This window comes from Lampetra planeri, chromosome 23 (genome assembly GCF_965212315.1).
Source record: "Lampetra planeri chromosome 23, kcLamPlan1.2.h2, whole genome shotgun sequence".
Classification (NCBI taxonomy): Eukaryota; Metazoa; Chordata; class Hyperoartia; order Petromyzontiformes; family Petromyzontidae; genus Lampetra; species Lampetra planeri.
In genome coordinates this window covers 6,581,329-6,653,417 of record NC_136129.1, presented here as the reverse complement: position 1 = coordinate 6,653,417, position 72,089 = coordinate 6,581,329, and the positions used below count along the sequence as shown (strand labels likewise).

Sequence of the window (72,089 nt, the reverse complement as noted above, 5' to 3'; positions counted from 1 at the left end):
AAAGTGAGGAATCTTGGCCTTCTGTTGTAATTTACAACAAAAAAAGTGTTGCACATCAGCCTTGATTATTGGATCAAAGTGTCAGTTCAAAATCTCACAAATTCCCAGGCCCCTCTAGATTGAAGTGCAAAATTGTCAAAGCCAGAAGGCACGCTGAGAAGCGAAGGTCATGACATTTTGGCAAAAAGACTTGCATAGTGGCCCCCGTAATCTCTTGCGATCCAAAACGTATGACTCAGTTGCAGAATATGATCGGTCCTCACAATCAGATAAATGTTTTTGAAACAGATGAAATGATTAATGAAAAACACTGTACATATTTTTGGAATTCAATACGGGGTTTTGTCTTCTTCTTTCGCTTTTACAATTCAGTAAAACAGAAAAATGTATTATGGCTGAGACTTGGCTGCGATAAATGTCCATGTGATTGGCCACTTCTTTGAGCTATCATTTGTGGCCAGGACGCTTCTAAAAAATGAATCTATATGGCTCAGTGGACCTTACTTGGTAAAATAAAAAAAGTTTGCTTTTATTTTTGAAATTATCTACTTACCTTTACTCTTATCGTGTATTTGTACTGTTTGTTGTTGTAACGTTCTGACCCGCCCCTACTGGGCATTTCTGAAAAAAAAGCTGAGATTCCTCCAGCTTAAATCAATTAAGATTCTGATTCTGAAAACACGAGCCCTTGGCATGAGCACAACAGACTTCCCCATACTTTCCTCGAGAAAAGCAGCGATCTCTGATTACGTGTACAACTTTCCCACCCACTTCATATCCGAATCCTACCTTTTCCCGTTGAAAATTGATTACCGGAGCGTGACTTTTAGTCAATATACGCTCACAACGGAGAGTCAAAATCCAAATACTTTACAGCGGTACGGACGACAGCCCACACTCGAGACCATCTCGGCAAATTAAACGAACCCAAAAGTTCTGGGTGATCTAAAAAAAAGTTCAAAATAACAAAATGTAAACGTGTAAAGGGTGCAGCCCTGTAATTGCTTCCTCGCGCCAACTGCTCGTGGAAGGACTTCCATCTTCTTGGTTCATTCGGTAAAGTCACGTAGAAGGGAAGTAATAAAATGATAAAAATAAAACATAATAAAATAAAATACAATTATTATGTTTTATTTGTATTATTTTATTACTTCCCTTCTACGTGACTTTACCGAAAGAACCAAGAAGATGAATCCCTGCAGTCACGAAAGCTTTAAATCGAAGGGCTTCCATTTAGAGGGAGCTAGAGAGCGATCCTCTTAGAGGGCATTTTGGCCTACTCCTTTACAATAGTCAGGCGTCTTGAGAAGACAGTGGGAGTACCCACACTTTACCCCACCACACGCAAACCTGCGGAATGACTCGCCGTGGTGTGCCCATTTATACTGCTCGTTGGATCGGGGCAGGGCAAGGCAGGAGAGGGGGAATTAAGAAAAGCTAGCCAATGTTTCAACTGCCACACCGGTTGATGGAATCGAACTGGTGAACCTCTAGATTGCAAGTCCAGTGTGCTAACCAATACACCATGTCGGCATTCATGAAAATAATAATAATAATAATCGTTTGTTGTCCTTCCCCCACACCTCCGATTAGCACGGTCGGCTACGTACGGTGCGAACGAAGTTCAACGTACATACGTACACCATTTTAAGTGGCTTAGCGAGGATTTTGCTGAAGCACGTGAACTTTCTAACACCAGGGATAAAGGTTAGGGCAAAAGGTCTTGTAGCCCTGAAAGACCTGTGGTGCATCTGCCACTTGCTTCCCAACCCATCGCATGATCACACGAGGGGGGGGGGGGATGAGCAGGTCTGAATCATGCGTCACTACACCTCTTTGCTCCTGTGGGGAACGCACGTCGGGTATAACCGTAGGGCCACTGCTTTCGATCCTTTAAACGTGCGAACCAGAAGTGTGCACAGGTAGAGCCGATGTCCTCAATTTAAACGAGTCCACGGTTTTAAATGTTTTCTGCCTGTCCACCGCATGCGGCAGGGGACACGTGTATCCTTTTTTAAGCGTTATGTTATGTATATATTGACAGGATATTAAAAAAACATTGCGTGGAAAGGCTTCCACTCTTTCGGCCCCATCACCGCTTCTCACGTCACGTGTGGACATTAATTAAGAAATGCCCTTGTGCGTATTTTTGCGGCAGAGAACTGTGCAAGTCAATGGGCATTTGTGAGCCTCAACAGATGTCTGTTGAGGGATGCACAGAGGTCTTCTGTTGACGTGCAGGACCCGTCAGATTTTTCAGCTGGGTTTATCATGCCCCCTTGTCCATGTGCTCACAATGGCTTTGACCCCACGAATGTTGAGTCCTGAGGGCTGTTCCACGCCGTCTCAAAGGAAATAGCCTTCGTTGAATGAAAAACATAAGCAACGTTTTTGGAGGCATCAAAAACCAAAAACACGTTTTTCTAAGGAAATGAAAGTATATCATTATAAATGTTACAAATAAAAATGTAACAAGGAAAACAAATCGTGAACGTGCATGGAATCTGTAACGCTGCAATGGAGAGGTGTAGACTTTGGAATCACGATGAGACAGAAAAAGGGAAAAGTGGATAAGAGAACATGAAAGTTAGACATTATATTTCATTTTCACGTCGCATTGGACAGAGCATGATGGTAATTAAAGCATGGAGAAATGCACGCGTGGAAGTACAGTAAGAGACACAGAGAGGAGTGCACGGAGCATGCAACAAACACAAATCGGAGACATTGTCTTCATCCAGCAGTGGATACATCATAGCTGTTCGTGAAGATGACGAAAAGCAACTTAGGCCTTTACTGTGGTCTGGCCCAAATGATCTTGCCCGGGGAAGTACAAGGACTCTGGCCAGAGAAGCCAGCCGAGGCAGGCCTGGCCTTGCTGGGACAGATCGAGGGACGGGCATATGAACTGAGCTCACGTATCATCGTTAGTTGGAAAACATTACATTGTTAAAAGGCACAAATAAATAGAGTACGTTTTAAAATTGTATTCACCATAAAAAGGAAAAGAAAAAAACTAGCTGGTGATTATACGAGCAACTTAAATCCAACTCACTCTATTTATGCGGTCAGATAAGTAATATAAAAAAAAGCTTTTTTTAAAACACACTTTAATGAAATGTACCATGCTAGTAATGGAAGGACTCAACGACTCCAGGATGTGGCCCTGAAGCTTGCCATAACGTAAGGGACCGTGGCCAATTACAGCCAACGTCAGTTGAGCGTGGACAATTATACCCAAGCCGAAACATAACATATAAAAAAATAATGTTTTAGATTTTTTTAATGATAGAATATAGTATTGTCATCAGTATGACATAAGTATACCAAGTTTGCAGTCGATACCACATTGGGAAGTGGGTTAAAATTGAGTTACAAGATTAGAGGATACAACAATGACAACGACGACGACAACAACAACAGGAATTAAATAAAAGCGTGTAACAACAACAACAACCGACAGAGTGAGTTAAATTAAAGCGTGTAACAACAACAACAGACAGACAAAGTGAGTTAAATAAAAGCGTGTAATAAATGAGCAGCGGTCATTACCTATTGTGCCTGGTGGCATCGGTTATATAAGTACACAGTTGGGTTCTTTTGGTTTTACAAAGTATCCGTGGTTCTTATTGCAATGTGGGCCGCTTCATTTATGAGTGACACCCACCCCCACTTCCAAACCATGGGCAGATTAATGCACTCCTTCTCGTATTAAGTCCTTTTTTTCCCACGAGAACGTTGGACAAGGATTCACTCGATAGCAAACACGCTTGTTTTTTTGCCACCCGCAGCAACATTTCCCACGTTTTTTAATTCAGCTCTCTGTATTTGAATCCTGACACACAAGTACACTGCAATAAACACCGCGTGTAACGTCACAACGAGGTCGTTGAATGCACGCAGCTTTCCCAGGCAGGGCAGAGCAGAGCGAGCAGGGGCCAGACACATCTGCTATTGCTAATAATCTGTGACCTCAACACAGAATGCTTTTAAAATGAGCTGACGGCTAAATGGATTTAAAAGGGGACGGCTTGGTTTGGCCCCGCGAAAGGCAAACCCCCCCACCCCGCACCCACCGCCCATTCCCCGCCCGTCTCTTCCCATTCCAGAGCGCAGTGCCAGGCGCATCTGGACTTCCTAACGGTCAACTTCTGAAAAGATTCCCATGGACGCGCGTCTCGGAGCCGAGTCCTGCTCGCAAACTCCGCCTGTTGAGAGCTCCCACGTGCAGCGTAGATTGATGCCCGCGCTCGATTACTCTTCGTACAAGTGGGGGGGGGGGGAGAAGGCGCTCCCCGCGAGATGCGTTGCCGATTGGCCCGGTTTAGTCACTGTCATCCAGGCACTTTTACGGAATCCGAAGTTGCCGCATGGTTTAAATGTAGATTGAAAACTCACTTATTTTTGTGTGTGTTTTTAGTTTCTTGTGCCCCCCCCACCCACCCACCTCGCACCTCTATGATTAGCACGGTTGGCGATGTACGGCGCGAAAGAAGTTCAACATACATGCATGCGTACGCCGGAGAGAGTGGTATAAACGGCTGGTAACGGGGGAGCAGACGGGGTGTTTTGAGTTCAGGTGTCAACAAAAACGGGGAACAAATTGCTTTAGAGATATGATTCATGCCAACGAGAGTATGAGTAGGAGCATCATCTGGTATTGTTTTCACAACTGCCATGTGCAACGTATTTCTGTAGGCAGTGTCATAGTAAGTGTTAACACGTTTTCAATGGTTTTAATCCTGGCAGCCGTCTGTGATTAAACCGGGTTCTCAAGTGTGTAGGGCATTACTGGGTTCGGTCCGTACACCAAATATTGCAAACGTAAACAAACAAAAAAAAACCCCAATCATAATGACTACAATTCCCAATTTTGAAATAAAAAATAGAATTTTGACTGTCGTGCAATGGACATTACTCTGGTATGTATGTGCTGCTCCCACAGTGTGTGCGGATAAGAGATTACAAATATGGTCCCACGATATCTAAATATATATAGGCCACGTTTTGCACAAATGCCCTTCGTGGCCCTTAGTGTGCTATGAGGAAGGGTTATTACTCAAAACGTCGCCTATTAAACATTTTTTTCCTTTTAAGGCCACAGTGCTGTTGACGAACGCGTACTTATTCTTTTTGTTATTTGGTTTGCAGTCGAGTAGTGCTGACGTACAGACACGTCCGTTCTCGCTGCACAACACCCTAAATAACACATATTCGTCGCGTGATATAACGTCGGGCGAAGGGAAAAAAATAAAATAAAACATAACGGAATAACATAACTTCGGGGAAAAAAAATGTGCCAAACATAACACGAAAAAACATGAAAGGGTGTTTTTGTGAATGTGAATTCATCGGGGTGACAGCCACGTTTTCTCACTGCAACAGTTTAGGATGACGCTTAACACCAGATTTCCAAAACATTGCGGGGAAGGGAGGAAAAAAACGCTCCGTGGGAGACAACAGCGTCACATGATGAGTTTTGTGGGACGCATGGAAGGAGGCGGGGAGGGTGAGGGTGTTTTGGCGTTGTCTGCTAATCCGAATGTTACCCTGCACTCAACACTTCGTCGCAAGCATTTTTTTCAGCTGAGTGGGTGATCACGTTCTCAATTCGTCAACGCGGTCACTTAATTGGACGCGAAAAAAAGCGTTGTTCGTGTTATGGTTATCGTTCGCGAAAGGTTGCCCCCCCTCCCCGCCCCCCGCAAATGTAATAAACGCGCTGCTACTCTTGAGGCCTTGGTGATGTGTTTTGGTCCGGCAGGTATAGAGGAACTATGCATCCACACGCAGCAGCGTTCGTGATAGACACGTGGACACATTTCAGCTGGGTCCAGCCGGTAACACGGAGGTATTTGCCATTGTAAAAATAACCTCAATTTTAGAAAGCGCCTTTCACGTTGAAGTATCTCAAAGCGCTGCACACAAAAACAAAACTACACTCACAAGTACAGATACTATCTAAGCGAAATAGATGACAATAACAACATCAATGACGACACTCGAAATTCCAATAAAATGAAGAACTGTGATTAAAGCAAATAATAATTACACAGTTATCCAATCAGACAACTAAACTGGTTTTCAAAAATTGAAGGCACGGGGAAAGCCTGCAGTACATCTCGGTGAGTTTTAAAACGTGATTTAAAACATTTAAACAGACTCAAAATCCATAATGGATGCAGGAGGGGCAAAGGAGAAACGGTGCGTCTCAATCTAATCTTATTTAAGGCTGCACTGCAAGGCCTGCACAGGTGGGAGCTCACTTGACAACACGAACTGTGGCCGTGGTGGTGGTGGTGGAAGACGAACGATGACAATGATGATGGTGCACGTTTCATCACCGCATCGCGCGCTTTCAACTGTGATGCTTTTGCGGCCGTCTGGAACGCTCTTGCTTCCGGTAATGGGAAGCCACTGGAGCCGTGCACTTTTAATTCTGGATTGAAATTTTTTTTTTAGAACAGCTTTTTGCGTTAAGGTTGTTGTCCTTACCCCCACACCTCCGATTAGTGCGGTTGACTACGTATGGCGCAAAAGAAGTTCAACATCCATAGGATAGATTCCAACCACACCTCCAATTAGCACGGTTGGCTACGGTGCGAAAGAAGTGCAACATACATACATGTAAATTGATGTAGGGATAATGTGGGGGGAGGGGGGGGTCAAGGACTAAAATCATATAGAACTTATTACTGAAGGCTCGCCGTAGCCAGGAATCGAACTCAGGTCACAGAGCTCATGTCGGTGCAGTGTGCAACGAGACATCACCACCGCTGCACTCTGCTCGTGCCTCTTAGTTTGGTGATAAAGGAGTTGTACGGTTGTATTGTGGCGAGCGAATGGTGTGCATTATTTACCAAAAAAAAAAGTCACTCGGCCCTCTCGTGAAGTTTCACGGGAGACTTGAGCTGTGGAGCCGGCGCTCTTCCGGTTCAGGTCACGGCGTTCACGCTGGCAGGTGACAAGCGAGGCAGCAACCGTTAACAAGTCTCCGTGGCCACTCACCACGAGGCACGCCCCCGCAAGTCGCCTGCCGACAGACTTTTTACATCGTGAACGCCGCGAACCTGATGGATCATCGGTGTAACAACAAAGCAGGTATTTAGCAGTCGACTGGATCAATCGCCTCCCGTGGTCGTTCATTTTCTGCGGTGAATTCCAAAGGTGGACGTGCTCGGATACGCACCCGTCACAAAACAACGAGCGTCCCCCCCAGTGGCGTTTGCCCCCTGGCACGGCGAGTGAGCGATGCCCCGGGCATCGGTTGCTATCGGCGCGCTTCCTAAAGACGACGGCGGCGGCGGCGTCAGCGCCGATGGAAGATCGTCGACTGCTCGTGCCACCTGCAGCCGTGGTTAACAAGCAAACAAACAAAAAAAGAACTCAACACATTTGTCAACAGCACTGCGGGGCCTTAAACATGCACGTAATAGGCGACACTTCGGGCGGTGACCCTTCTCCAGTGCACACACAGATCGGGAGGCCGGAGATTATGGAATGGATGATCAGAGTTTGAGACTGCACTTTATACTATGGGGCATAATGAGTATTCCGTTAAAACATTTTTTTTCTGATGAACAATTTTCAAATTGCAAATGAATAGTTTACACGCGTAGTAGCTACTGAGTAGCAGATACACCCTTCAAAAATCAAACAGTATTACTAAATAAACGCATTTATATGAGTGGCTAAAGAGACCACACAATCCAGCAGCGGAGGAGGACACATTTCTGGGGTTTGTTTTTTTTCCCCAAGGGTTGCGACACATTTTTGTTATCGTTTTTCTTCCTTCATTCTGAATCAACCAATTTTTTTTTTAATTCTCAGCCAGATCTCCAGCGTGGTCTTTCAATTGCTCTCGTGTCCCAGTTTACACGACTCGCTTTTGAAGGATTCCAAGTTTCTCTTGGCCAGAAGTCGACCCAAAGGTGGAGGCATCATCATGGCCAACAAATGTGTGTCTCTTTTAGGAAGGTTTAGTCTGTCGTTTTTTTTTAGGAACAGGTGGTCGGATTTTGGTCATAAACTGGACTGCAGATCTCAGGAATTAAAGGGGTTCATCAAGGCCATAAGTCAAGGTTGCTTCATCCTTAGGAATCCCAAAGGCTTCTGCCTGCTGTGAATCTGTCAGCAAATGCACCGAGTGAGGACTGTTTTCGTTTTTTTGCACAGGTGAAAACCACCAGCACACCTTGCATCAAACGCAACGGTACATCCACAAGCAATCGTCATGCTTCAACGAGGCGCTCCCTTGATGTGGGCGACAGAGGCTTGAGTGCCAATAGATCTAAAGTAGAGCTCCTGCAATATTAGATAGGGGTGCTACTGGACATCTGTGGAAAAGAGCTTCATAGCTCATGGAATTCTCCCTCCCGTATAAATATTCTGATTCTGATACCAGTGTTCACTTTACCATCCTGCACTGACCAGCGTGGTGAAGTATGGTCAAACGCCCCCCCCGAAAAAATGTAATAATGCAACAAATGCGTTTCATTAATTATTATTAAATTGTAAATTAATCTCTGTGGTGAATACTCGATTCGGAAGTTGACTCATGCCAGTCAGGTTGTTTGAGGTTCATGTGCCTCTACGAAAGGCTGTTGGGATAATAATGTAATTATGTTTTTCAGTATCGTAATCATAATTTAGAGCCATTTGGTAATCCACTTTTAGATGATAGCCTCCCCACGCCATGTCTGCCATGGGGGGGGGGGGGGGGGGCGGGGGGGGTGGGGGTTGTTCGACCATACATCACCAGGCTGGTCAGTGCAATTATGTGAACAGCGCGGGGAAGTGGAACCCAGGGTTCAGTTCAGATATCACTCATCACCGACGTCAGCGATACCTGGGAATCGCACTCAGATGCCGGGTTCATGGCGAGACGCACGAAACCTCTGCGCTGCCGCTTGACCCCACTATTTCGAACGGGAAATAACGACGCTGCTGTGTATTCATCTACCGTTGCAGATAATCACTTGGCAGAAGTTGAGCGTTCGAACTCAGAGCCATGCCGGGCGGGCGGTTTGTGCGCGAGAGATGCACGTGACACCACCCGGTGCTCTCGGGGGCAGTAATGATACCACGACGGCACCACGCAAGCGTGACCTGTCGCGACACGGGGCGGGGAAGCGGCATGCGGTACCTACAGCTCCCGACCCTCTTTGCGCCGACAGCACCAGCAGTGGGAAGAACGCGCGCCACGGTCAACAACAGGCTCGAGGGAAGCCCTCAGTGTGAGCGCAAAAGGCCCCTTTTAGTGCCACTTGCGAAACCACGCGTCACGGTTACCCCGTTTCACGTATTAGCACCACGTGTCAATAGGTAAGGTGGTATAACTAACCAGACGTTTTATGTTACCAGGTAAGAACCCCGCTGAGCAATATAGCTCTGTTTTTTCAGAAGCGACCTGGCCACAATTGATTATCTCAACGAAGTGGCTTGTCATGTGGGAATTTAAAGCAGCCAAGTACTCTCAACGCATGTTTCTAAATGTGGAGTGGGAGACCCGGGGAAAAATCAACGCGACCACGGAGAGAAACGTACAAACTCGAGATAATCAGGCATCATCAGGGTCGGGATTGCACCAACGACCTCCTGTATACCCGGCGAGGTGGTTAACATCTCGTCGCCGTGGTAAAGAAGCACAGCCTTGGCAATGTCTTGCTTAATGCCGCCCCCTCTGTAGAGGATGTTTTTGGCCTACTCCTCCACGATGGTCAGACGTCTCGGTGCGGGAGTACCAACACTTCCCCCCCCACTACACGTGTCGATCTGCCCATGGACTAACTATTGCGTTCCCATTCACACCGCTGGGCTACACATCTCAATGACGAATCGTTATCGTCAACGTCTCGCTGCAGTGGCTCGTGCGCGCGCGCGCGCGTGTGTAGGTGTTGCAGACAAAACGTTAGCATTTGCAACACTTTGTGAAAAAAAATTAAACTACGCACGGCAGCTGCCGACAGGTTTCTCAGTCGAAGTGTTTTATAGTCTGCTCATGATCGGGGCTGGCGAGCAGCGAAACGACCATTAACAAGGACGCCTTCTTCTTTGTGGGATTGTTTTAGCGCCGCATTCCTAATTTATATCCGTGGCTTTTTCCCACACTTCTGCCTTTCCCACCGCCTCTCACTCACTCTCTCCCTCTCTCTCTCGGTGTCTCTCTCCCCCCCTCCCCATGCACTCTCTCACTCTCTCGCCCTCTCCGTGGTTGCTGCTTTGCTGCTGCTGCTGTGTCCCCTCTCTCCACACTGGCCCCGTCCTCTCCAGCTGTAAAACAAATTAAACATGTCTCCCGCTGGGCACGGAATAGTCCCACCCACCCCCTCTCCACATCTACACACACAACGACACACACCTACCACACATAACAACAGCTCACAGCGACGCACACCCATCACACACAACAGCACACAATGCACACCCACCACACGCACCACACAACGTACTCACTAACAAGGCACACATGGACAACACTGCCTTGCACACAGGCACGCACACACACATTAACTATTACTCTTTTCATTTGACCAGGTATGGCCCACTGAACTATATAGCTCTTTTTTTAGAAGCGACCTGCGCACAAATGATAGCTCGACGAAGTGCCTTATCATCACGTGGACACTTATAGCAACCACATACTCTGAACGCGTGATGTTGATTCTAAATGTGGAGAGAAAACACGGGGAACCCGGAGAACAATCCACGCGACCACGGTGAGAAGACACAAACTCCAAATACACAGCAGGCGTCAGGGTCGGAATCCAACCCACGACCCCCTGTATACCAGGCGAGGGAGTTAACATCTCGCCACCATGGCGCCCCATACACACACACATGCACACACCCTTGCACACACACGCACACACGCAAACACAGAGGCAGGCACACTCATACACAGAGGCACCCCCCCACACAAACACACAGGCAGGCAGACTGGGCGGGCTTGTGGGTGGGTGGGTGGAGGGGATGGGAGGGGGAGTGGGCAGAGACAGCGCATTTTCCCACAGCTCCCCGATGGGTCTCTGTGGGCGGAGGGAGGGGGGTGGAGGGAGGGGGGGTCCGTGTCACTTTGCAGAAACTTCCCACACTGGGCCACTGACCAGCGAGACTTTAAGAGCATTGGAATCCATTTCCGCAATATATAACCATCGACTCCCCAACGACCGCCACCACCACCATCCCTCTCCCCCCTCCCCATCTCCTCGACTGCAACTGACCAGAAACAGCTGTTTTGATTAAAAAAAATAGCAGTGCAAGTTGAATTGAATGAATCAAGGGAGCTTAACCCTCCCCACCCACCCTGTCGTCCCCGCAGACGTGATTAATTCTGAGGGCCATTTATCAAGTTCAATGACTGGCTTTTTTTTTACTATTATGCAGATATCAAGTGCAGAAAGAGGGGGGCGGTGGGGGGGGGGCTCCGCTTAACGCGGCAAGCCTATTGAGGTGGCTTTTGGTGGATGCTCACTCCTTCAATGTGTTTCGTGTACTTGTTTGGACGGTGACAGCACCCTGGCTTTTTTTTTCACCCTCGGGTATCTGAATGATAGCTTGGGGTTTTTTTTTTTAGGCATTCATCGGAAAAGGGCCGGCCAGTTTATGTCATTGTTATGTTAGTTAACGTCTTTTAAACAAGTTGCGTTTTTTTTTACCCACTACCCCGTTTCTTGGTCCCTCCCTCCCTATTCCCTGCCCCCCCCACCCTCCACCCGCCCCTTCCAAGTTCTACTCCTTCCCACACTCAGCCTCTAATTCCCACCCTTATTCCCTCCAAGAAAGATACTTTATTTATTTATTATTTTGATAATGCGGCAAGACAAATTCTACTCTGGGGGCTGATTGTAATGATTACAGTGGGCGCGCGTATTGCGATTGTTCACGTTGTTTCGGTGACGCAATGCCGTTTGAAGTTATGGAATCGTATTGGTTTTTTTTTATCACAATATAGTTTATACTGTTGTGTAATCGGTAATGCTGTGATGTGCTGTTATAGTTTTGCATGATCTCTGTGTTTAGTTTGTTGTCCTTCCCCCGAACCTCCGATTCGCACATACGGTGTAAACAAGTTCAACACACATACCATGCGTGGCATGCACATCGCTATTTGCATTGCACGTGGCATTTAAATCAAACACGCTCGTTACACACCGAGTGACTCTATGCACGCGGTATATGCAGTGTATGTATAAAGTAGCATTGAACAATATGTATGTTGAACTTCTCTTGCACCGTACATAGCCAACCGTGCAAATCGGCGGTCTGGAATAAGCCATCTCCTGCAGAATTGACGTAATTCGCATTTGGGTGGAGCGGTGGCGTAGTGGTGATCTGAATTTTATTCTCAACCACAAACTAACATCAGTGGTGAGTGATATATGAACAAATCCTGGAAACCCCCACTCTCCCCACTCCCTCGAACCTATAAAAACGATAAATTAAAAACATTTCAGGTAAGGTCCACTGAGCTATATAGGTATTTTTTTTAGCAGCGACCTGGCTATAAATGATATCTCAAAGAAGTGGCTTATCATGTGGAAATGTACAGCAGCCAAATACTCTGAACGCGAGTTTCTAATTGCGGAGGGAAAACCCAGAGGACCCGGAGAAAAATCCCCGCTACCACGGGGAGAGAGAACATGCAAACTCCAAATATGCAGACATCAGGGTTGGGATCGAACCCACACCCTCCTGTATACTGGGCGAGGTAGTTAAAATCAGGCCACCTCCTTCACTGATCAGCGTGGTGAAGTATGGTCAACCTGCCAACATTTTTTGCAATCTATCTGTACAACAGACACGAATTCATTATGAGTTGCTGCGGGGCATAATGTGTACCAACATGTGAAAACAGACCTCCGTTCCCTTGGCTTTCCACAACAATATTGTTATTATCCAGCACCAACCAATGCTGCAGGATAAGCTATTCTTTTTATCGGTATGTGGAGACAGAATGGAGAGGTATCTTCATGTGCGCTATGAACAGATACAGTTATAGACAGCCATCGAACAAAGACGGTCACTTGCATCGCGCACTTTCGGATGCGCTTCTGTGGCGTCTGGAACGCTCTTCCTTTTGATATTAGGAAGCCACCATATTTATGCACTTTTAAAGCTAATTAAAAAATACATTTCTTTAAAACTGATTTTTTTGTGCTTAGTTTGTTATCCTTCTCCCGCACCTCCAATTAGCACGGGTGTCTACGTACGGTGCGAAAGAAGTTCGACACACATACATCAATTATTTCTCTGTGGTCGTGAGTGTTGGCACGGCCGCCCATAGGTTCGTGGAGGTCCGTCGCAAAACGCGTTGTGGGCCACTCTTTTGTACGAGGTCCGGGACAAATTGCCCCTTCTGCTCCCCACTCTGGGCGGCCCTGTCCCAGTGTTGGGATGCGTTCGCATGTCACCAGGATTATCGCTCATGCAGAGTTTTGATCCCAGTCCCGCCTAAACCCTAACCTCTGCTTGACCTCTCCCCAGCCCTGGGGGCTGAGCGTTGTGAGACTGTGCAGCATGACTCACGGCAGAGCCCCCGTTTGCATGGGGCGGATCGCCTCGCCCTGCCATTGGAGGGGGGGACGCGTGGAGGCGGGCGTCGCTTGACTGATGCTGCAGGGAGCCCCTCGTCTTGCTGCCTGCCTGCCTTCACGCACGCTCGAACGACGACGACGAGGAGGGAGGGCGGAGGAGGAGGAGGAGCGGCGTTTTATCCACACCCAGTGGCTTGCCTGTGGTTGCACTCTTCGCCAGTTGTCTCGCTTTTAAAAGTCTACGCTCACCGAAGTCACGTTCACACTGACCCTCCTCCGCAAGCCCTGGTGGCAAGCCTCTAGCTCTGCACGTGTCTTCTGCACGCGCGCGTGCGTCGCTGGTGTCGGAACTCAGCCGTCATTATTCTCCGTATGTAGACTTCACGCGTCCTCTGCAGACTGGCAACCGCGCCTTCTTAGCAAGTGCAAAGAACCTGCCGAGCCAGAGGTGAGTTTGAGCGCGCGCCCAGCATAAAAACGTCGCTTTGCTATTGCCGCTGGTAATGCTGCTGCCTCTGCTGCGCACGCGACGTTACTTTGTGTGGAAGCCCCTGGGCAGGACATATCCGTCCACACGGTGCACGAGACGTGCAGCAAACAGCGTGCTTCTTGCTGTTGTCAATAAACTCTACACTGTGGCCTTAAAATATATATCATAGACGCCGTTTCGGCAAACGGCCGCTCTCCATAGCACATGCTAATTGCAGATGTTTGTGAATCGACTGCGAATGAAAATGCAGGGTATTATTTACACATACCTGTGCTACTCTCTCGTGTATACGGTGCATACGCGGTGGGATATCAATGAATGAAGGAGGAAGGCTGGTAATGATTATTGAGAGATGCAGTGTATGGTTATGCATTTAATTAAAACAATTTACTTTCATCAAATTCCAACACGTGTTTGTTCTAAAGTGTCATGCACTTTAGGCGGTGCATAGAACAGAAGGAAATGTATTCACACTAAACATAACACTTTAAACCTCAATGTGCAGACTTCAAAGGGGCATTGAGAGGTGGCGTCATAGCTGATGAAACTAGTTTTAATCACTGCTCTAATTTGTGTTGTCTTATCCTGATAGATAATGGGCTCTGGCAATGTAGACATAGGCGAGCAGGAAAGTGCGAAGATATGCTAGGCATTCCGCACAAGTATTCGCCGACTGATAAATGGACTTTCTTTAAAAAAAAAGTAAGACAAAATACAGATGTATCTTTGTCAGTGCATTTCCTGGCAAATACACCAACTCAAGTGTTGACTTTAACCCGTTAGGAACTCACTGGATCCCTCAAGCCCTGTACATTGTCTCGTCACAAGCTGCCTGGGTTGAACAGGTGTGATTGAAGTTCCCAAAGCAGGTAACCACACTCCCACACCCTTAACAGACACCACTCAACTCCGCACTAAAGTTGCAGTACAATTCGAGTTGGACTTACACGGTCTCTAAATGCAGCTACATCTCAATGTTGTTGTTGTATAATACAGCCCTTCAACTCTTCATAATATCATCAAATTTGCCCTGCGTTCATATCGACTGATGGTTCCGGATGGCCTTGTTATGAGAAAGCTTCTGCCACATTTCCCCTTCGCGTCGACTTCACCCACTGACACCTCCACCCTTTGTAAGGAGGCGGGTCAACAAGGTCGACTGTTTCGTCTCGACCACATTGCACTCAACCACCATACACTGCAGGTCACAGCATATCCCTCTATGCTTCTTCACTCCTTACCGCTTCACTTTGGAATTCCATCCAGCCATCAATATTTCCCCCAAGTTTTTTTTTTATAATAACCATGCTCAATTATCTATTACTTTAAAAGTGCTGTTTGTTGCTGGTCGATTGGTGTCACGGGCCTTTAGGCTGATACTCAGCAAGTGATGTGAGAAAGCAACGAGCGCGCTTAAAGTCCTGCCAAGGCGTCGTGAGTTTGTAACACAGCCTCGTAACAGTGTACACACTATAACAACTTTTAAAAATCACACAGCGTTTGATTGCGATAATTTCTTATTAGAAGCATCTCTTATATCCGCTATCGTACTGGGTGGGTGAGCGGAACGTTGCGTCTGAGAATTGGGACTTGCGTTTCGTGTAGAACCACAGCATTGTCATTCGAGCAGACCTATGGACTGAATTCAGGACTTCGATCCCAAAAGTCGTGCGCCAATACGCAGCAATGTATACCGTGGCAGATTTGTGGCACCAGATAAAAAGGGATAAAGGTGCCTTGGTCGGACCCTTGTCAGCCTCTGATGGAATGGAGGTGGCAGGGTTTTGCTCACGCAGTAAAAACAAAACGGGCTCTGTGATAAAACCAGTGACAAAGGGCTTCTTCTACGAGTGGGTGTGTGGCTTGGGCGTTCTTGCCACAAAGCAATATTAATCCAGTACAAGGTTATTGTTTTTTTCTCAAGTACTCCTACAAGTTACAAGTGTTGAAGATCTGGAAACGCACAAACGTTTCAGTGTACACAATTGATATATGTGATATTTATAAATAACGGTTTGGCTTTAGTTTTTCTACATGTGTGGTCTGAAACTGTAACTTATTCTGGATATAAAAGATAGGGATATCTATTTTAATTAAACGTTTGCTGTTTATGTATTAATCATCATGCTTATCATGTTGTAATTATAAGCGTATTGATGTTGTCACAACTGGAATGCATATTTTAAAAAGTGGTTGGTTTATATAAGTGTTGGTGGATCCAGAGCAATCTTAAATATAACTGCAGGCCTAATGATTTTGAGAGAGTTTAATTACCCAACCTCCCCAACAATACCCACGAATAAAAATAATCAACTTAAAATTCCAACGATACTTGAAAATAGCAATGATCAAGGGTGTCACACACAACTACTCGGGGGTTATTTTTATCCAGATTTGTACTGTCAACGTCTCATTGCCCTCACGGTTACAGACCAATGTCTAATGATTGTGGAAAGATTGTCCTTTAATAAAAAGGTGATACCAGTCCTTGGTAATTTCCGCAGTTTGGTTGCCGTGTCTGAGGGTCTTCTGGAATGAAAATTACTTCCCTCTTTGCCTGGATGTCCACGGAATAATTGTGATTATGTCGACGTAAAATCTGAATTAAAAAACACACACGGAACCTTTAGGCTCGTGATTTGTCTCATGTTAGGGTTGATCTAAGCATGCCTCGGCCGGGTTTCATTTCCAATTAGTAGCAAATGGAATGGGTTTGTAATTTGAGCTGCGACCACATTGCAGCTGTGTCTGCCCCTACACAGCAGTGGCTGTGGGTCAATTGCACCGAATTGTGGCGTGGTTGCCCCTCCAGGAGCACCTTAAAACCTGCAAAACCAGACCTCGCCACGTCTGCGCCCAAGGCGGCGGTGGGGTCAGTTCAAATACTTGAAGAACTGGGCTGCCTCGAGTGAAATGTAGCTCTGTTTTGCTTAAGTGGTGGCGCGGTTCCAGATTTGGAATTGTGGGTGGGGTGCACTTTCAGCGAGGGTCCAGTCAGCTTTAATTGAGTAAATGAGTAAGCTCATCTCGCTCTACCCCCCCCCCCCTTTCACGTGTCCTCCGCTCCTGCAACAAGGGCCTTCTGTCAAAACCCTTAGTCAGCCTTCGCTCAAAGGGAGGGGGGCACTCCTTCACTGCTACTGCCACCCCCTCGTTGCCTGGAATTCCCTTCCTCTGGCTGTTCACGACTGCCTAGCACCTTACCCTGTTCAAGTCCAGGCTCAAGACTCTTCTCTTCGATGACTGACCCTCCCTGTGAGGTGTCACCATTTGCTCTTATGTCATAATGTCGCCTCTGCCCCGAAGCATGTTACCTGTCTTTCCCTTTAACAAAAAAAAACATCATCCGCGTATTCAAACTTTCCAGGTGTGCGTGTGTCTTACAACCACTTTGTATCGCGACTTGACATGTGGTCGCATTTAGATGCTCCTATAAATCTGAAATGTATCGTAACACAGGTTTTTATTATTATTATTATAAATCGACGTTTTTTTGAACTTGGAATAACCCGATGAGCTATGAATCAAGGGGTCGGCAATGTAGAAAATATATCGAGGAAGTTCAATAGGTAGGCACATTAAACAATCGTACATCAACTCAAGAAAATGTAGACGCAATAAAATGTGCACTCAATCATATTTAAATTCGAAAAAGCAATATTATATTTACTGTATATATCATACAAAAAAAATACACCGGTAGTTAAATATTCCACGGAAAAAGGATAAGTTACATTTGTAAATGCACAGCTGTCAAGCCACGGTTGCAAGCCACAGTTGCAGGTTTCGGTTGCTCTTCACAATTGCAAGTCTCAGTTGCAAATCACAGTTGCAAATGGGGCTATACAGTAGTTGACAACGTTAATTATATTTTCTGAGCAGTTCTGAAAGGGGACAGAGAGAGAAACATCGCCCACTCACTCTTTTCCCAGATTTTAATTCAAGGAAGCATTTAGGCATATTTTTTTTTGCCTATTCACTTCTTCAGTTTCTCCAAAACGTAATGAGACGTTTTTTTATTATCGACCTCGGTGTAGGAGTTCATGGAAACATTATTTTCCTCTAGCACGTGTTGTTTCTGTTGGGAGTCAAACGAAGTACCGGCATTTTTTAAAATGTTTTCATCCGGTCGTAACTAAAGCCTAACGCCAGCTCACAATGGACAAAGAAATATAATTGTAGCCAATAGGACCAGGAAAATGCGAGCTGTTTATTTTGCAACGCATATCTAAAAAAAAACATCGCCAAGGTTAAGGTGCAACCCATACAATAACTTGCTAACGCCACTAGAGGGAGCCCTAGATAGATCTCTATAAGAGGGTATTTGGCCTATTCTTCCAAGCTGGTCAGACATCTCGAAAGAGGTGGGAGTAGCCACACTTTACCCCACCACACGTAGGGGCACCCAGACTTTACCCCACCACACGTAGGGGCACCCACACTTTACCCCACCACACGTAGGGGCACCCACACTTTACCCCACCACACGTAGCAGTACCCACACTTTACCCCACCACACGTAGGGGCACCCACACTTTACCCCACCACACGTAACAGTACCCACACTTTACCCCACCACACGTAGCAGTACCCACACTTTACCCCACCACACGTAGGGGCACCCACACTTTACCCCACCACACGTAGCAGTACCCACACTTTACCCCACCACACGTAGGGGCACCCACACTTTACCCCACCACACGTAGCAGTACCCACACTTTACCCCACCACACGTAGCAGTACCCACACTTTACCCCACCACACGTAGGAGTACCCACACTTTACCCCACCACACGTAGGGGCACCCACACTTTACCCCACCACACGTAGGAGTACCCACACTTTACCCCACCACACGTAGGGGCACCCACACTTTACCCCACCACACGTAGGAGTACCCACACTTTACCCCACCACACGTAGGGGCACCCACACTTTACCCCACCACACGTAACAGTACCCACACTTTACCCCACCACACGTAGCAGTACCCACACTTTACCCCACCACACGTAGGAGTTTCCCACACTTTACCCCACCACACGTAGCAGTACCCACACTTTACCCCACCACACGTAGGAGTTTCCCACACTTTACCCCACCAGCCGATCGGCTAATAACTGTGTGGACGGAGATGAGAGGGATTTTTTTTATTATCAACTTTTGCCCTCAATAATTTTTACTTCTGCGCCAGTAGTTCAAAAAACCGTAACACTGACAGATAATAACAATGCAGCACTTGCAGCATTAAAAACAAAACATTTAACCAAATATCGATTTAAGGTTTTCGTGACTGCAGGGATTCATCTTCTTGGTTCTTTCGGTAAAGTCACGTAGAATGGAAATAATAAAATAATAAAAATAAAACATAAAAAAAAATACTTATTTTTATTATTTCCCTTCTACGTGACTTTACCGAAAGAACCAAGAAGATTTAACTAAATAGTTTTTTTTTTTATGGAAACCAAACTTTATTTGTCAACTCCTTCAGGATGGCTACATGCCACAGCCACCCCCCCCCAAACAATCAGTTGTTTAGCGAACGATGTCAAATAATGTAAAAAAAATTGGTTTTATTCTTTCTGGCAATAAAGCCGGTGGTGTTAAGATGTTCAAACACCAAACAGAAACCTTTTGCAAGGAATCAAGTTCGCATTAAGCACACGTACAAATGCATAGATTATCAGAGCATGTTTGTTTGAGTGTTCACTACAAGTACATGGGTTAATGCAAAGATGATTCCTTGAAAAAGGTTTCTATTTCGCGTTTGAACATCTTAACACCACCGGTTTTATTGCCATAAAAGGGTAAAACCGATAGTTTGTTTTATACTTTGATACTAACAAAAAGGGCCCAGTTTGATGTCAAGTGACAGCGAATTACTTCCCATGCGCCAGTGTCTGCCCTCCGTGCAAATGTCTTGCAACAAAAACTAAATCTTTACAGACACGTACACGCAACTTTACAGACCAATGTTGACCCACTGGGTCCGTCCCATCAGGAGAAATCGGGCTTAATGCACAAACGTTGTTCAGTTTTCGCGATGTTATTTGTGATGTCATTTAATTCAAGGCCATCGTTATGCTAATTAGGGGGCGGAGCTACGATTTCCCCCCCTTTTTTTGGGCAGGAGGGGGGGCCACCATGCGTGGCCGCGTTGGTTTATCGACGGCCGATCCCCAACGTTGTTCACAAATTAAAAAAAAAATTCGCTCGGACGCGATCATCATCCTCGGGTTAGCCGGATGAGATAGAGGTAGACGAATACGCGGCACACAAGTTAGTTCGCTAAATGTTCTCCTTCAGGGCCGGGGCTAACTTCAATTGAGCTGCGTATGGCCCATTTGTTAATTTTGGAGGCCCCCTTGTGCCCTCTGCTGGGAGAAATGTGGTCATTGTGGTCATTTGCCCTCGACATGTTTCGAAGTTGCTTTCCCACTGCCCCCCCCACCGCGCCTCCCCACAAAACTAAAACTACGAAACATTTAAAAAAATGTATTTTCCCAAGTAAGGCCCAATGAGCTATATAGCTATTTTTTTATTTTTAGAAGCGACAAGTGACAGCTTGTGGCCAGGCTTATCATCACGTGGAAAGTTATAGCAGCCAAATGCACACTGTGATGCCTCCCACAAGCAATGCATTCACGTTCATCTTCTTGGTTCTTTCGGTAAAGTCACGTAGAAGGGAAATAATAAAATAATAAAAATAAAACAATGCATTCACGTTCACATATACTGTATGTAACAATTTTTCTTCACTAACTTATATAACGTGCCCATTTTCGGGTTCCTGTCTCTTTTTGGGGGGGGGGGGTCCTTTAAAATAACACGGTGTTATTTTAGTCCTCGCAACACACGCTGGCAAACACTGCCTAATAATGAATGGTTCAATAACTGTCACGATTTGAGCGGCAGTCACAGGACTTCTTTGCCCCTAGGCCAATCCATGTGCCCTGTACTCTAAGTGCAGCGATTGGCATGCCGTGCCATGAAAGCCATTGACCTGAGTTTGATTGCCGGCCATGGTTAGCATCAGCGGTGAGTGATACCCAAACCAATCCTGCACCCATCCCCTTTCACTGTGACCAGCACGGTGAATTATGGTCAACAGCCCTGGAAAAGTCTGCATGCAGCGGTCGAATCACAAAGGGATATAAATTACTTTATTAGTAGTGGTAGTAGTATATTATCATTCAATGGAAATGTGTGGTGGGGTAAAGTGTGAGTATTGCCACCTCTTCAAAGATGTTTGACCAGCGTGGAAGAGTAGGCCAAAATAGCCTGTGGAGTTCTAGTGGAACTCCTCCCACCAGCAATGACGTGCACAAGCAAATGCAGGGTTGCATCTTTACATTATCATTAACATAGGACACATAAACAAGAGAAAAATTAAAAGAGGAGGAGGAGGATTGATCAACCTCGGGCACATGTACGGGCGAGACAACACACAGGACCATGGGTCTATGCATGAGAGTTTTAAGAGGCTTAACCTGTAGCAGTGGACTGAAAAATACTGATTGTGGTGGATAATTTGGCACACAAAAAAAACAAGCAGTGGGAAAGTGCCAGAATGAAGAAAGCCAGCTAATCTGGCTGCGGTATGCATGGACAGTGGCTGCAGTCGAAAGTGAAGGCACTCAGACAAGAATGCGATGGTGAGTGAGGATGCACATGACATCTTGTCATCCGACTCAGCAGACAGATTCCTACGCATCAGCAGGTGATTAAGCTTCATTGCTCCGGACAGCACGGACACAATGAGACAATTGTCTTTGGTAATATAATATGTCCCTACTTGCATGCCTGTCTTCATGTGGATACTATGCCCAGACAGCGAATTAATGTTTCTTTAAGATATGCACTTTGGTTATTGGGGTGGCTGGATTAGTGCCATGATTTGATAGCAGCTTTTGCAAGAATAAGCAATTTTCCATTGTCATATTTTTGTTACGTTAAGATTTTTGTAATTTCGCTCCTAAATTTATCCCGACTGTGCCATCGGTGTCATGTCATGAGATGAGGAAACCATTCGGATTTCTCGCAGAGCTGTGCAACCCTTCATGTTCGAGAACAGCCCACATAAGAGGATATCACAGAGCTACCACCAAGCTATCTTTCAAGTGACCTCTGGTCCACACATTAGAGGGCTGCACTTTCCTACCCGCTCTGCATATGAGACTAATTGTTGTTACATGACAATCAAAGCGATATTTCAATTCACGGAGCTGACATTTAGCCAAATTTGGATGCAGAACCAAATTCATGTGATGGGATTTTTTTAAATATTTGTTTTGATTGAGACCATCTCGTGTAATTTTAACAAACACGAAGTGTAAAATTTATCTGCAACTAAAGCAATTTACTTAAATAATCAACTTCCTCTGGTTACAATTGTAACCTTAGTGGGGTTTTTTTCCAAAGAGTTGGGCTCCCAGCTACTCGAATAAATGGCACTGAATTTTCAAACCATCATAGGCACAACTATGTATAAAATATCTATTTTTTTGTACACTCAAATTAAACAGAGCTGATGTAGACTACGTGCCAAACTAATAACAAAAATACCTTTCATTATTTTATGCCACGAGACACCGGCACTGATTTGGCGTTGATGGATATTTTGGTGCCGTGTGGATGGCTTCTTTGTATTAAGATCGGCCAAATGCAGTGAATAATTATCCACGGGCAATCTAAATGAATAGCTTTGGTATCTTTTTAAACGGAGTGTGATGCTGTCCCGTGAGGGTACTGGGAGAGACAGGCGGTTGATTTCGTGGAGCAAGCAAAGCCCTCAAGGACACTTGGACTATGTTTTTTGCAGCAGGGTTAGTTTTGCAAAAAAACATAGTCCAAGTTGGACTATGTGTTTTTGCAAAACAATAAACTCGTGGAAGTGCTCATCATATACGATCGCAGTTGCAGCAAATTTTAATCAAACAACGTGGCTGCCACCAATGTTAACTATAGACTATTAGATAACTGACACATGAATATAAGGGGAGGAGGGGTTTTCGTGAATCTTCATGTTTGTTCCTTGCTGTAACGTGGTATAAAATATAAAATAAAAGTATCGTAGCTTGTTGTTTTGCACAGAGCATAGCGTGACTCGATTATGTCTATAATTAATTAAGTGTAACGGTGTTGTTTAACGCTTATAAATAGTAAGTTTGAATTCCTGCTCAAATTAGCATGGAGCAATGATAATATAACACACAAAAACGCAACACATTCCAAAGTCGAGGTCTGCTAGCCACAAAAGGGCTTCCGGAGGGAGCAGCGTTATTTATGAATGTGTTGAGGTTGTGTTGTTGTTGTTTTGTTGTTAATTGTGCTTGTGCACCACTGCCAATTCAGCATCACCCCCAAAAAAATAAAATGTTTTTAAATTATTAATTAATGCGATCAGGTGGTCAGCGCTGGGTCAGTGGTAAGTTCCCGTATTCCTGCAGCAGGGTTAGTCCATCCATACGACAGCTTACTGTTAACTTTGCACAATGCGGTAATAATTTTATCAGCCCTGGAGAGATGGAGGGCAATATGCATGTAATGGAGTTATCATACAACGTGATCCATTTATAGACACCCCACTAAAGTAATTGAGGGAAAGTATGGAACAAACAAACAGCGTTATGTTTAAACGCCTGTATATACGTCTCCCACCAATCTCAATTCACTGATTGAATTTTAACACAACAAAGCCAGTCCGATTTGCTTACAACAATCAATTGAAAACAACGTAAGAATGCCGTTAGAAATCAGGGTGGGGTATCTATAAATGGACCACCGTGTACATACTGAGTGCATCCCAGTGCAAACAATGTAATTGTAAATTGAAATTGCAGTCTATTGTTGGAATGTTGGCAATTGTGACGAGGGCACTGTCACATTGTATAGGATTTACGTGGATTTTCAGCTGGCGTGACACAACGCAGCTTGCTATTTGAATCGGGAACCAAGTGAGAGATGAGTCGCCCAGGAACAGGTGCCAGCCCAATGAAACCGAAGTCGAAGCTGTATACAACCGGCAACTCAAAACAATAAACATGGGCAGCGCTCAGCATTCGGGCTTATCCGGTGTTGTCCTGGTGGTCAGCCTGCCCAATGCCATCACGACCGAGTCACACGGGAAAGGCAGCTCGGTTCTCCCCGCCGCCAGGCCAGAGGTTCACAACCCGTGGGTCGCGCGATCTCAAAGGGGCACACAGCCTGCGGCAGGAATAACGAGGCAGGTGACATGTGGACTGAGCGAGGGGAACTTCACTTCTACGCCGTACGGCGACCTGAATTTTATTCCCCCGGCCATAGCTGGCATCGGCCGTGAGTGATATCTGAACCGTTCCGGACCTGGTCCCACCTTCACCAACTTTCAATGGCCTGTGTGGTGAAATATGGTCAAACAAAACCACCCACAACCAACACTGCATGGGAAAGTCTTTCACCCAACAGGCTGTAATTAGTATTATTACGTTAGTATTGTTATTCAATGTATTACTACTAAATATAGAGAGGCACCGTCACAGAAACGACCTCTCTCTTTGTGCCGATATGTGTCCTCTCTCTGTGTGTCCTTGTGATGTCTGTCTGCTTGTATGTCTGTCTATAGTTTTCTAGTTAGATTTTTGTTGCTATTTCTTTTATGCCTGATGATGATTGCTTGTGTTGCAATCGAAACGTCGTAATATGCTATTATTTAATTTATTATTTTATCTTTAGACGTGACTTAACCGAAAGAACCAAATAATAATTCCTGCAGTCACGAAAGCTACAAAATTAAGATTAAAATCGAATTGAATATTCCCATATTGTTTATGTGCATTTACGTGACACTTATCTCTATATTAATGGTTACATTGCGCCTGACCCTTGTTCTGAAACGCAGTTTCGTTTACGAGCACGACACTGAAAGCGGCGTCGCTGACGGGAGCGTGAGGAGGCACTGCACGTGTGTCCTTGTGTGTCTGTGATTTCAAACCTCGCGGCAGAGTTTCCTCCCAAGGAGTGGCGTGGAGAGGCCTCTTTTCTCTGCGCCGAGTGTTTGCGCGTTCATTAGAGGCCAGAGACGCACGAAGTCAAGGGGTCACAGAGACCAAACGCTGCTCTCGAAGCAACGGCTCGCCTCCTGCCACCTCTGCTCTCGTGCCCTCTCCATTCGCGCGTTTTTTTGCAGCTGAAGTTCTATGACTGAATCCGCTCATCCGAGTTCCCGTTTAAAGGGCCAGATAGGTCCCTGCATCTGGCATCATCCCCGTAGCTCAGGGCTCGTACCCATGACAAGTTCTCTGCATCTTTCGCGGTCTCCTGCATCCCACGTAGACGAACTTGGCGAAGTATGGTCACGTAGGTAAAAAATAAAATTAAAATTAATAAAAGTAATAATGGAAATAAAATAATAAATCACGACGTTTCGGAGGCAACACGAGTCTCCATCATCAGGTGGGACCGTCACAGCTAAATTTACTGTATCTTGCTAGATTTACTGTATCTTGATCTAATTTTAATTTTAATCTAGCTGTGACGGTCCCACCTGATGACAGAGACTTGTGTTGCCTCCGAAACGTCGTGATTCATTATTTTTTTTCTCTATTATTACTTTTATAAATTTTAATTTTATTTTTTACCTACGTGACTTTACCGAAAAAACCTAAGAGTATGAATCCTTGCAGTCACGAAAGCTTCAAATCTAGAAGAGGTATGGTCAAACAACACCTGTGATTGACACGGTACAGGGAGGCCTTCATCCAGCAGCGGATTGACAAAGGCTTGTAAGTTATTTATTATGAATGGATAGTAATGTGTCTCATTCAAGGGTGCACAACAGTTGCAAACAATACCCTTATGATGCTAAACTTAACTCACGATTAGCAGTGGCATTTTTGTCACGGGACGCACCCAAATAATATTGGGTTCACTGGCGCACAGTGTGCAAGGCTGAGAAGGGTTGATTAGCTGCGGGTGATGATTTAACGCTAGACGTGCCGTGTGTGCGTGCCAGCTAAGTGCCCCTCGTGGAGATTGGAAAGCGATTGAGTCAGAGACGCATCCGGGTGAAGGAGCCTGGGGTGGTTTGAGCTTAAGGCCACATTCCGTGGTGAATTCCACGAGACATTGCTGCCAGGAGAGCTCAGGCCACGTAAGTTGAGATATTTCACCTCGAGATGTTGTTGAGTGCCTCGACAGTTCTGGCTGATATATATATAAACGGTTGAGTTTAGAGCTAAAAAATAATGTAACAGCAATACAAAAAGGGAGATTTTCATATTATTTACATATTCTTCTTGGTTCTTTCGGTAAAGTCACGTAGAAGGGAAATAATAAAATTATAAAAATTACATTTTTATTTTTATTACGTAGAAGGGAAATAATAAAATAACAAAAGTTACATTTTTATTATTTTATTATTTCCCTTCTACGTGACTTTACCGAAAGAACCAAGAAGATGAATCTCTGCAGTCACGAAAGCTTCAAATCGAAATATTTACATCTTGTGATAGTTGAAAGTGTCTTCGTGCTATCGAAAGTGACGACAGGCGATGGGACGTGACACATGGAGGCATGGGACAGGATGCCACGTAGAGCCCCCTTATTTCATGGTGACAAGAGACACAGGTCTGTTACGGGGCCCTTCTCTGTGTGGGCAGCCCTGGTTGGGATTGTAGAATAACCCTCCTAGTTGTCTCCATACACGTAAGGAAGCTCGGGTCTGTTCAAACAAAGTTTCAAGCCACACCATATTTTTGCTGCCCTTATAATCAAAACATCAAAGCTAGCTAGTGAAACCTCTTATCGTGGGCATCCTGAAAGTAATATTATATATGTGATACAAATCTTTGATTTCGTCGAAAAGTGAGATATCTGGTACCGCTATTTTCAAAATATTAATATTTTTTCCAAGTTTTTCATTGTCCAAATCCCTGCACAATTTCTAACGTTTTTTGAAAGCTTGTCCAAACAAAATAAATGTTGTGCGGCAGTTCAGCGGTCAAGCGTTGCGCCTTTACAGCTGATTGGTATCTGTATCTGCTGCCTGCTGTCTAGTGCCCTGACCGTTGCAAAGGGAAACTGCTGACAGAGCGTGGAATTCTCAGATGTTTTGCTTTAATGTCAACAGCAGATTAAGCACGAGATAAAGATTTGGTGGAAAAAAGGTCACCGTTCCTTTTTCATAATAAAGAACACTTCCGGCGCAAAAACTAAACAAAAAAAGAACAAATGACTCCACACGCTGGCGATCCAAGCAGGATCTTTCTGTATTGTTGAGGCGATTTTAATTTTCTTGCCCGAGAAATAAAAAAGTTTGCACAGGATTATTTTCGCGATTGTGCGCATCACTCTCCGACGCGTTCTCAGAGTTTCACCGCGCGTCGTTTGGCGTGATATCGGAGAAACTTCTCCCGATGAGCTTATCCAGTTCCTGAAGAAGCTCCCAGCAAGCGGCATAATCCCGAAAAGACATTGGAGAGAGGGAAACCATTTCGTTAAATTGCCATCTATTTATTTGTTTGTTTAACTCTGCGGTGTTGCTTGACCGGCCCCAGGCGCTCACACTTCAGCTCACAGGTGCTTGAGCATGAGCAGCGAGTGACCGGGAGGCAGTGCCACAGAATAACAGATGCCCCCTTAGGGGCCACGCTACAGGACCCAGCTGACCCTTCACACAGCCGGCTGAAAGCTTTCGAGGGCCTCGGCGTTATTGCAAAACAATCGGGAGGTTAGGGAACGGAGGTCGCACCTGGAGTGCCTTGCCTTTTGTCTGGAGTCGCCACGTCCAGCCACTTATGGAACACTTGTGTCATGAATATATACAGTATACGGTATATTGTAATAGGCTTGTTGCAGCGTATCATATTCTTAGGTTTTTTTCGGTAAAGTCACGTAGGTAAAAAAATAAAAATTTATAAAAGTAAAATAAAAATCACTTACTTTTATTAATTTTTCTTTTTTTACCTACGTGACTTTACCGAAAAAAACCTAAGAATATGAATCCTTGCAGTCACGAAAGCTTCAAATCTAGAATTACAGCGTTCATTTCCATTGCCGGAAACGAGTTGGTTGTTTGCGATTGTAAGCTGTCATTGGATGTAACGGACCGGCCCTTCATTGAAGTTTGGTAACGACTGTCACACTATATTTTTCGATAAAAGGTAAAAGTGTACCACTGCAATTGCTCGCTCGTGCCACTGCTGGCAGAAGGGCCTCTGCTAGGGAGAGCTCTAGAGTCCCTCCTAAACGTTATTTGGCCTACTCTTCCACCTTAGCCAGGCGTCTTGAAATCAGTGGGAGAAAGTTGCCCATTGTTTCAACAGCGCATGCCAGGAGATCAAGTCGAAACGGCGGCCTCTGGATTCCAAGTCCAGTGTGAAGGCCGTTCTACTGGCAGTGGGGTGAACAAGTAATTTCAGGGATGCACCCTTGCCTTTTAAGACTCACTTAGGGAAAACACCCACAGCACATTCCATGAATTTTTTTTTTTTACCAGGTAAGGCCCACTGAGCTATATAGCTCTTTTTTTCAGTCGCGACCTGGCCACAAATGATATCTCAATGAAGTGGCTTATAATCATGTGGACATTTATATCGGCCAAATACACTAAACGCACGTCGCTTCTAAATGTGGAGGGGAAAACGTGATGACTCGGAGAAAAATACACGCACCATTGGGGAGAACGTGCAAACTCCAAATACACAATTAGAACGACCTCCTGCATTCGAGACGAGGGATTTAACATCTCGCCACCGCGGCGCCTGCATGCACGTGCTTGCCTTAGCTTTTCATGTTCCACTACGCAGCGTTAATCACTCAGCAGAATGGCTTTCTGTCATGGGTACTTGGCTGACTCGAGACCGTTGCCCTGCTTATGAGAAGGGCTGCAGTGACTCAGTTGGAAGCACAAAATGTAATTCTTCTCGTTCGAACGTGTCCGAATACTATTTTTTTTAGCTGTCGAAAATAAGTAAGCCCCTAAGTTCTTCTGATTTGTGACTACTTTGTTTGTTAGTGTGTGTGTGTGATTTAAACAGCAGTTAGAGCAGCTGCACTGCAAATCCGGAGACCCGAGTTAGATTCCCCACAACACCAGTGACGATTATTTGAACCGGTCCTGGGCCTCCGCTATGTCGATGCAGTCTCAAATGAGTACCTGGAGCGATGTGTAATCATTGCCACTGGGGAGAAAAAGGCGGCCGGGCATGATGCTGGACACCCACCCCCTCGTGTCCATGACTGGCCTTCATAGAAGCTCGTGAGCAGCACTTGCCCCAAAAGTCTGTGAAGGCTATGCAGGGGTTTTTTGTCTGTGTGCGTGATTTAAGTAAGAAAAAGTAGGGTAATGATTAGCACACCGCCACCCGAGTTAGATTCCAGCTCAAGACCAACATCAATGACGAACTTCTAAACGTTTTTGGGCCTCCCCTAGGTCGACTCAGTCTTCAGTGAGTACCTGTTGCATTGTAAACATCGACACTAGGCAGACAAAGGCGGCCCGGACGTGGTTCAGGCCACAACAACCGCTAAAGTGCCGTGCCAGCCTTTATTGGTGCTCGCTGCCAAAGCTTGCCCCAACAGTCTATAATTTAACAATTATTCCGCAGTTGAATTTAAAGGTCCAAATTTTTTTTCCATGTGTAATCTACTGTCCTTAATTGATTTTTAAAAACATTTTCCTAAGTAAAGGGTGTATGCACTGCAGCGGCAGGTATATATTGATCTGTGCTGGTGTTTTCTCATTCCACTACGTCGGTCAATATTTACCCCCTGGCCCAAGCTGATAAACACTGAGTTGTATGTATTTACCTATTGATTTGGCATAGCTTTAGTCTGCTCCAATGTTTTTTCAGAAGTCAGTGACTAGATAGTGAGCTGTCCCACACTACTACATATCGACCATGCATGCTGTTGGATATTACCGTATTCTCTGGATTATAAGAGCCCCCCCCCACACTCCCCCCGTATTTTAAAACAAATGTTGGTGCTTAGGACGGTCCTGCAAAGCATCTAAAACGAATGTTTGGGAGATGGTTAGGAAATCGGAGTGTCTGAAGATAACCTACCACGTACACGAGGAGGTAATCTCAAAGCACCGCACAGATAGGTTTAAGCATCCATCGCTGTACTACCATTTCCTGGCCATCTTACTGCCCAAGCCTTACCTACGAAAGCAAAACCCGGCATTCTCAGGCCGTCACCTTATCTAACTGCTCACAAGTCCCAGGCTCAACACTACTTCGCTTCTTCGACCTGAGAAGATCAGATGCAATCGTTAATCATTTGGTTTGGAGGCACCATAATATGCGGCAGACTTTAGCATGCTGCTTTGCGTGATGTGTGTGTGTGTGCGCGCGTGTCTTATTGTCACGCATACACGCCGTTATTGTGGCATTCGAGCACAAATACCCACGACGAATAAACCGATCGAGTGAAACGCATAGCCTGCCCCGTCTGTCCAATTCTCTCCGGGGCCCAGTTTGCAAAAAGAGTCTTGGAATGATCCAATTTTCAGTCCAGCCTGGCACCGAGCCCAAAGGCAGGATTATATGGCCTTAGCCAACCATTTCTCTGGAACCGAGAATATTAACACGGCGTTGTTAAAACAACAGGAAAAATGCACCGTTGGGCACACTTTACCCTCGACTTCGCTTAGATCACAGGCCAAGATAGGCTCGAGATAATTATGCAAAAGTCTGCCTCGTAGCTTGCTCGCGTTACTTTTTTTTTACGGACAAATAGTTTAGAAGAGCCTAGCCGTGAGGGTGAGTTCGTTCGTTTACCTGGCGGTTCCTTCGCTGTGGTATGCAGCAGTTAAAAGTGGACGCCTTTGTAACAAATTATCTGATAGCAATCGGCCAGCATTCAGATTGGGAAAAACATGGCCTTGCGTGCTCATTTAACGAGCGCAATGTATTTAACGTTCCGCTGTTTATGCGCCTGCTGATGGAAACGTCTGGGGCACGAATCCCACGATAGGGTTCAGAATTGAGCAGTTTTTGCTTTTGGGCCCCAATAACCGTTGTCTGACATGTCCCGACTGGGCATCGGTGAAAAAGAGCTTTTTTCGCTCCGTCGGATTCTTCCAGTATAAATAAATATTCTGATTCTGTCTAATGGGTGCACTCATTGCACGGTATACATTTTGTGACTGGCGAAATCTGGGTCGAGAGACCGAGTAACCAGACGGCGACAAATATTGTCTCGGAGAATATTGGCAGCTGACCCTTCCATCGGTACGTTCCTTTAGTTGATGGGCACGCTGCACGCGACATCACTGGACGATTTGTCCCCCCCCCAAAAAAATGCATAGGCAGAAACGAGAGACTAACACCCGTATCATCAGGCAAGGAGACAGAGACAACGTTGTGTAAGTCGCAACAACAACGACAACGTGTTCACAATGTCACTTGCAGACTAATTTTAGATTTGAAGCTTTCGTGACTGCAAGGATTCATACTCTTAGTTTTTTCGGTAAAGTCACGTAGGTAAAAAATGAAATTAAAATTAATAAAAATAAAATAATAAAAAATCACGACGTTTCGGAGGCAACACAAGTCTCTGTCATCAGGTGGGACCGTCACAGCCAGATTTGCTGTTTCACTTATTTTTATTAATTTTAATTTCATTTTTTACCTACGTGACTTTACCGAAAAAACTAAGAGTATGAATAACTTGCAGACCTCAAAATGATGTCAAATAAAACACAATGACCTGTAGGGCTGACACGACACGCCTTAGTTTCCTGCAACTATCTTCCAAAACAAAGCGTTTATAGGCAATAACATGTTTGAAAGCGGGTGGTTATCCTGCAGACTTTGGTTGGTCTCTCATGTTGACCACAGTATGTCCTGGCACCCCATCCCCTCCTCTGTACCCCATGACTGGACCTGCTCAAGTTCTCAAGCGACTTCGTGCGGCTCTTTCAGGATTACAATTTGATTTCCAGATTCGCTTATGAGGTTAGACGCCCCAGAGCTAGTGTGAATAATTATTTTAGGTTTTTGCTTTATTCAGAAACATTGTACTGATATTTACCCCCCCCCCCCCCATACTTCATGAGCGGAGAGGGAAAAGGGTCCTTCTATTGGTCTTTGTGAACTGGGCAGACACGTGATTTGTAGAAATTGAACTTGTTTCTGCATCGAAGAAAATATCCGGTTTATGTATGTAAGTAACCAACCGTGCGAATCGGAGGTGCGGCGAAGGACAACAAACTAAACACAAAAAAACAGTTATTAAAAAAAATAGTTTTTTAAATCAAGATTTAAATAGTGCATAGCTCCCAGTGGCTTCCTAATACCGGAAGGAAGAGCATTCCAGACGGCCACGGAAGTGGATCTGAAAGCGTGCAATGCGGTGACCGTCTTTGTCTGATGGCCAGGCAAAAGCGGCTGCGAGGATGACCGGAGTTCAGTGATGTCGTAATTTAAATGCGGAAACATTATTTACCGTCCTTTTCTCAATCCACTGCTGGATAAAGGCACCCTGAAGTCGCATCGTGTCCGGTCATGGAGGGTTGTTTGACCTCTGGTTTAAATATAATTTGCCGCTGATGCTCGCTGTGGCTAGCAATTGAACGCAGGTCACTGCATTCACACACTGCAGGGAACGAACCACACTGCGCCACTGCTCTCGATCCTTACGTAGGACATTCAGTAAATATTTACGTAAAGTTTTTTTGCGTAAATCAGTATGCTGAACATAACTGTGAAGAAAAAAAAATCAACATTTGGTTATAAACATCCATGGGTAAGGCAAACTCACTGAGCGGTCAACTGATAGCGTCGGCATTGCGAGGGCATGGCAAAGGGTCAACTTCGAGGTCATCGCTTCCAGCACCGCGCACGCCACTGCGAGTTTTCGAATTAAAGAGCACCCCAGCGACAACACATGAATGATTCATTTAATTTCAGTGGATGTGGTGAATTCACAGCCTGCCCTCTCAAGTCCCATTCTGTGGTCACACCTGGCGAAGGCAACCATTTAAAGGCATTAAGAAAGTTGAAAAAATACTAAACCAGGGTTGGGTAATATTTGGATTTGTGTTTTTTTTGTGGTGGTGGTGGTGGTGGCCCTAATCCGGATCCCTACCACAGGAGGACAGGAGCCATCCCGGTCCGTACTTGTCGGCCCTAAGGTGGAGTTGGAACTGCTGCTGCTGTTGGCGGCAGGAGTTGGGTGGAGCATTAGAGTGTTTGGTTTGGCTTCTCTGTGCACTGGTCTCTACCGGAGCAAGACGTATCCTCATAATGATCATCAGTGGGCAAGTCTCCTCATGCCTGTACCCTCTATGCTTCATTACGCCTGCCCAGTGACGCCCTTATTAATTGGTGGCTTTTTTTGCTTACTGACGCTATGTTGACCAGCAACACAAGATCTGTACTGTTCTGATGATCTGGTCATCTGCGTACAAGCCCTTTGTGTGCGTTTGTGGTTTGGGTTTTGCTTGTGTGTTGAGTCTTGCTTGGAAGTGTTTGCGTGTATTACGAACGCACGTAGCAGACAACCACATCACCCGCAAAGCGCCCGATCTCGCCAGATCTAGGCACCTAAGCAGGATTGATGCTGCATAATAGCCCTCGGATGGGTAGTCACCATGCAACGACAATAAATGAACCGATTCTTATAGGTGGCTTCGGGGCTGTCCCGTTCTGCACGAGAACGGCAGTTGAAGCGACGGGGCAACTTTCTCGAATGCCTCCGCCTCTGTGCACCGAGCAGAATTGATGAGTAACGCCACAGTCAGACGATTGGGCGGTCACGTGTGGTGGGGGTTAAAATGTGAGTGTGTCCACCGCGTCCAAGATTCATGTTCAGGGTGGAAGAGGGGGGAGAACAAAATAAAAAGCAAACATCCCATCGACAGGGGCTCTCTTGTGCTGCCACTAGTGCAATGGTTCTTAACCAGGGGTGCGAAATGCCCTTTCTGGGGGTGCGAGACATGCCCAGATTCTTTATAGAAGGTAAATAATCGACAAAAAAAAATTAAGCACGGCCACGTAAGCACAATTTACTTTGTTTCGTCAAACCCTATGCAGGTATTAACATTGTACACAGTTTTAACGGTCGATAACAAAAGCGGTGCAAGGTTGCAGTCAAGGTGAAAAGCCCACTGCTCTAGTGGGAGGATCTTCCGTCGGCAGTTGCGCGGGGAAACACTTGCGGGGCTGCGCTTCCACCCACACGTGCGTCACTCACACACACACAGAGACCAACGCTCACACGTGCGCGCGCGCGTGCGTGTGTGGAGGGACACAGTGCGGTGGATTTGGGTGGAGCTGTTTCGTGCATGAGCAGACTGGCCTCACGGCACCACCCCCCACCCCTCCCTCTGTGGCCGTGCGTCTGTGGCCGTGCCGAGTCGAGGCTGAGGGCGCAGCGTCTGCAAATCGTCACTGGGGCGCGCGCGGGCTGGGCTCCTGCCATGGTACGCCCTGTGCCACTGCAATAACAAAAGTTGAAAAAAAAACTCGGCAGCAAACGCGGTCCAGGCGGATTTATCAAAAAACCTGCACATCCACTCACTCACTCATCCCATCCACTCACCGACCGCGACTTCAACTCCTATAGCCAGCGGCAACGAGCCTGACTGTTAACAGCCAGATCGTCTCTGCATGCAGAGCGAGACGCACGGAGCTCTAGAGACCTGTAGATTACATAAAGTAGGCTGCGAATCCTGAGCGGAGTGTGTTTTTTTGACTTAAGAGTTTACAAACTCTGTCGCGCATATTTTGATGACACGAATACCACTGGGGGAGCCAAGCGATGCGAATTCTTCACGTGAGTACCTTGCGGATTGCTTTCGGTTGATTAAAGCCACGGAAAATTTCGCACAGACGTAATCCTGGGGCTTATTATGGAGCATCTTCCTATATATATGTGTGTGTGTATAATTATTGCAACCCCATGACGCACCGGAAAGTAAGACGCGGCAATAGAGTTATGCATATGTAGTTTAAGACACACGCGCACACACCGGAATATAAGACGCACTCTCAACGTTTGCTGTAAAATAGTGGAGGGGAAAAAGTGCGACATATTTCTAGATTTGAAGCTTTCGTGACTGCAAGGATTCATATTCTTAGGTTTTTTCGGTAAAGTTACGTAGGTAAAACATTAAAATTAATAAAAGTAAAATAAAATAAAAATCACGACGTTTCGGAGGCGACATATTCTGGAGAGAACGGCGATTGATGCCATCGGATAAATAGCTTATTTGCCAATCCACTGCTGGATGAAGGCTGTGGCAGCCATGAGCGGGGGGGGGATGGGGGGGGTGTGATAGAATATACTTCACCACTCTGGTCACTGCGACTTTGTGATGGGAAGGAGCGGGCGGGGCGGGGGGAGGACAAGAGCTGGTTCAGAGAGCACTCGCCACTGACGTTGGCTGTGGCCGGGAATCGAACTCTATGGGAGTCGGGTTCGTAGGACATTGCGCCAACCATTCTGCCAACCCATCCTCCGTCCAGTGAAACGTTGTAACTGAACTGTAAAGTTGCAACGGATAAGACTTAGTACGGATCGTGAGTTGTTATTGTATAGGGACTTAGGAAGAGAGACACGAATGGAGGGAATTCCAAAGTCGGGCAATGCTTGGGGAATAAACGGAGAGATGTGTTGGGACCTGCAGTGCGGTGAGTGGGTTGAGTGGTGGCGCAGTGCTTAGCACCCACCCTAAGAACCCGGCGACCCCAATTCGATTCCCGCTCAGGGCACACCACCGGTGACGATTATCTGAACCGGTCGTGGACCTCCCCTGGGTCGACTCAGCCTCAAATGAGAATGCGCCTGGTGCGGTGTGTAGACATCGCCACCGGGGAGACAAAGGCGGTCGGGCGTTGCCACTCACCGCCCTCGTGTACCGTGCCCGCTTTCAAAGGTGCTCGCTAACGGCACTTGCCTCGACGGTCTGTTAAGGCTATACGGGGGGGGGGAATCTTTGTCTTTGTTGTTGTGATCTGCTCTGTGGTGATGGTGGTTGAACACAGCGCGGATGAGACGAAAGAGGCAGTGCCTGGGAGAGCGAGGTCCTCTACACGTGGAGGAATCCACGTGCGAAGTTCACGAGAGAGCAGTAAAGCCACGGCGGTTGCAATTCAAGTGGTTATCGAGTCCAGCCACCTGAGTTCGATTCCCAGCTGCAACAGCTGCTAACCATTCACCAACTCGCATTGTCCAGCAATGGTGAAGTATGATCGAACAACCTCCCCCCCCTCCTCTCGTGACTAACACTTTGTGGAGAGGGAAGCAGATGTCCGGCAGTGTATTGACAAAAGGGCTAAACACGCGTTTTCTTCAGTTTATGAACAAGATTAGTATCAGTGTATTCGAGGTCTGGTATTTAGCATTGTATAAAAAATAAAATGCCTACCAAAGTGAAGCGAGCTATGTTCCACGGTATGCTAGCCCCACGTGTTTTAAAGCACAACATTCCACTTCATAATACGTCACTTATTATATGTTTCTCAATTTTTTTTCAAAAAAGTAACCTAATGCCCCAGCGATGGGGGCGGTATATGCGCACTTGCTCCCCTCATTACGAATCACATTTCATGGGAGTACAAAAAAAACACACACAAATTAAAGGCGAATGGAAATCGTGATGCTGACGACGACGATTAATCGAAATCCATGCGTGCATACCAGCTAGCTTTAGCAAACCTGCGGGCAGGTGTGCGGGGGGGGGGCGCTGAAATCTCAAAAGGCCGAGGAGATAATTTTCTCCCTCCGCAGTTGGGGTTCCACAGCAGTCACCCATCTGGAACACATCTGCTGTCAAGCGGCAGATAGCGATAACCAAACGTCCACCCCCCACCCACTGATGCGCGCGCGCGCGCCCCTCTCCATCCTCAACTTAAACTCACCCATCCACCTCGTTCCCCGTTGCGCCTCTTACCCAAAAGCCGCACCACTCCGCCGTGCCTCTGCCCCGTAACTGGATCCGAAAGGTCACAACAATGGCTGTCATCGCCCCAGAGAGTCAAGGCAGCCCTAACGCGCGGAGCAGAACATGCATCGGCTGGGCTCCCCGCTGTGTGTGACCGACCACCTGGTATCGTCCTGGCGGAAATGAGATCTTGGTCCTCGGCTCTTTTGGCCCCACAGGACTCGTGAAGGGGGGGGGGGACGCTCGAACGTGGCCTTGAATAAAATACTCGGCAGAGAATGAAGTGCACATTCCCGACTTGGTTATTTGCTCCGCGGGAAGAGGTTTCATCGAGCACTGCGGCCGGGTGACTTAGCGCTCCGGCTGACTCGCCGCTGAGCCAGCCTGCATCGAATCTCGCGGAGGGTTTTTTTTGTGTCTCGCGGTTGTGCGGAACGGCTCTCTGGTGTGCGCCACCACGGGCGTCGTTCGGCACGATGTCCAAAGTTTTGCCTCCACGTGATGTGAAGCTTCGAGGTCATCGTCCTTTCGCCTTCGATTCGGGAAGATGATCCCCGCATCTTATTGGTTCTTTCGGTAAAGTCACGTAGATGGGAAGTAATAAAATAATAAAAATAAAACATAATAAAATAATTCTCACGACGTTTCGGCCACAACGCAAGCAGCCGTCCTCAGGTGAAGACCAGGTCTGTCGGGGAGACAGCGTCTGAATGAAGACAGACCTGGTCTTCACCTGAGGACGGCTGCTTGCGTCGTGGCCTAAACGTCGTGAGAATTATTTTATTATGTTTCATTTTTATTATTGTATTACTTCCCTTCTACGTGACTTTACCGAAAGAACCAAGAAGATGAATCCCTGCACTTCGGAGCGAAAGGTCGGACATCACGCCGATCGATGGATTAATTCCGTAGGCTCAGTGAAGTGAGTGGACCAAATGCATAGTCGCGGACCGAACCCGCTGCTGCGTCGCCATCTCCTACCTAGGGCGTTGCAGCCCAAGTAGCGATTTTCGTGTACCGCCTGGAAACGGTGAATCGACTTGCCTGAGTAAAGAACATTTAACATAGGCGGTGTTAAAACGAGCAGGGTGAGCGTCGCTCTTTTCGATGCTGACCGTTTTGGTTAATGCCCAAAACGTCGACTGTTATATATTAATTTCTTTTAAACCCAGAGTAATGGATTTTAGTTACTCTGCTGCATTACCAATGCACTATGTTCCTAAATTGGTGGCAAGTTTAACTGGTTATATAATAACAACAATTATCATTTGACCAGGAATTATGAAAAGAAGTATACATATAATTGGAGAGGTTTTGTTTTTGTTGTTGTTGTTAGCCATACGCAGTAATGTTTGCTTTAATGGGGGGTGGTGGGGGTTAAGCTTATAAATAGGGGAGCTCACGGAAAATGTGATGAAATGTTATCGGCCTCATGCTGGAGCTTGTCTCTTATTTGTCAAACCCACTGTGGTTAGGGATGGAAGCCAAACATTATTTTTTTTATTTTGCAGATTAACGCAAGTGTGTGTTCTCTGTCATCACGTCATTTAAATATATAATAATCTCATAGCGTTCATTCTAGACGAAACTTTTTTCTATTTTACCAGGTAAGGCCCACTGAGCGATATAGCGAATTTTCAGAAGCGATCTGGCCACAAATGATAGCTCAACGAAGTCGCTTAGCAAGTGGAAATTTCTAGCAGCCAAATACTCGAAACGCATGATTATAAATGTGGAGGGCACGGGGAGAGAGACATGCAAACTCAAAATACACAGCAGGCATCAAGGTTGGGATCGAACCCACGACCTCCTGCATGCCAGGCGAGGTAGTTAACATCTCGCCAACGTAGCACCATTTATTTCCAGAGAGAGAGAACGACTCAGAGGCACAAAGAACGATGTACAATTGTGAATAGGGTGAGCCAGCGACAAATTCCACCACCCTACCAAGCTCTGCGGTCCTCTATATGTTGAGGTGTTATCGGCCAATCAATTAGTGTTCATGTGTGAGGAAGCCACGCGTGAGAGGGGGCAACACTCTATCCCATACAGACGGTACAATTTGAAACCCACATTTGCTGTACCACCTTCTCCTGCATGACAAGCCAGGGTATGGCGCCACCATTGCCCCAACAATCTGTGCAGCCCCAAAAGGGGCAATCTCTTTCTTCGTGTGTGCGCGTGCGTGTGTGTCTTTGTGTGTTATCTGGGCAGCATTCTTGCGTCTGCCTTGTAAAGCCGCGTCCTGCCTTGTTTGAGCGTTTTAGCAATTCAGCAAAACACCTTGGGAGGGAGAGGAAAATCCGCCCCAGAGAAAGCCAGGCCTTGGGGAGAGGAGGGGGGTGGGACGAATGCACGTCGCGGACTTTGTTTTCGTAGAAGGGTTTCTCCTCCCTCCACCGCCTGTGCCCTGTTTACACAAAGTGCCCCGGGAGCGCATGCGGCGCTTCTCCTTGCGTCCATCCTCTTTGCTTTGCCGTGACAAGGATAATGCTCCTCCCATCACTCCGCGCGCAATTAACTCGGAAGCTGTGCTAAAGGGCCCCAGACACTCTGTCGAGCACGTGACCGAAGGTGACGCGATTCGAAGGTTCTGATTATAAAGTCGCACAGCCGTGTAGAGGGTTGCCACCTCCGGCTGGAGAAAATGCGGGCACGCAGAGGAGGGAATGGTATCTCACGACACTGGTCGAGGCGGTGAACTGCGTGCAAATGCATCGTCTTGGAGTGGTGTAGAAACTCGTCGGCTGAATAAAGCCTCGACTTTTAATGTCCCAGGAAGATTTACAGATTTCCGAGGACAGCCGATCCCGAGAAGGAAAAGAAAACAGAACACGTGGCAACTCTCCAGCCTTGTTGTGACTTACTAAGAACGCCGTTTTTCCTCCTATGGGTTTCTTGAACTCTTTAAGCATCTTTGAAAATTTCTTTTATTTCCTTTATCATACGATTAAGATCTAGCCTGAGCTCTTCCAGCGGGTAACAAACAAAAGCCCCTTAGGGTTTGATAGACTGGCTGTTTAAAGACACATGCATCTGTTTAAGAGGCATATGCATATGATGTTATTGGCTTTACTAAGGCAAAGTCTTTGTTTACAGTTACGGCGAGATGATGTCATTGGCAGAAAAAGCCCTGGGCTTTTAGAAGCAGGCCGCGCAAGAGTATATTTTTTTTACATTTCTTTGATATTTTATTTTACTTGCATAAAACAGCGTCCGTGCTTCATGTAACCCTAAACAATTAAAGATTATTGATACGGATTTTTTTTCAAGTCAAAAGGCACACAGTACAAATTCAGAAGGTGAAAGTGTTCTTTTCAAACAATTGACATGATTGACATATCAGATTTTTCTTCAAATGTCCCATTCAGCGATAGAGGGTGATGATTATGCTCTTGAGTAAAACCGTGGGGTCATTTGGGGATTACTGTTAGATTGTCGAACGGTTGAGGGCCTGATTAAAGGACAATTGTGAGGCGACACCACGCCGATTGTAAACGTTTGCGCTCCTTGTTGTGGGAAAGTTTTCAGCTCTTGTTGTTGCTGCAAATTCCACAAACTCCACTTTCATGTGGCATGGCCCTTTAAAAAAAAATTCCCACCAAAATCTGCAAACTTCACGTGTTCTTTGCACGAGGTTCATCTGCGGCTCACGATACCATCACTTGATACGGTCCCGCGCACGTCACGACTGTGATTCGACGAGTTTGTAAAACCCCGGCTCTCACGACCTCGTGGCAGACAACAACATTGCATGAACACTCTTGTCGCTGCGTGGTTAAATGCATTCTATCCATAGCTAAGGCCTCGTGGTGATCCTACTCCTCCTCCCCCTTGCAAGAAATGTGACAGTTCGCATTTCTTACCCGCAACCCGTTCGTTCGGTAGCAGAGCTCTCGAGTGAAACTCCTTCGTAGCAATCACCACCGTGCACTATGACATCTCCTACACCACCGCGCAGTTTGATGGCACGTAATAGGCCGTGCCAATTCGGTGTTTTGCTCGTACATCTAGTCTGAAGTTTGAAAACCTTCGGAATGCTTCACAAATTGATGTTAACTTGCTACAACAGCAAATACAGGGCATGCGCTTATCCCCCTAACCCCTCCACCCACCCGCCATAGCAATTCCGTGAATTCTTGTCTCATTTTTCCCGTTTGTTTTTCAGTCTCATTCGCACCATCAGCCTAAATGAGGCATTAGCATGCCACGATTATATATATATATTTTTGCATCGGTCGTAAATGATCGATTCTCACGCACGCATGATCTGTTTTGACACGTATCGTAAGTCTTAGCATCCATTTTCATTGATGAAACGATGCCTTGCTGACGGTGCGTAAGCAAATGCTGCGGTGCATTTTCAGAATGACAATTGATTCAAATGTTCAACTCCAGCTAATAGCTCACCACAAGAACAGGAAACAGGGGGTGGGGGGGGAGAAAAGCCTTTCTTGCCTCCGTTACCAATTCAAATGATGGCGTCTCTGCTGCTACACCTGGAGAGACGTGGACGAGTGGGTTAAGCCGTGCGTACGGAGAGACTCCCTTGTTAACGGTCAGAAGTGAGGGGGCTCCAAAGCACTAAAAAATATAACAAGGACGCCATGGAATACAGCTAGGGATTCATCTTCTTGGTTCTTTCGGTAAAGTCACGTAGAATGGAAATAATAAAATAATCAAAATAAAACATAATAAAATAATTCTCACGACGTTTCGGCCACAACGCAAGCAGTCGTCATCAGGCGAAGAACAGGTCTGTCAGAAAGACAGCGTCTGAATGTCAGAAAGACAGCGTCTCATTCAGACGCTGTCTTTCTGACAGACCTGTTCTTCACCTGAGGACGGCTGCTTGCGTTGTGGCCGAAACGTCGTGAGAATTATAATTTTATTTTTATTATTTTATTATTTCCCTTCTACGTGACTGATGAATCCCAGCAGTCACGAAAGCATTAAATCGAAACAGCTAGGGATGTTGCTCCCCACCCAGCCCCCCCCCACCCACGACTCCAAGGATCTTCCTTAAGTCTCTTTACTTTGGCTATTGGAGCCTTTTGGCATTTTACATCTCAATCTTAAACACTCCTCAACGTGGCCTGGTGTGCCTGAGGCCACTTGTAGCGAGCCCACATTAACGAGTGAAAACGCGGCGAGTTTACATTTCTTTTCGTGGCTCAGCTGATGTTGAACTCAGCTAACAAAAAAGAAATATATGTGTGTGTACGTGTGTTGTTTGGGGTACAAATATTCGTAGGCACGTGCAAAACCTGCCCGGGTGGCAAAACGCACGAGCCGCTAAACTCGGCCGTCCGGTTGGCCGTTACGAGTCTGAAATCACCTACAGCATCGCGCGCGACTAAGTTAAACTTTTTTAAACCATATATTTTTTTATATTACCAGGTAAGGCCCACTGAGATAAGTGGCGCTTCTTAAAATGCGAACTGGCCACAAATGATAGCCTCGACGAAGTGGCTCATCGCGTGGAAATTCACAGCAGCCAAACACTGTAAACGCACGTCTCTAAATGTGGAGGGGAAACCCGGAGGGCCCGGGTGAAAAAAAATCCACGCGACCACGGGGAGAGAGAGAGAGACACCGCAAACTCCAAATATACAGCAGGCGTCAGCGTCGGGATCGAACCCACGGACCTCCTGTATACCCGGCGAGGGAGTTAACATCTCCTAGCCACCGTGATGATAATGCTGAGAGAGAGAGAGACACCGCAAACTCCAAATATACGGCAGGCGTCAGCGTCGGGATCGAACCCACGACCTCCTGTATACCAGGTTAGGGAGTTAACATCTCCTAGCCACCGTGATGATAATGCTGAGAGAGAGACACCACAAACTACACATGTAGAGCAGGCGTCAGCGTCGGGATCGAACCCACGACCTCCTGTATACCAGGCGAGGGAGATAATATCTCCTAGCCACCGTGATGATAATGCTGAGAGAGAGACACCACAAACTACAAATATGCAACAGGCGTCAGCGTCGGGATCGAACCCACGACCTCCTGTAGACCCGGCGAGGGAGTTAACATGTCGCCAGCGAGAGTGGTGATGGTGAGCGAGCGACACGTGTCCGCGGAGATGACTTCATTCATGAAACTGTAAACACGGTGCCACACACACACACAAAACACCCCGCCCCATCACTTGCGGCACTGTTGCTGCTGCTGCTACTTGCTGCTGCGGTGGCGTGCCACAACATGGAACTCACACAGGAGCTCTCTGTCCTAATATGACGCTTCCAGTTGGCATGTCTGGCCGAATCCTGTTCGCCACAACATGTCCCGCATTGCACTTGCATCGCCCGTCTGCCCAGCTCACTTGCTCCTCGTATCTTTTCGATTTAACCGCTTTTGTTTTCCCACTTGCAATGTTTTACTGCTCCGACAAAGTCGAGAGCGTAACCATTTGGAAGTATGTCTGCCTTTCTGTGTTTAAAAAACAACCCACGAACCATACTTTGTTTATTTTGTTGTCCACCCGCAGAACGATTTGTTTGTGCGCTGAGAAACTCTGCAAAAATGATCGTGTGCACTTTCTGAGTGAAAAGATAACAACGCGTAGTAGAGTAAACGTTGCCAGTACGTTTCTCTCTCTCTCTCAGCCGGTTGCTGTCACCCGAAAAGCCGCCCCTGTCAGTGTTGAAGATGTGCAGTCGTGGGCGTTGCCAGGGTAGCGCATTATAAAGTGACAGCGGGGGGGGGGGGGGGACATGGGCTTACGAATCTCGAGGGTGTTGTACGAACGAATCCCTGGCTGTGGCCTTTTTCGAGGAGATGGGTTCGGGGCACGAGCAAAGGTTGCAAGGCACAACCTTGACGGGGATCTCACGGCAGGAGGATAATCCCTGTAAAACTCGCAAAGAAGGAATATTGAGAATACCGCAGTTTCATTATTTTGACCACATATATACACAGCAGGCGTCAGGGTCGGGATCGAACCTACGGCCTCCTGTATACCAGGCGAGGGAGTTAACATCTCGCCAGCGTATATGCCAAATATACTTTATTTCTGTTTTTATTATTCCAAGGGGAAAAGTAAATACCACTCGTATTAGTGTGGATAAGTGATCGCTTATATGGATCTCAGTAATTCTGTGATGAGTTTCTTCGTGAGCTGTGGTCTACGCACGCGTTGAGAACACTGCTTGTTGCGAGAGATTGAAATGGACACTTTGGTCTTATGATATGACACTGATAGCACGAATTGAAGAATATTTGGAATAAAGGATCATATCGTTAGTTTCTCAATCCGCTGGTCCTGGTGAGGTTCGCAGCGGCAGCATGCTGAGTCGGGCGGTCCAGACCTCCCTAAAGGATAATATATTACTGAAAATAAAGTTTGATACCTTTTGAAAGAAAAAAATTGGCTTCGCCAGTGTGCTTGCAGCGGCAATAACATAAACCACAATTAGAGATTACAACTTCTCCAGGTGTGTTGTCAAAATCAAACAAAAATTTTTTCGAGGGGAGTAATTATTTCGAGCAAATTGTTACAGAATCTAGAACACAATTACCATGTTTAACATCGAGCTCTCCGATGTGTTTTCGGGTTGTACCACGTGTTTCATTGTACACGTGGGCTTTCACGACGAATACAATTCAGATTTTTTTTTTAATTGGTTTGTTATGGGTTAGCTGGAGGTCTGAGCTCCTGTTCAAAAATAGCTGATGATGCTGGATGTAATCTCCAGCGAAACGTCCGTACCCATTGAAATGTTCGTGGGCATTCCTCTCCCTACGACGAGCACAACAAGACCGGTAGTGCGAACTTTTAAGCAGTCATACACGTGACACTCGTCTGCGGCAGTTGGAGGAGGGGTTTACGGCACACACATGTTTGAAACGATGACCTCACCCAAAACAAACCGATTTTGTACCGTGTGTTGTACGGCACCTTGTCCGATGTTTCACTCCACGTGCTGGGAGATTATTTAGGAACTGAACATCACGTGGTACAAACGGAAAACACATCACAGCACAAACGGCAATTTAGTTTACATACACCAACTATACATATACAGTATATAATAATCAAGTCGTGGGTATGACCTGCATATTCAAACCATCCCATCTGTGCTGGTGCGCAAATGGGGGGGGGGGGCTTAAACTCAGCCTGAAAGTCACTCGTCAAACAATGCACTCAATTGTGGACACTTAGTGTCAATAAATGCAGCGGTGTACAAAAGAGAGGCACACAAAAGCAACTCCAGGCGCTCCACCACCGCACAAGAAGGGCTTCGCAACAAAAGGCTGTGTTCAAGGCTCTCTTTTTGGTGGAGGGGGGGGCACAGCAAGCCGATGCATCCCAGCAGGAATGCATCCTATGTGCCAGCTCTAATCTCAGCCCTCATTCCGATACGGTGATTTTTGCCACGCTCAAACAGACCATGCTATTATTATTATTTAAATATAATAATAAAATACTATTTTACAAAAATCCCTGGTCGTAAATCTCAAGCCAGTCGTGTATAAGTAGTTCAGCGCGTCTCGTGCCTTCGTCGTCATGATCGTCATCATGAAGCGCAGTCGCTGTAGGCCGTAATTAAAAGTGATTTACTGCTGTCACAAGTCAATCTGTAACGTGTTGTTCTCGGGCGGATTTGGTCGCCTCGTGGTTCAGTTCTTTAGTCTTCGTCTCTGTCTATATTGCCGACGATCGCGGCCTTGCCATGGTAGGTCCATGCGCCAGAACAGAATTCGGTAGCACTCCGAGGTGTGCAAATGCCTCTTGTGCGTGGCTAATCGAATACAAATAACACGCGTCTTTAAAACACGTCGTCCCGGCCACCTTCAAATGAAGTCCATACCAGTCGTGACCAAATAAACGTCAATGAGAGACCAAACATGAGTCATCTTGTCGTGTGGTCAAACAGTGTGCGCTGTGGACACAAAAACAGCAGTTCACGGTGCATTTTTGGTTCCGTGAGCAGTCGCTGACGCGACATTGGCCTCCAGTGGTGCGTGACTCAGGACCATTCCTCGGCTATTTGCACGAGACGAGGCTGACGAGACCAACTTACGGGGCCTGATGGATGGTGAACTATTGGGAGTGCCTCGGCGTGCAATGCATTTGTTTATGAACCAAGGGCGCAGCCACTTTGGGTGTCGTGTGGGTGTTCGGACACTCCCAACATATTTGTGTGTGGCCAAGAGGCACGCACGGACTTTGGGACAAAAGTGTTTGGATTTCTGAGTCCACAATTTTTTTTCTCCCTCCAGCAAGGTGACACTAATGCTCATTGTACTGAGGACAAAACCCTGAAATTCACAGTGGTGCGTGGATGGTCGGCTCAGCACTGAGTCAGTAACCAGTAGTTGCATAGATGTAATATAACTATAGTGCAGTCGAACTGCTTTTATACGTGTTGAAGGGACGACCTTCATGGATCATATCTGTAATCTAACCAACAGCCCCCAGGAACCATTTGCTAGGAGAACTTCCCCAACTATGAACCGCGTGTATGATTATTATTATTATTTATTTACAATCATTCAAATACTCTAACACTGGCTTTCTTTTCTCCCTGGTTCTCTCATTGACAGAATGCCGAGCAGTCCCATGGCTGAGATGTCTCTCTCCACGCTTTTCGGGCTTCTGCTGCTGCTGCTGATAACGCTGACGACCGCAATCCCAGCGCAGGAGGCATGTCCTAACAATTGCAGTTGCAACCTTCAAACGAACATGATCTTCTGCGTCACTAAGGAATTGTCTAAGCTCCCGTCCAACATTCCCATGGCCACTCTCCACCTCTACCTGTTCGAGAACAAAATTTCCCAACTCGCCGACTCGTCCTTCGCTGGACTCCCCCACCTGCGCACGCTAGACCTCTCGTACAACCAGATCAAAGTCATGCCGCTGGCCCTCTTCCATCCTCTGAGGGATTTGAAAAATATCGACCTGTCGGGGAATCTCATCGCCAGCGTCACCAACGAGACGTTCCGAGGGCTTGCCACCCTGGAGAGGTTGTATCTGCAGAACAACAAAATCTCAAACTTGCAGCCGGGCTGCTTTGACTCTTTGGAGAATTTGCTTGAAATAAAGCTGCAGGGTAATCTCCTGAAGACATTTTACCCAATACGGGCGCCGAATCTGCTACTTCTGGAGCTGAGCAGGAACCCTCTGGCGAGGCTGGAACCCCACACGTTCAAGTCGGTGAATGTGGAAATCCTCAGCCTGTCGGGAGTGGCGCTCGCTGAACTGCGAGACGACGTTTTTGACAACGTGAGCAACATGCGGGATTTGGATCTGTCCGACAACCAGCTGACGTCGGTACCATCTGTCCTCCAAAGGATGTCCAGCCTCAATCAGCTGAATATTTCGAAGAATTTTGAACTGTCTCCGGTGGTGAGGGAAGACTTCAAGCCATTCCTCCGCCTCCAGGTTTTGGACGTCAGCTACTGCGGAGTGCATTTCTTTCCACAGCGATTCTTCCAGCTCTTTCCCGTGCTCAAGGAGGTCTTTGCAGCCGGAAACCCATTCCACTGCAACTGTCAGATGAACTGGCTGGTTCACTGGCTGAGAAGCACCAACGTAGCCTTTTTCAACTTGAAGGAGACGAGATGCCACTTCCCGCCGACGAACGCCGGTAAGCAGCTGGACAGCGTGCAGTATGGAGACCTGGGCTGCCCCAAGACCACCGTAGTCACCACGACGTCCACAGCTTCTACAACCACCGCTAGCACCACCACGACAACCACCGCAACCACCACCACCAGCACCACCACCAGCACCACCTCTGCGACAACGACAACCTCACAGCCTACTCATCCACCACCTCTTCTCACCACCACCCCGCCTGAGCACGTACTTTTATCGGACCTTGAGCCTCAAATTAGTGTTGAAGATCCTCGCCCTTCCAAAGCGCCCGAGTCGACCTGTGAGAACTTCCACTGTCACCATGGTGGAGTGTGCAAGATGGAAAAGGGAAACGGACCATTTTGCCTTTGCAGCAGGGCTTGGCTTGGACGCCACTGCGAGATCCCAAAAGAAATTGCAGCCCCATCCACGGAGAACAATTCTGAAAAGAAGCCTTCAGAATTCAACTTGATTTCCGCCGTCTTCAGCACAGCAGTCGATATCCAGCTCAAAGACGTGCAAATGCAAGACCCCGACCTGCGGGGATTCCAGCTGACCTTCTATGAAATCTCCAGCACCGACCATCGTCCTACCACCCTCAACCTGCCACCCAATTACTACATTTACACGCTGCGTGGCCTGCGTCCAAACTCCACGTACATGCTGTGCCTCCGGCCCATGGGCAGGAGCGGCTCCAAGGAGCAAACGGCGCAGAGGTGTGCGCAGACACAGACCCACCCGACTGTCCAGACACAGAACCTGACCCAGCACTCGCACTCCTTGGAAAACCAGCACATGTCTGTCCTGCTCGCGTCAGTGGTGTCCAGCTTAGTGCTGCTGCTTGTCGTGCTCATAGCCCTCGTGTGCTACAGAAAGCACAAGTCGAAACAGCACGTGAGCGACCCGAACTACGACGCCGTCAAGTACAACCACCACGGCGCAGGTGGGAACATGGTGCCTGGAGCGGCAGGCACGGCAGCAGAAGGGTTCCGGCCTTACATGGAAGAGGACAAATTCGTCGTGCAGAAAGCACCGCCGACCGTGTACAGCTCGCAAACGATGCTCGCGCAGCACTCGTTACAAATCAAAGATCAGACCTTCAGGCCACTGCTGGGCCACTCGAGTCTTCTATAGCATTGAAATGCGAGGACTGTGAGAGGACGTTTGTTATTGGACCCTTATTGCGTGAGCACCACGAGACTGGATTGGGGGCTGCTACAACAGACTGTTGCGCAAACGCCGGCCTACGTACACATTGGCGTATAAAACCTGTACAAAAGAAGTATGACAATCAATGGACAATGTAAACGTTGACTACGATAACCCAACATCTGTTTTTTTTTACAATGTAAAATGTTTATTATCATTATAAACACGACATAATGGCTTATATGAAGTTTATATTTTCTTAACATTTTCGTCAGTAGAAAGTAGAATGCATCGTTACAGTATTCGTGCAACACTCATGAAGATGATCATTTTGCTTCGAGGCGAACTGCATTTCTTGTTCACTAAATGTCAGTCGGATTCAATTTAACAGCGTATTGCCTACAGTAGAAACTTGATTAACAAAAGACAATATGGCGTTTTCATGCATCAAATAATGGCTGGATTTGATTTTAATTATAAGAACAATACTGATACAGCGCTATCTTGTCTACCAGATAACACCAGGATAATTGCTGATTGGATCCAAGGGCACACGTGACTAAATTGGCGCTTATGATTGGTCACAATGAAGGGGTTGTGACGGTGACAGCTGTGATTTCTTGTGGAAGTGTTGTTTAGTTTTATGTTTGATAAAAAAAAATACACATTTTCACAAGGTGAACGTTCTTAAACTTGTTAAGCTGAAGCAGCATGATGATGATACATTTTATAGAAAGGTGTTTTTGGTTTACTGGAAGGTGATAAGTGACATTTAAAAAAAAATGGACGCATGCTTTCCCCTGTCGCTGTATTATGGCACTTTTTCTTGTCCTCCTGTTGGTTATGAATGTTTATTAACCCTACCGACTACGTCGTCTCAGAAACTTTGAACTTTTCAATGACATGTGAACCTCCGTCTAACAGGGTGAAACTCTGCAGTGCATTGCCGCATCGTTGGACCCGTCCGGCGACTCTTTATACGTTAAAAATACCGACGAACGACGCTTCGTTCGTGTTTTTGGTACTCATTTTCAAAGCAACTTTTACTTCAAAGTGACCGTAACGCTGCAGATAATTGTATCGGTCGTTGAGCCTCAAATTAGTCCATTGGAAAGCGCCCGAGTCGAGCCGTGAGAAGTTCTACTGTCACCACGCTGGAGTGTCCCAGATGGAAAAGGGAAATGGACCATTTTGCCCTTGCAGCAGGGTTTAGCTTGGGCCGCACTGTGAGATTCCAAAAACAAATCGCAGCTCCATCTAACGGAGAACAATTACGAAAAAAAACCCGCCTGCAACCTTGATTTCCGCAGTTTTTTCAAGCATGGAAATCGATATGCAGCTCAAAGACGCAGCAGATGCACCACCCCGACCTGTTCTGTACTGAATACGGTGCAGAACGGCAGTTTTTTTAATCGTACATAATATCAGGGGTGTAACAATCCTCCACCCCCCTCCCGCCATGTTGTTTAGTGAGCTGTTATAATTTCGACAACCATTGAAACACCACGAGATTTCATTAACGTGACTGGTGGAGTCACGTGAACCCTGCTACGATAGAAGGAATCAAACACCGTCGACGATTACACGCGTCCGACGTGCATGCACCGTGTCCCTGAGAATTTGATGTTCACCAATCGGCATGTCCGTTACACGCCTATTTCATGAGCAGCGATCCATTTATAGATAGCCCACGAAAATAACGGGGAGAAATCACAGTGGAAACAACATTTTATCTCAAGGGCCTCCTTCTTACACGACGTCTCGCACCGACGTTAATACACCTGTTAGACTCAGAGTCGTCCTTTTATTTCAGCTGGTGAGATACGTTGAGCTCAGCAGCTCTTTTACAAATATGACTCCAACCCAAGACTGTCTGGCAATGGAGGCAGTTACAGGACATCATTGCAGGGCTGTGATTATGAAAACTAACAAGAACAAGAGCACAACAACAACAACAAAACTCGTGCCAGAACTTGCTGCAAACAGTGACAATAATAGTGCTTAAGATAGAAATAAAATAAAACGGTGCCAAAAATCCTGTCACAGACGCATTGTAAATACACCGCCTGTACAGCCTCAGACATACCAGAGCTTAGTTAGACAAAGCATTCACAATTGTGGCAGAGATATTCGTGCAGTATATTTCGTCTTAAATCGCGTGGATATGGGGACATTCCAAAATGTTGGTATTGCACAAGAGAAGGCCCTGGAATCAAATATTTTAACTCTCATTCAATATGTGGAGCCATCACTTTGACAATACACAAACACTGGGCAGTTATTAGAGTATTACATATCCTTGATTTAACCCAGGAAGTTAAATATAGACCCGTCGAGACAAATTAAACATTGCCTCTTTTGAATAATTCAAACATTTTCCATTGAAAAAAATCGAGACAAAATTAAAATAAATTTCACAATAAAAAAATGTGAATTGCACTTAAAATATTTTTTTCATATACAATATTAAAGAGGGTCATAATAATTCAGCAGAGTATCTATAAATGGATCATGGTGCACGACTTAAACATGTGCTGTACACACACGCTAGGTGTAGGGCAATGCGCTAGACATGACCCATTGGGGCAGTCACGATCTCGTTAGATCGAGGAGAGCAGCGTTGTTTGGATCGCGGTTAATGACGGTGATCACTTGTTATTGTTCTGGGCCGCGAATATACAAACATTGCGTTCATTCCGTTACTTCGCCGGCCTTTTAATTCCTCCTTGTTTATAACACTGTACCAAAGATATGGTTTTGACTTTCACTGCCTTGGTATGCAGCGCATACATCGAGTTTGTACATAGAAATATCTTAAGTAACGTTGTTGTGTTACTGTCGGTGAATTGTCGTGTAACATTTGTACATAATAAAGAACAACATTTCGGAGTACTAAGGAAATCATATTCTCGCGGTTTTATACGGAACACTTTCTGTGCTTTTACGCTGCAGATGCTGCCGTGATGAAATGGTGAGCACACTTTGACACGCAATCCAGAGGTTGACAGTTTTTTTGTATCGCCCTGGCACGGTCGTTGAAACAGTGTGGCAGGTTTATGAAATGCCTCCGCCTATGCCACTCAGCAGTATAAATGGGTAAAACCAAGGCCGTAATTATAATATATATTGGGGGGGGGGGGGGGACACATCCCCCCCCCCCCCATATTCAAATATGCTCAAAATGTCCCCACAATATATTGCTATAAAACATTTTTCTATGCTATGTAAATAAAAACAACAATTTGCTAAACCTTGGCCACAATATCTGGACTTGCCTTCATATAAATCAACGCATAGATTTATGTTTATATGATTGTTATTATGGTTGCACTTTATTAATCCCTAATCTCTGCCATTACATACAATGAATCAAGAAATGTAAAAAAGATAAAACAGAGCACTGTAATACAATACACTATTAGGCATTATTGTAAAAAAAGAAATAAAAAGTCGATCCCATGTGTTAGTGAATTTTGTTATATTTTAGACAGGAAATGAGCTTTAAAATTTAGATATTTTTCTGGGTTGGGACCCCCAGACACCCTGGAAGATTTGGTCCCCCCAATGTTGACTCCATGGCTACGGCCTTGGGTAAACCCACAGCTAGCCAATCGGTGAGTCATGTTTGGACGGGGGTCAGTGTCGTTCGTACTCCCATCTCTTCCAAGACGTCTGGCCAGTGGGGACGAGTACGCCAAGTGCCCTCCGCAGCGGGGGGGGGGGGGGGGGTCTCTCGATCTCCCTCAAGTCGAGGTCCCTTCCACCAGCAGCGGTGTGAGGATGTAATTGCAGGGCTGCACCTTTACCTTTTACATCGGAGAAACATTTTAAACGGGCATGTAGAGAGAGAGAGAGAACGGCATTGGAAGCTGTGGTGCACGTGCATCTTCCTTGAATGGAACGCGAAGCGCCGTTTCACATTTCACTCGGCCTCCTGTAATTTTGCAATCGTGGCATTATGCTCGCACTGCACGAGAACACGGTGGTTGGGCAGGTGCACACCCTACCTTTTAGACAGGGAGTGGAAGCCAAATGCTCTATCAATCCAATTCAGTGGCCCTCATGGCTTGCCCCCTTGGCTACTTGATACACGTGCCCCCAACGGCTATATTTGCACCCCCACTAACTTCAAAAGTCAGTCCCACGTGCCTGCTTGGGCCAGCACACGTGACGGATGTGACTGGCTTAGGGGGGCTTTAAATGCCTATAAGGATTACGGAGTAGCTGTAAGAATTACACCGTAGATCGTGTGTCCAATGGACCAGCGGTGAGTGACTTAACCAGTTGAGCGATCTAGAAACTACCTCTACGAAGCGCTGCAAGATCTGGGTCTAATTGGACCAAGTCACTCACAATGGCTCTGATCGGGACCCATAAAGTCGATCATTAACTCGTCCACAATTGAACGGATCATATCCGGATCTGATCACATGATCACCCCCCTCGTTCTTGATATTGCGCCTTACACAAATATAAAACAGGTTTTTATCACGTGACAATGCAATGCACAAGCACACAATTGGTTTCCGAGACAACCAATAACACAGTGCATGATGCGCTCCAGTATACACCGGATTGTTGAATGAACCAACACATAGAACAATTCATGAATAGTGACGTCATATACTTAAGAGTAAATATACGAAGTATTGAACATGGTTTGAAAAAGGTGAGTTTTAAGCCTCCACTTAAGTTAGGATACATTTTCAGAGGAAATGATACGTAGGTTTCCAGACCGATAGTATGATTAATGATCGGCTTATTTTGGGTTATGCCGTGTAAAAATGTGTACATGTGTTGAGCCAAGTCGTAAAAAGCGTCACGTGAATCAAACGTGCCTCATGTTTTACTGCTTCAGCACCAAAACCACCACCGGTGTTTGTCGTTGTAAAGAATTAACTCACAACATTGAACTGGGTAATTACGCCTCGCCGGCGATTACGTCCGTCGTCATCATAATCAGCTTGTAAACGGGAGCTCAGATCTCGTCCTGATCCGGGTCCTTAAGTAGATGCCATCACGTCATCGTCATGCACGTGATCTAATTTAATCATTCGTTGATTGGCAGGCGAGGTTAGTGTAATTACGGGAAACTATGTAGCCAACGGTCAAAATAGGCTATCCTTAATTGTGTCAAGGTGTACTGTATGCGTAATGAAGCTGGAATGTGAACGATATTGTAAGTTTAGTTAAGCGTCTTCTTGGTTCTTTCGGTAAAGTCACGTAGAAGGGAAGTAATAAAATAATAAAAATAAAACAAAATAAAATAATTCTCACGACGTTTCGGCCACAACGCAAGCAGCCGTCCTCAGGTGAAAACCAGGTCCGTCGAGGCGACAGAGTCTGAATGAAACAGCACACGAGCTTGGAGCATATATGTGCTGTTTCATTCAGACTGTCGCCTCGACGGACCTGCTTTTCACCTGAAGACGGCTGCTTGCGTTGTGGCCGAAACGTCGTGAGAATTATTTTATTTTGTTTTATTTTAAAAATTGTATTACTTCCCTTCTACGTGACTTTACCGAAAGAACCAAGAAGATGAATCCCTGCAGTCACGAAAGCTTTAAATCGAAATTTAGTTAAGCGTTTAATAATATTTTAACTGTGCCGATGACGTCATGACATCTACTTAAGGAGCCAGATCAGGCCGGTCTGGCTAGCTTGGTTAAATGTAGATATTTATGTCAAAGAAATGAGGTCAACCCGATTATGAATAAAATTGATGACACTCCCTTACTATCTAGCCACCTAAAAGCTATTATAATTGGTGAATTAATTGCAGGCCTTTTGCCAATCATGCGCCTTGTGGGAGAGGGGGGAGGGCAATTCACGGAGTGTATCAAAGCCCTTGTACAGAAATAAAATCAGAATTAAAAAAAAATACTTCTAAAGATGTATTCTGTATTTATCCCTCGACACCCTCGAATGCCCTTGCCAATGAGATGTTCCAACTCAAGGGATTATATTTTAATGAACGGTAAAAGAGAAAAAAAAACTATCGAACTAAAATGTAACAATATGTTGAGTACAGTTTAACACGTAGGCTTTAGCGACCAATATTATTCATAATCAACGTTTTTGGGTTTAGATCGCGTTATTTATAAATGTGTCGTAACCCTCCACCACCCGACACGGCCAATCGAATTGCCCGATGATGCTGGATGCAATTACCAGCGAAACGTCGTGCTCAAATTGTAAATGTTGTGGTTTCACGCTTAAGCACACCGGTGGGCTAAAGCAGTGAACTATTTGTCTTTTGTCAACGTGACACTTTTTTACTGATTGGCCGTGTCGGGTGGTGTAGGGTTACGACACATTTATAAACAACGCGATATAAACCCAAAAACGTTGATTATGAATGTTGAGTACAATGGACACTGCCGGCGCTGCCATGAAAGAGGTTTGATTTTCTTGAACAGAATGCTGGGTGGCGCTTTCCTTTAGCTGCTGGCATAGCTCAACAGCGTGACTCGTGCAGAGACCAGCTGCCTCTTGTGTGAACAGAGATGTTTATTCTCTCGCATACAACTGCAAAGGATTTATTGAATTATACAAGAGGCTTATGAATCGAACTGGCTTTCCTATGTCGCTTACTTTTAATACACATTTTGTAATGATCAGACGCAAACAAACGCAAATGCATAGCCTTAGCGAGCTGCCAATTTCTTTCTTGGGAAAACGCATTGAGCATACGATGCAACGTTAGAGAACATACAAGCTGAACTGCATTAAACTGTTTAGCCTGCGCCAGGCCAAAGAACCCTCATCCCCAGTGTTTATGGTCGGTCACATTCTCAGTAAGATCAAGCGATTAATATAAGAGTCATGAGGAGTATACATCTCTGTTGCTCATGACGTGAGACTTTGTGAGTCTTTTCCATATAATACATACAAGCAGATGCCCATTCCGTATCGCCACATACAAATAGTGAAATATGTTCTAGTCTAGTGGCCTAAAGTGATTGCTTCCCAGATCAATAATGTCCAGCAGCACGTGTCTAAGCAAGCAAAACTCTGAACCGGTTTTGACCTTCTGGGTCTCATCAGCAGTCAGGCTTGTCAAATGCTGCTGGGTTTCCAGATGTTATTGGCAAGAACATTCCGTTTAAGCAACGGTCAGGGGCCATGGTTTGTTTCCAAACCGCTAGATAAAGGCGTCCCGAAGTTACCACGATCCATCACGATGCTGCCATGTAATAACCCCTGTACAGGTATTCAATTTAACATAAATGTCGATGGTCATAAGTGCAACGTCTTCAATGGAGCACTGACTTTGCGATGGCAAAGAAACTTGAGAGCCTTGAAAAGACAGGGCAGCTATACTGGATAGGGGCAACCCCATCTTGTCAAGTACTCAGCAATTCAACCCGCACTGATGAGCGGGCTGAAATTTGCTCAGGTAACCCGCATAACGCTTGCGAGATAGAACAAGGGGCATATGGATAACGGAACAAACCTCAATAGGTAAAAAATAAATGAAATAAATGAAAACAACTAAATTAAATCACGACGTTTCGGGCGCAACACAAGCTCCCGTCATCATGTGTAAAAAAGGCACAGCAAAATAACTGTTGTGATTTAATCGATTTCTTTTCATTTATTCCATTTATTTTTTACCTACGTGACTTTACCGAAAAAAAACAAAGAGTATGAATCCTTGCAGTCACGAAAACTTCTAATCTAGAAACCTCAACAGCGTGATATCGTGTTGACTGTTAAGAAAAGTCAGTGGGACTGGGCAAGAGAATGTGCAATGGGCAACACTTCTGGCAAAGATGGGTCAAGAAGAAGAAAAATTCATCCGAGGAAACCACTTGGCATGGAGATGGAGCGACGGGAGAGATCAGGTTCACGTGGAAAGGCGAGACGGATGGTGGTTTCGCAGGCGGGATGTTGACGGATCAAGGAGGCCTTCATCCAGCAGTGCATAGACCGTGGCTCACGACGTTGATATCAACATCGATCGACCCGCCACACTCGAACACCCGATGAATGGACGGCTCCTTAAGTGGAATTCTTTACAAGTGAATACATACGGCGGCGTGGCGTGCGCTGCTTTTTTTATTTGATTTTACAGCTGACATGATGTTTGGGTTACATTCGAAGACCTGAAAAGGCTAAAGAAAAGCGAAAGTTAACGGATTGAGCTGATAAGACTCGGACGATGTGTGTGTGTGCGTGCGTGCATATCTGATGTGGGTCTGTGCACGGTATGACAACGATGTATATTATCTTTGGCAAACAGGTATACAGTTGTACTGTAGTTGGAAAGATACCAAGTGTATGTATAGCTTGTTCTGGGAGAATTCATAAAGGCTCCTATTTCCAAACATGTGGGTCCACTCTGTACCAGTCACTTCAACACAGATTGTCACGTGGCCCAATAAAAGTATAATAGAAGAAAATTTATAATTTGAACAAGGCACCGTCGAGTAAATTGTTGCGCCTATAATCACCGGTGATGACCACCACCTATGACCAAAATCACCTGGAATTTCATGAGATCTGGGAAGCTAAAAGCAGAGTTGAGCCTGGATAGTGCTTGCTTGGGTGAAAGAAGACGTTCAACAAACTGTTCAACGTACAATTAAACTTGCAGTATCAACGCACGCACGGTGGTTATGGATGGTGTCCCCTGTATCCACAGGGTTCGCCGGTGGCTGGAACTGCTTCTATGTGGCACGGCGGTTCCCCAACCTTCTCGAATGTGCGGGCCCCTTTTGAACCTCCAAACTTTTCGCACGACCACCACTATCTAAAATTACTCTTTGGTTCTCTCGGTAAAGTCACGTATAAAGAGAACATAATAAATCTAATAATAATGTATGCTCTTATTTAATGTATTAGTTTCTCTTTATACGTGACTTTACCGAAAGAACCACGAAAGCTCCAAATTAAGTTTTCTATATAAAATTGTACATTTACGTGGTGGGGATGGTATTATTTTTCTTCTTATCCACGGAACCCCTGGAGTAGCCTCGCGGACGATCAGTGGGGGGGGGAGTCTGACTTAGAAAAAAAACATCTGAACTCATCCCTACCCCCCACCCAAAGTATACGTGGAACGGCTGAAATGCGCAACGGTTGATGTGCAACTGTTGTCAAATAATTGTACCAACATTCTATGGGGTGGACGTGAGAGGAGCCCAACGGGGAAGTTGAGTGGGATCTAACAGGGAAAGATGAGCGCGGCGAGGTGAGGAGCCAGGTCGCGAGTCCGTGACGAAGTAGCGAAAGGAGGCAGCAGAGACAGCCGCCCTCTTTGAGCTGTGAAAATAGAGAGCCCTGGGTTTATACTGTTTGGTTTTTTCGGTAAGTCACGTAAAAAAAAACAACTAAATTAAATCACGACGTTTCGGAGGCAACACAAGCTTCCGTCTTCAAACGTCGTGATTTAATTTAGTTGGTTTCATTATTTTTTTTACCTACGTGACTTTACCGAAAAAATACAAAGAGTATGAATCCTTGCAGTCACGAAAGCTTCAAATCTATAAGCCCTGGGTTTATTCACTCGTATGAAGGGCACTCCCCTTGATGCATGGGGCCAGTGAGCCATGCGTTAAGGGCCACTGCTTGGGTGCAAATGGAAAATAGGCCATTGTGAAAATGGAAACAATGGAAAAGAGCACAACTTCTGCTAATACCCAATTGTATTTTATCCCCCCACATCCCAACCTTGTGACAGAGTGAAAGGTGATTAATTTGTAAAAAAAAGCAGTTGGCACGATGAGTCGGTGAAGTATAATTGCAATCACTTGTATGTTATTTTTAAATCCTTTATTACATCCTTTATATTAAGTTCGCTTACTTGCTTGCTTGCGTGCTTGCTTGCTTACGACCGTGCAAATCTTTCGGTCGTTTTTTAACCCACTTCCCGTGATCCAATCGAGCTGACATTTTCCACACAGACTCGTTGTGCGAGACAATTAATGTTCGAGAAAAAAAATTCCCAAGATTTTACACTTTTTAGGCAAAAACAATTTATTTTACATATATTCAAATAGAACTCATTCATGGCTTTGGCTGAACGTCACAGTGTAAGAGCCCAGAGCGTAACCCCTCTACAGGCCGTGGCAGAGTAGCGCAGTTGGTAGCGCCCTCGCTTCCCATGTCAAAGGTCGCGGGATCGATCCCCGCGTCCTCCACAGGCGAATATATTTTTAAATTCTTTATATTAAGTTCGCTTGCTTGCTTAGGACCGTGCAAATCTTTCGCTCGTTTTTTATCCCACTTCCCGTGATCCAATCAAGCTGACATTTTCCACTTAGACTCGTTGTGTGTGACAATTAATTTTCGTGAAAAAAATTCCAAAATTTTACACTGTTTAGGGAAAACAAATTAAATATTTAATTACCAATTGCTTAATGGTGGCAGACAATCATCTGACCCATAGGTGGCAGCCATCTCAAGCCAGAGGACGAGAGGACTCTAGCCGCCACGCATATAAAGGATTTAGAGTGAAAAACTTTGTTTTTACGGGTTTATTTTTATTTCTGCGTGGTCGATTACTTCGGTCCGCTCACACCCAGCGTGACGTGGCTGATGAGGCCGATGATGTCACAAAGCCACACCCAACACCTGTGCAGCGGCACACGTGGGAACAAGGGGTGAGGTGATATCACCCCACCCACCCCCCGCCATGTGTTCTCGTGCTATCTGAGCAATCAAATCGATCATCTCTGAGAAATGAATTTTTATGAATAACTGGAGATGCCAGATATAATACTGGTAAGAACCACCTGGTTCCACCAGCCCACAGGGGATTATTGTGTCCGTCCGTCGTGCAGGGAGGGGCTGGGTGGGGAGGGGAGGGTGGGGAGGGGCTGGGTGAGGAGGGTGGGTTTGGGTGGGAAGGGGAGGGTGGGGAGGGGCTGGATGGGGAGGGTGGGGAGGGGCTGGGTAGGGAGGGTGGGGAGGGGCTGGGTGGAGAGAGTGGGGCTGGGTGGGAGGGGTGGGGCTGGGTGGGGTGGGGCTGGGTGGGGAGGGGCTGGTCACCCCGTGGTGCCCTTATAAAACTCAACGTTTAACCTACTCACGCCGGCTTGTGCCCGCCCTCACAGTCGGCCAAATTTGCGGAATACACCACGCCACCGTTGACCCTGGCCATTGACCGAGTAACCCAACGTTCCTACCAGCTCCCTCCGCAGGAATGTGTTTAGTTTTCGACAAATGCTTTCGGGCTTTTTTTCTGGCCAAACAAATATGGAAGCCTTTGCTTAATGTCTGTTCATTTTTATTTTATATTCTCCACAACGATGCTCAACGATTATTCTGTCACCTGACGTGCGACGTCGTTAGCGTCAAGACATTGTGACGTCGTTAAGGCACTCTGGCAATCACGAGACTTAAGTATGCTCCATGAGAAAGCCTGGTCTCCCCGTCTCGCAGACCCAAGTGTGTTAAGCCACTAATCCAGAAACAAATTCCTTGCATTCCCAGGGCTTTACACTTATTTGCGAGCCTGATAAATAAACTCCGGGGGAGAGAGGCGGTGCAACAAATAGCAGCGGAATGGATTTCGCTGGGAGTTGAGCGTTTCTTGGATGGAGTCTACGTGACTCTGCACCGGGCTAGAACGTGTGGGAGCCGTGTCCGTGTGCGAAACAAATTTGCAAAAACCTCACACAGTTGGCGATGCATCTGCTTGTAGGAGCAAGGATGCCACGGAGAGAGTGAGCTCGACAGCTGGACTGGTCGCTTCTGTCGAGCCGCGGATGATTTTTTAATCCCAGTCCCACTTCGTCAATGCTAAAGCCCCCCCCCCCACTGACATTTTTTTCTCTCTCTCCCATTCTTCGGCCTCGTGATTTAGCACCTGGTGAGCGCTCAAAGAAGGCAATGTGTCTTGCGGGAGAAATTAAGAGCTATACGATCGACTCAGAAGAGCCTGCCTCTCCACTTGAAACGCCAGATGTTCATCCTGAAGTTCTCATTACTCGCAGTCTCAGCTAGATCTGGGTTGGGCATCCAAATTAACAAGAAGAGCCATTTTCTTGTACGTAGAATTTGGTAACAACAACAGCAGCAACAACAAAAAACCCTCAATATTTCAAGAGACGCAATGCACGTGGTGAACACGAGAGACAGTGGCCCCTTGATGAACGACGTCACGAAGCAGCAGTTCCTTGAAGAACCGCAGACTACCGACCCTTGAGCTAGATGCGTAAAACGACGAAACGAAGACCAACACACACACACGTGTCCACTTGCTTGTGGTGTGACGGTGTTGTTGCCAGAGGTCGCAAACGGGTTTTGATTCCTTACCCGTACCCGTACCCGGCCGCACCAGGGTCGCAAACGGGTACCCGTACCCGGCCGTACCCGTACCCTACCCGTACCCGGCCGGGTACGGGTATCGGGTACCTGATTGCGACCTCTGGGATGAAGCTATGTTGCAGGCGCGGGTGGGTTGATTCTAGGAACTTGAATTGTGAGAAGAGACACAAGACGTTGGGAAATTAGTGTCAAACGGTTACTCACCAGTGACTCACGGTCTACCCGTACCCGTACCCAGCCGCACCAGGGTCGCAAGCGGGTACCTGTACCCGTACCCGGCCGGGTACGGGTAGCCGGGTATTGGGTAGGGTACGGGTATCGGGTACCCGGTTGCGACCTCTGGTTGTTGCACAAACGACTGTCCCCTCGTATCCGTCGTGGTGCTCGCAACGCCCGTCGCCTTGAGACGTGGCAGAGGGGCCCACGTGCTTGGCATCGTCTCGGCTGTGGTTGTGTTCAATGCTTCTGCTATGCCGCTTCTTAACGACCGCCTCAAGCCGTTTTATCGTTCGAATAACCCAAATTAATTCCACCACGCAGTTCGAAATGCTTCGTGTGCTGTAATTAAAATTCGTATTATGATGCGTTAACGCACACCGTGTGCTGCATACATATTAGTTTTGTCGGCGTATGAGCTTTCCAGGTCAATGTTTGAGCGTACATATACTAAACTGCTTTCACTCTCTCAGTCTCACATTTATGCTTTCTATTTAGGGCCGAAGCAGTACCCCAATTGTAAATGCTGTGGGTTTACTCTCCAACATGCCCTTGTGCTGAACTAGTAACGAATTGGTACGTTTTATGTACGTGAGCAACTTTACGAATTGGCTGTGTCGGATGGTGGCAGGGTTAACGACTCAAATTTACGCGACCTAACTTAAAAAAAACTTCCATTATGGATTTCTCAGACTCATCAGCAGGATCGGGCCTGTTGGGCTAAGATCGATTTTAGTGGGTGCTGAACAAACGGCGATATAAGACATTGGCCTGGAAACCCCATCGGCTCTTGGATGAATACATAAGGCGGTGCATGACATGGAGTGATAGACCTCTGTCTTTATTATGAACCAATGTCCTTTACCTGGACGTGTTTGTTTTCTAGTTTTGATGACATAACTCAGAGGAAGGTAAGTATAACATGTTTGCAGTTTAACTGCCAAAATGTGAGTGGCTTGGGCCGCTGATAAAGTGCGTGCCGTTTTCGTGCTGCGCTGCATATAATTAGCCGCAGCAAAACAACGCGCACGCTATTTATAAATATTGGCACCCGCAAACACAATGCGGGGTGCCGCGCATCGCAATAATTGTGGCGTTGTCCTAGATGCCACAACACTTGCCGCACGGGGAACACGTGACAGACACACACGCCGGCGTGACATATTACTACTGCTGGCGTCATGCAGTTCCGTGTGTCGCTGTGTAATCCGAAACCCAGGGCTGCAGGCTCAGATTATCGATTAAGCCAGGTATGCCATGGCTTAGCCTCAACTCATCAGGGGGCCCACATACAGCAGGCTTCCCAACAACTCTCCCTCCATCGTGAACAGCCCAGGGCCGAACTGAGACGTCGGCGAAACCCGCCCACGAGGGCCCAATTTAAGCCAGCGAACACCACTGGGCAGATTCATGAAACATTTCGGAATTTGTAAGCGCAGTTTTGAATGTTTTTCGGATTTTCGGCTCATTTCCAATGCGAACGACGACTGTGGAATTGTCGTTGCGCTAACCATGACGATACCAGATGTCAAAGTTCGGTCGTACATGTTATGTTTTTCGTTTATTGTTACATTTGAATCACAGTTCCTATGATCACTGTTACATTGTTGTTATAGCTTTATTTTGGTGATTTCGAAAACGTTTTGATTTAGCCATATTTGTTTGTTGTAGTACAGAGTTAGACTGATAACTTTAATCTAAATTGTCTTATGGTTGTTATTGTTTGACTTGCATCCCACTGAGATTTTTGCACACAGCGTTGATAAACGGTGCTTTTTCTGGAAGACTTTGCAGTTTTTTCCTGGATTCTTCTGTTGCGCGTAGTCACTTTAAGATGTTTCTTGTTCATGTTTTTTGTTTGTTGCGATTGCACCCGAGTCAAGAGCCTAATGGCTCACAGGGCTATACCTAATAAATTAAACTGAACGTGAGAACACGTTTGGCTGGAAAAGCGTGTAAAGTAATGTTTAGATCCAGTTTTCTGATCGTTACAAAATAAAGCAAACATTTGGATCGTCCCGAATTTCATATTCAGGCCTGTTAACAACATTTTCTCGAATTCACCCAACACTCAATAGCGCATCCCACGCGTGCACTAAATTCAGCTCAGATCCTCTTAAACATTTTTGCTTATTTCCTTCACACAACGGCGAAGTAAGTAAGTTGTGTTCGTGTGTCCATCGTACAGCGGCGGCTGGTGGGTCCAATTGCTGGCGGCTCTGTGTGAGTGGTTTGAATCTGCCAATGAGATGCCGAAAATAAAAAAAAATTTCTGCGGCGGCCAAACCGGGCGCCCCCATAATTCGAAGACGTCCCAACAGTTCTATCGGAATGGATTTAAAATGCCATAAAAAGCGGAAGAAAGTGACTGAAAATCAGTTACTTCTCTGAATCATTTGTTCAACTTGTCAACATTTTTAAAAATATTTTTCACGATGTAGATCTTTAAAGCACATTTTTAAATGCCGTTCTGCCACAACACTCCATGCAGAGCAGCGACCACCACCGTCGTATAACGTTTGTAAGGCGCTTGATGCGCCCAAAGATAATTTGCTGCTGAGAATCCCCCCAATGGGGCTTCATGGGTTGGCACCACACCAACGTCTGCAGGCACCCGCAGTGGCAGCAGTGTGTGGGTGATCGTAGACTCAAGAGCATGGAGGATGGAGGGAGGGGGGTGGCAGCGGCGAAGAATGCCCCTTGTGTAGAGTCCAGGACGCTGCCCATCATCTATAAGGGAGAAGTGTCTCTGACCGACACTCACATGCACGCGGTGCCGTTAAAAGGGATTATCTTTGGGCCATCGAACCCAGTAGCCAGTTCTATCGTCAGATTATAATTCGAGCAGGCAAAAACAGCGGGGTCATTTTTCATCGATGTATGTATCCTTGTACACGCGCTTACCCAGGAAAGCCTTACACGGAGTCTCAAGAGTTGGGGGTTTTTTTTTCAGGAGGGTCCTACCCGTGTTCGTAGTATAGGGGCGATGTTGCTGCTGCTACGTCTCATCCCAATCGAGTACATTTGCAGGTACATTTTTCAGCAATTGGGGACGTTTGTTCAATAGACGTTACATTATCTATTTGGTAAAGTCACGTAGAAGGAAAATAATAAAATAATAAAAATAAAACATAATAAAATAATTCTCACGACGTTTCGGCCACAACGCAAGCAGCCGTCTTCAGGTGGAGAACAGGTCTGTCGAGAAGGCAGAGTCAGACCTGGTCTCCACCTGAAGACGGCTGCTTGCGTTGTGGCCGAAACGTCGTGAGAATTATTTTATTATTTTCCTTCTACGTGACTTTACCGAAAGAACTAAGAAGATGAATCCCTGCAGTCACGAAAGCTTTACATCGAAAATTATCTATTTGTTTAGCTATGGGAAGAAACCCTGAAAACCTGGCAGAGAGCCCATGGAAAAGAGGAGGATAGCGTACAAACTCCACACAGCAGATGTACACCGAGTCCAGGCCCATCTTGCCGTGTGTTCTAGCACTGCGCCACCCTGCTGCCCCATCGACTGCAACAACAACAACAACAAAAATAACCCCTGGACACACTTTAATTTATTTTTTCGAGACAAAAAAAATTGCAGGGTCTGTGATATGAACTGATATTTGAATCTTGATTTGAAGCTTTCGTGACTTGCAGGGATCCATACTCTTTGGTTCTTTCGGCAAAGTCACGTAGGTCGAAAATAAAATAAAGAATAAAGAATAATATATCACGACGATATTTTAAGTTCGCGTGCGTTCAACGGTGACTCAATAGCGCCGCTCTGTCTTCGGGAGAGAGGGAACGCGATAAGGTGAACCGTTCGGGTTTCCGGAGTGCGACAAGGGTGGTTCTGCAAGGGATGCGAACAGGACGCGACAAAGCCATTACATAACATTGTGGACGAAGATTGGAAATCTATTAAGATTTCGATATGGATCGCACATAGCCGGGGGGAATGGAGAGGGGGGGGGGCATAGTGACAGAGATCGCTGCTTGCACGAGGTAAGGGGCCATCCATTTAGTCCGTACGCAGAAATCTGTCAAAACTTGAGGGCCGTCCATAAATGACGTCACGCGATTTTGGACGATTTATGACCCCCCCCCCTCTCTCGTCACACGGCGTCACAAAAAGTCAGACCCCCCCCCCCTCAAATATGACGTCTCAAAGCTCTGCCCCCCCCCCCCAAATAAAATATGCTTCGAATCGCTTTAAACTATTGGCATTGTAGTGCGTATTTAATGTGGCGCTGCACTCTGATGTTGTAGGAGAACACATTAATTAAAAAGTCTATTTAATTAAGTAGAACGTATTGTCTATATTTATTTAAAGTTGCGCATTTTGATGTGATGTCACATTTCTCAAACCTCCCCCCCCCCCTCGTCACACATCGTCCCAAATGTCTGACCACCCCCCCCCCCCCCCAGGTGCGTGACGTCATTTATGGACGGCCTATTGACCCTACCCCCCCCCCCTCCCTGTACGCACGCATACTTTTTACCCCCCCCCCCCACCCCGAATCCTATAGAACGGCCAATATTTAATCCACGCAGAAACGATCAAGGATTCATGATTTTAACGTGTTTAAGCAAACAGATCGTCGAAATGGATGGCCCCGAGCCACGGGAAGTCTGTTGCGCTCTTGTCGAGGGCGTTGTAATTTCAGAATCAGAATCTTGATTTAGTCGACTGCAGGAGGAACCCCATGAGACACGAAGCTGTTTTTGTTCACAAAATGCCCAGTAAGGACGGGTCGAGAGAGTTACGTTATATTTGTATTATTTTATTATTTCCCTTCTACGTGACTTTACCGAAAGAACCAAGAAGAAGAGTTACAGCGTTTCAAATGTACAAAAAAAAATACTTTTCGTACGTACGACTCTCTCTCTCAACGCCGCATGTCCGACTTGCTGGGGGGGGGAGGGGGGGAGACGTACAGGCGGATATGGCGACGCGTCACGTCTGTGGAACACGATGGATACACCATGTCCAATGGCGCCACGGTGGCGAGATGTTAACTACCTCGCCCCGTATAGCAGGAGGTCGTGGGTTCGATCCCAAACCCTGACGCCCGTTGTATATTTTTGCAGCTTTGCGTGTTCTCCCCGAGGTCGCGTGGATTTTTCTCCGGGTCCTCCGGTCTCCCCCCCCCCCCTCCACGTTGAGAATCAACGCGCATTTCGAGTGCGTGGCTGCTTGAAATGTGCTAAAATAAGGGGAAAAATATTTGTAGTTAAATATATATGCGTGTGTGTACATTTCAAAGATGTTCCAAAATACGACTACTTTCCCGCGCCTCCGATTATCCACGGTTGGTTGCGGGCAAGTAAACCATCCGGGCAAGTTAAAATCATGGTTTATTGTGCAACAGGTAGTGAGCGATTGTGCACCGCTGCATGTATGTATGTATGTACGATGTTGAACTTCTTTCGCACCGTACGCAACCAACCGTGGTTAATCGGAAACGCGGGAAAGTGGTCGTATTTTGGAAGATCTATGAAATGTACACACACGCATATATATATATATATTTAACCGTTACACCGTGCACACAATACTGCATGAAGTGCCGCTGGTCAATCGGTCAGGGGGGCATATGCGACGTTGTCCTGTGATGTGGAATCACGCTGACTGAGTGTGCGGTGCTTGAATCTGCGTGCCCTTGAAGGGTTATGACGAATGAGTAATTCATTCAGTAGGCTACAGGTGTGCAACGAGTTTTTACAACCGCTTGCGCGACGCAATATTGGGGCTATCCCCACCTCTTCGAGGACATCTGGCCAGCGCGGAAGAGTAGGCCAAATACTCTGTAGAGCTCTCTCGAGCGGGGTCCGTTCCGCCAGCAGCGGCGTGAGCAGAGCAATTTCAGCGCCGCGCCTTTTACCTTTTGCGCGAAAATGCCGTTCCGGTGTATTTTGCGGTGCCGGTAAAAACAACCACAATGCATTATCACGAACTCAGGCGCGTCAAGAGATTTTTCTATCTGTTTAAGTTGACTTCTTAGTTGGAAAAAAAAAACACACACCGCACAATGTGCTCCACGTTAGTTTTTTCAGTCACCGACACTCACGTGGCTTCTCAGCGCCGTGCGAGGCTTCAAGCCTTCATGCCAGGCTGCCCTCCACTCTCTCTCTCAAGGCCCAAAGCTAAACAGGGCAGAAGGCACAAAACTCACTGCCTCCTTGCATGGCTGAACCACCCCCCTCCCCCCCGCCGCATGTTACTTTTCTCCGACGACCCGTTTGTCCGCTGCCAGTGAGCGGGAACTAAGCTAACGGTCAAAGACAACAGCAGCAACAGCTACAATGAAGAGGACGAGGAGGAAACTCTGCACAAAGGGCAATGGGTTAGAGCAAACGTGAGGGTGCACCACCCCCATTCTCTCTCTCTCTAAATATAAGATAACAAATATTGTTCAGCCTCTTGTTGACTTCCAGACCAGAGTCGTCGAGCGGCGTTTGTTTAAAGCAAGTTTGACCGCTGATGATATCCAGAAGGTCAAAACTGGTCCCGAAGTTAAGACTCGCTTAAACAAAATGCTGCCAGATAATATTGGTCGGGAAAAGCAACCGGCTGGTGGGACCTTTGACGAAGTTGTAAACTCGTACGGGATGGTTCGGGACACATTGACTCTGGTTGTGTGTCCACAAGATGAGAGCAGTTGAACACGTGTCCTTTCGCGACCAAATATTATCCATCATAGAGGTTATTTTTGGTTTAGATCGCATGAATATAAATGCGTCGTTAAACCCGCCGCCACCCGACCACAGCCAATTAGTAAGGTTTGTCACGTAAACAAAACATGCCAAATTAATAACTCGTTCGGCACACCACACTTGTGTTGGAGAGTATGGCCTACATGACTGCCATGGCATTATATATATTTAAAAAAAGTTTGACAAATTAGGCAGATTCATTTGACTCCTAAAATCACATCGAACTAAATCATTAAGGAGGGTGTTTTGTTGGTGTAGTTGTTGTTGATGATGATGATTTTAATCATTTCATGGGTGAGATGATTGTCAAGCGATACAATTGAACTTTCCAGTGAAGCTGAGGGAGGCTGCTGGTGATGAAACCTTTTTTCCCCCACGACCACAGTTAACTCACCAACACTCTTCTTCCACTCAAATCCCTCACAACAACACCGTTGCATGACACACTTGTTTAACCCAAAAATCCCTAAAGTAGCCCTAACCCTACAGTGAGCACGATTTGCCGCTCATTTTAAGGAAATTGTTGAAAAGGCTGCACGTGACGTGGCGTAGATATTCAGACTCAGAATGCTGCGCGAATTGCTTCTAGAGGAATCCGATGAGCTGCAAAGATCTTTCTCACTGATGTCCAGGAGGAGCGAGCCGGTTGTGCAGCTGCAACTGGAAGGGGCCCAGGCCCTTTGCTACAGGGAGGGGGAGGGGTGGGGCGACAGGGAGTCCATGGACCCAGACCAAATATTCTACTCGTTGGCACCACCTGAGATGGCATCTTTTAAGTCGCCAGCGAAACTTAACTCGGCGATTATCACATCGTCCGCTTTTACTAGCCATGTGCACAATCTGGTGCGGCCGTCTGGAACGCTCTGGAGCAATGCACTTTTAAACCATCAAGATTAAACACTCTTTTTTTTAGAACTTCTTTTTGTGTTCAGTTTGTTGTCCTTCCCCGGCACCTTCGATTAGCACGTACGGTGCAAAATAAGTTCAACATACAGCTCATACGTACACTGCATCGCGCGCTTTCAGATGTACTTCTGCGTCCGTCTGAGATGCTCCTCCTTCAGATATTAGGAAGCCACTGGAGCTATGCACTTTTAAATGATCTCGATTGAAAACCAATTTCTTTAGAAATTATTTACGTGTTCCGTTTGTTGTCCTTCCCCCCCACCCACACCTCCGATTAGCACGGTTGGCTACGTACGGCGCGAAAGAAGTTCAACATATATAAAACACATGCATTTGCCCTTCTCTTCCATGATGGCCAAACGTCTTGGAAGAGATGGGAGTAGCCACAGCTTAGCCACCACACGTGACCTGCGCGATTATCTCGGCCGTGTCGCGCCAGGAGATCGAATGAAAGCGGCGAGCTCTGCATTGTCAAGTCCGGTGTGTTGACCATCACACCGCGGTAACATCTGTACAGGGAATTACTCAGATGTGCGATATTAAACTAAACTAAGCTACATGTTATGTTACCAGGTAAGTTCCACTGAGCTATGTAGCTCTTTTTCAGTAGCAACTTTGCCACTGCGGGATAAGGCCTCGACCATGGGGACCATACTTCACCACGTTAGTTCATGGGGGTTGGTAATACAGTGCGGCAATAGCGTATAGTACAACAGTGCTCACTTACGTTAGCTCTGCCACCCGCTTGCAGTTACAACCTCATATAACTATTAAAATGTTTTTATTATAATATTATTATTTTGTATTTTGCCAGGTAAGGCCCATTGAACTATGTAGCTCTTTTTCAGAAGCGACCTGGCCACAAATGATGGCCCGACGAAGTGGCTTGTCGTGTGGAAATTTACGGCAGCCAAAATACTCTAAACGCACGTTTCTAAATGTGAAGGAAAAAAAACCGAATGACCCGGTGAAGAATCCACGCGAGCAAGGGGAGAGAGACATTGAAATCTCCAAATATACAGGCGTCTGGGTTGGGATCGAACCCACGAACTCCTGCATACCAGGCGAGGGAGTTAACATCTCGCCACTTTGGCGCCCTTTACTCGGCATATCATGTTGAGCACAGGCTAAATAGCTGTGCATTGTGTGCCGGTATCATTCAAGATCCTAAGTGTCAAATACAATTGCCATATCTACATCCAAGTGACAGCCAAATTAGGCCGAATGGATATGTTTAGCATATCGGAACGTCACCGGGTTGAAGGCTACCCTTCCATCTCCGTGGCTATTTCCATGTCGCGACATCGTCGCCAAACAAAGCGAGCGAGGCACGTCGCGTTTAAGAGAGATCAAAATCGGCGGCTGTGAGCAAAGGCGCTGAATATAGACAGGGCTTTATCCCCCGGCGCTCAATATAATGAGGTAGTGGCGACTGTCTCTCTGCCCATCTCAGCACAAAGGCAAGCTTCATGGGGGGCTTCGAGATTAGCCCTAATCCAGCACGCGCTGCTGAGTCTTGCGCCGAGAATGGGGGTCACGTGGATGCTCGCTGTGTGCACACGTGGCTACGGAGGAGCGCGACTCGCGCCCGGCCTCTCGTATTGGCGCGCACGCCCACGGTGGCCGAGTGTGCTTGGCATGTATGTACTCGACGTTGAGCTTCTTTCGCACCGTACGTAGCCAACCGTGCTCATCGGAGGTGCGGGTGAAGGACACCAAACTTAACGCGAATAGCAGTTCTAAAGAAATGAGTTTTGAATCTAGACGATTTCGAAGTGCATAAGCGGCGTCCTGTTATCGGAAGGAAGAGCGTTCCAGACGGCCGCAGAAGCGCATCTGAAAGCGCCGCGCGATGCAGTGAACCACCGCATTTTTTCGATGGTCAGCCAAAAAGCCGCTGCGTGGATGACCGGAGGTCAAATGCCTGCCAGCGGGGTTCTCTCGAGCACCCTCTAGTGGAGGCCTTTCAGCCAGCAGCGGTGTGAGCAAGCAATTGCAGGGCTGCACCTTAAACCTTTGCAGGCAGCACTGCAGCTAACGTGACTCAAGAGGGGCAGATCCGTTGCTCATCCGTTCACAGGTCTGAGTCAGCGTTGGACATGACTCATTTTGATGATGGGGGTGAGTTTATACTGAGGACAACCACTGTTGACTTTTCCACAATTAACCTTTATTAAATTTCGATTGAAAGCTTTCGTGACTGCAGGGATTCATATTATTGGTTCTTTCGGTAGTATGCAAACTCCTTTGTCAAGGCTCTCTCCTCCTCCCACCCAGCTTAAAATACGCTGCCAAGCTTAGCAGTGTTCCGACAGCTCTGTTTCTTCACCTGAGGACGGCTGCTTGCGTTGTGGCCGATACGTCGTGAGAATTGTATTTTATTATGTTTTATTTTTATTATTTTATTATTTCCCTTCTACGTAAACACTTTACCGAAAGAACCAAGAATATGAACCTTTTTTAACCGTTATCCAGGAGTGGATTGTCACCCGGCAGAAAAAAAATGTATAGATATTTGATAGAAAATACAACATAGCACGCGAACACTTCCTTTGTATCGGCCACATCTATGGCACGGGGGATGACTTCCAAAACTCGGATAGGATCATTTCAGTCCGGACGTGGTCTTTGTGATCTTTGTGCACACAATCGCCGCCGCGCATCTCATACCTGTCCAATGTGTTTTTTCCGCGCTCTGCAAACTCACTTAATCCACCTGCGCACCATCAGACCTGGCCTGCATGTCACAGCGCAGGTGGTGCACATCACGAACAGCAAAGGGCACCGTTTACAAAGTGGTGCCCTGATGTCATTTTACCCATTTGCACGGCTGCAGCTGCCGCGTGCACCCTTGAACTGCACAGGGACAGCTGCCACTGAACAGAGAACAGCAGGGGCATTGCAGGAATTGTTGAATTGAGATGTGATGATGATGATGTAAGGCGCTTTTGAGGAGCTGAGTCATTTTAAGCGCCTCCGATTAGCATGGTTGGCTATGTACGGCGCGAAAGAAGTTTAACATAGATGCACGCAGGCAAGGGTCCTTCCTATACGTGCGAATCATCATCCTTTTTGTCTTGGGTAGTCGACGAGCAACAGGATTGGCCTCCCGTAGCCACGCAGCCATCCTTGTGAAAAGTGTGTTACTCATACAAAAAACACTGCACGTTTAAAACGATACCGGGAATTTCCAGTTAACTATTTAGCTAGCGGCTGTTTATGTGGACAAAACTAGAAGAAGAAGGTGGTGGTAGTGGAAACGAAAAAGGCAGAGAGTGATAAGCGGGTCGTGTATGTGTGTATGTTGAACTTCTTTCGCACCGTACGTAGCCAACCGTGCTG

General features: G+C 46.4%; 1 protein-coding gene across 2 annotated transcripts; it reads left to right on the top strand.

The window, feature by feature from the left end:
• The first annotated feature begins 13,637 nt into the window (after nt 1-13,637).
• On the top strand, nt 13,638-51,530 carry VASN (vasorin). 2 transcript variants are annotated; one of them, XM_078604983.1, is made up of 3 exons: nt 13,638-13,983; nt 14,809-14,894; nt 46,457-51,530. In XM_078604983.1, the coding sequence occupies exon 3, from the start codon at nt 46,458-46,460 to the stop codon at nt 48,621-48,623; it is 2,166 nt and encodes a 721-aa protein (XP_078461109.1). In that variant the 5' UTR covers nt 13,638-13,983; nt 14,809-14,894; nt 46,457; the 3' UTR covers nt 48,624-51,530. The 2 variants fall into 2 exon arrangements, with proteins under 2 accessions (XP_078461109.1, XP_078461110.1); XM_078604984.1 differs by lacking the exons at nt 13,638-13,983; nt 14,809-14,894 and adding an exon at nt 34,415-34,791.
• The last annotated feature ends 20,559 nt before the right edge of the window (nt 51,531-72,089 follow it).

What these genes read in the sequence shown, in the direction of transcription:
- VASN (XM_078604983.1), top strand. Translation starts at nt 46,458, where the DNA reads ATGCCGAGCAGTCCCATGGCTGAGATGTCTCTCTCCACGCTTTTCGGG.